Raw genomic sequence first — 60,948 nt, 5'->3', positions numbered from 1 at the left:
AGAGCGTCCAGTGTGGGCTCTGAACGCTCCAAGGGGGAAACGCTCTGAATTTATGAACGGACAATCTGACAACGCTGTGAATTTACGAACGCCCAGATCGCACTCTGGCACTCAAGATTGAATTTACAAACACATGTAAAATGTCTAGCTAGTAATTTCTTACGCTAACAAGCTAGCAAGAGGTTGCATGGCAACAGCATCAATTTCCGGTAGAAAGGCGTAGCGCTAGTATGCTCAACTGAAAGGATACTGTTATTTTACAGTATACTAAAATGAACTCATTAAGTATGTCGTATACAGTATGTTATTATGGGTATTCGAACACATCTTGTACTCTTTATTCGTCATTGAATACATACATCCGCCCATTTTCCACAATTTTAATTATAACCACGCCCCAAAAATCTCACAGTAACCAATGAAAAGTCTGAAACTGATGCACCAACGCGCCTGCTCTGTGGGCAATAAACACGTGGTTCTTGGCAACCCACGCAGACATTGGTTCAATAATGGCGGCTGATGGAGGTAGTTTTTCGTTGGGGCTACCCTGTGTTTTTTCTCCAAAATCACGTCAATACCTTGCTTTATGTGCTCAGGATGGCAGACTTCGTATTTGGAACACAGATATTAAAACACTTAATCAAGAATACGTGCCTTCAGCCCACTTGAGTGCCACTTGTACCTGCATATCTTGGGGACCATGCCGAAAGGCCAAGGTATGTGTCGGGGGAGGCATAGGCCCAGGCGGTCCTGCTAAAACAACTTTCTGATAACTTAATAAAATAAATGCTTTTATACTTACGTTATTATATCTACTTGTGATGGAATTAAACTAAGTCGTTTACAATTCTGCTGTGTGGTGTGCTGTATTTGCCACGTTTAGCTTGTTGAAACTAACGTTAGCTACCTCCTGTCCTGCAGGACGCACATGTTTGTTGCACATGGTGGTAGCCCCAAATTGCCACGAGTTCCTTGAATGTGTCTTGATTCAGACTAAGAACGACTAATAAATCAAACAAATGCATATAGTAAGAGCAGTTCATTTCAAATACTAACACAAATGTAATTAGCGAACCGTAAAGAGTTAGCTAGCTAGATTAGAACAGCTAGCTAACGTTAGCTACCTATTCACCATGTGACGCAGATTTTGATTTCTAAATCCAATTTTGTAATGTTATTTTCCGTACACCTCTAACGTATAACAACAATACGACTGCAGAGTTGTTTGCGTTGTCTAACTTTTTTTTTATATCACTGAATTTGATCACAGTAATGCGTTGTCTCGACCACGTTTTACCACCTTTAACTAGCTATCATTTCCTATACGTGTCAGATGGGAAACGCACTTCACGCCACTTCGATACCGAAGTGACTTTTTCGTAGTAGGTTAGGATAAGTAACGTAGCAGGTTGGGAAGCCGCTTTAAGTTAGGAAAGGGGGTAGGGTTATCGAAAACGCTCGCCTTACCTGCTACGAAGATCAATTTAAATCGAAGACTTCTGACAAGGGACACTTTTCACGACAATCTATGTACCTTACTCCCTTTAATATGAATCTAGATGACACCCTTTTTACTTTAAACGTGTAGCTAAGTAGGGGGATGTCTACTCGAGTGACATGGTTTGAAGTTTCACAATAAGAAACAGTTTTGACAATTTAGTGATTTTGCAGTTGCCTTTCTTGTGGTCTAGTTACTATGATTTCGGCTTCCTGTCAATGCAAGGGTTACCTGTAAGCGATGTCGACGACGATAACACCCATGAAGCTCCGACTCAAACTTCCATTTGACAGCTCTGCAAGCCTTCATTGTCAAAATAAGTTTGATACTAACCAAATATGGAATTTCCCCGAGCAACTATTATAATTTACTCCTGTTACAACTGACATGTACTTTAAAAAAAGTCTAGATACAAATTTACAAGCAACCGAAAAAGGACGTTTCGGCACATCCCAATGTAAATCACTCACCATGCACAGGTCCAATACAATTTTATTGGTCCTATGCACTTGGTAAGCAGGTGTTAATGCTAGTGTAGCGAAATGCTTGTGCTTCTAGTTCTGACATTGCAGTAATATCTAACAAGTAATCTAACAATTCCCTAACTATCTAATACAGACAAATATAAATGGGTGAATGAGAATATGTGAGTATATGGATGACCGAGTAGCATAGGCAAGGTGCAGTAGATGGTATAAAATACAGTATATACATCTAATGTAAGATATGTAAACATTATTGTGTCATTGTTTAAAGTGACTAGTGATCCATTTTATTAGTGTCCAGTGATTGTCTCAATGTAGGCAGCATCCTCTCTGAGTTAGTGATTGTTGTTTAGCAGTCTGATGGCCTTGCAATAGAAGCAGTTTTTCAGTCTCTCTGTCCCATCTGATGCACCTGTACTGACCTGGCCATTTGAATGGTAGCGGAGTGAACAGGCAGTGGCTCGGGTGGTTGATGTCCTTGATCTTTTTGGCCTTCCTGTGACACCGGGTGCTGCAGGTGTCATGGAGGGCAGGTAGTTTGCCCCCGGTGATGCGTTGTGCAGACCGCACCACCCGCTGGAGAGCTTTTTTGTCAGGGTTTTTAAATGTTACTTTTTTTTATTAAACCTTTTATTTAACTTGGCAAGTCAGTTAATATTAAATTCTTATTTACAGTGATGGCCTATGAACAGTGGGTTAACTGCCTTGTTCAGGGGCAGAACTAGAGGTTTTTACGTTGTCAGCTCGGGGATTCGATCTAGCTACCTTTCGGTTACTGGCCAACACTCTAACCATTAGGCTACCTGCTGCCCCATTTTGGGTGACAAGCCAAATTCCTTTAGCATCCCAAGTTTGAGGCGATGTTGCGCCTTCTTTACGATAACATCTGTGTGGGTGGACCATTTCAGTTTGTCCGTGATGTGTACGCTGAGGAACTTAAAATGTTCCACCTTTTCCACTGCTGTCTCTTTGATAGGGAGGTGCTCCCTCTGCTGTTTCCTGAATTCCACGATCATCTTTGTTTTGTTGACGTTGAGTGCGAGGTTGGTCAGAAGTCTACAATGGCTCAATACATTGGAAGCACCGAATGCTTTTTATTTTCTTAGTTGCATGTACATTTATATTTGGACTTTTTTTGGAAGTACACATGGGTAGTAACAGGAGTAAATTTAGGTAGTTGCTCAGTGAAATTCTATGTTCTGTGAGTAACTAATGTATTTTGTTTAATGGGAGTTAGAACCAGAGCTTCTCACATACTCATCAACATTTCTAATGCACAGATACTGGGGTAGCTTCTACCCAAAGTCACTCAACAATCTATACCCCTCTGGTTACATGACCAGCAAAACAGCTCAAGTGTTGCACCAAGGAAAATGGTGTCCTCCTTAGTTTTATCAAGTCAGTTAAAAATGTGAATTTAATAGTTAATATTGACTAATGAGTATTTGTACTACAGGAGGGACCTCAACGGAAGAAGAGGAAATCAGAGGCAGGACAGGTGGAGAATCAGGTGGACCTTTTGGCTCTGGGCACGGCTGCGGGCAGCGTTATCATCTACAGCACAGTGAAGGGAGCACTGCACTGTACACTGGTAAGGAGTGGGATGTAGCGCCTCTGTCTCTGACCATTTGGGCAGTACCAAAAATCATAAAATTGAAAACTTCTATTAGACCATATTGACTAGTAAAATAAAAAATGTTGCTTGCGTAATAGAACAAAATGGTTGCCTTATGGTTGGAAGTGTTACTTTTAGGTTTGGGCGGTGACCAGATTGTCGTAACTTCATACTGACCTTATCGACCTTGTTCCATACTGCGATATTTGGTAACACCGCCACTGAACACAAGGGGTGCTGTTTTCAACCCATACTTATACTCTGTAATCAGACATGTTAGCAATGCTAAAATCCCGTAGAGAATGTTAAATGAATGCCAATGAACGCATTGCTAACATTTTGTATGGTTTCTGACCTAAATTATAAAAGTAACAAAAATGCTTGTTTCCTGCATGCACAAAACAAATATTAGCCAGTATGGCTGTTAATCCAGCAAGGTATTCTCTGCTGTTACCTAGCGAATGCTTGATTTTGGAAGAAGCTAACCCCATAGCTTGGTAACTATCTACAAAATTGGCTAATCAAATGCACAACTGCAGAGCATTTAGCACATTTTAGACAATCAACTTAGTAGTTATAAGATATGTAGCTTGCAAACATTTAGTTGGGAATTCCATGCTGTAATTAGATCACCTGGTGCTGTACGACAGTGAGTGACTCACAAGTCACCCAACTCTCGTAGTTGTGTGATTGTAAACAAACACTACTTGACTGGATTACCTTAATCTTCATGTGACAGGTGAAATAAAGAAAATTATGTTATTGTCCTAACGTATTGCACTGCAGGTATTTACTTAAAAAGTAGCTACAAATATTCACATTTATTAAACTTAAACCATCCTGTGGCTTTTCCTAAATACCTGGATATATGGTATGCTACCCAAGCCTAGTACTTTACTCTATGTACTATAATATGCTGCAGTGACATGTCATTTCACAATAACGTTTTACCCTCAATCGTGCATATTGGATACCATGAAATTAGTGAAACATCTGGTACTGTTTTTATTCCAATTGTGAACCGGATGAATAATTTTTCTTAATGTTCAATCACAGTATCAAAGATCATAGTTGACCTCTGCTCTTTCCCAGGACGGAGGTCACAGTGGCGGGGTGAACTGTGTGCAGTGGCACCCTGAGGACTGCCTGCTATACAGTGGCTCAGACGACACACACATCGTAGAGTGGGACCTACAGACGGGCAAGGCGCGCTGGTGGGTACCGGTGGTGGGGAAATCGAATGTCCCTTTAAAACTGTGGTTTAAACCAAAAAGGGTTTACTCTGCGACAGTCCTCCATGGCTCAGCAGTAACACCTTTTCTGTTGATGAAAGGTCGGTTTTGCACCACGGATTTCTCTCGCTGTAGGAATGTTACATTCACAATCCAATGTGCATTTCAAGTCTGATGGCGCTTCAACCTGATTTACAGATAAGTAGGTAGCCAGACTTGCATGAGCCTTGGCATAACGGCTCATAGGTGCAGGATAATTTCGATAGAAAACGGTGGTCCTCCCACAGAAGCTTTTTGACCTGGTTAAAACTTAAATTCACTGGTTGTTGATTGAAGTCTAAGCTTACACGGTCTCAGCAGTATTGTCAGGAATAAGTATTGTTGACCAATTAGGCCACTCATTGCTATATAGTGGCTTTTGGCAGATGAGGTCCTACTCATGCTCACACACTTGTCAGATGGAATTTGGTGGAAAGTATAGAGGTCAGTGTATATCTGCAATACAAATCTCGGGGGGGGGGGGTGGAATTACATGCATCCTAAAACAGAAGCATGTCTGTTCTAATTATATTCCCAAATAAATGCTTTTTCTTTTTTTTTGTGTGTGTATTGTTGTGTGCACTGAACTGACATGCACAATTGCTGACACACCAATGTTCAGATGAAGGGAATTAACGTTTCTGGGAAGGGGGTTCCGCTAGCGGAACACCTGGCATACAGCCAGTGAAATTGCAGGGCGCCAAATTCAAACAACAAAAATCTCATAATTAAAATTCCTCAAACATATAAGTATTATACACCATCTTAAAGAAACTTCTTGTTAACTTCTCTAGGGTATGTGGGACAGTAGTGTCCCACCTCGCCAACAGCCAGTGACATAGCAGAGCGCCAAATTCAAAACAACAAATCTCATAACTCAAATTTTTCACATATACAAGTATTATACACCATTTTAAAGATAATGTTCTCGTTAATCCAACCACACTGTCCGATTTCAAAAAGGCTTTACGGCGAAAGCATAGCATTAGATTATGTTAGGACGGCACCTAGACAAGAAAAACCACACCGCCATTATCCAAGCAAGGAGAGGCGTCACAAAAACCAGAAATACAGCTTAAATGAATCACTAACCTTTGATCTTCAACAGATGGCACTCATAGGACTTCATGTTACACAATACATGTATGTTCGATAAAGTTCATATTTATATCCAAAAACCCCATTTTACATTGGCGTGTAATGTTCAGAAATGTTTTGCCTCCAAAACCTCTGAATGAGCACATCAATTTACAGAAATACTAATCATAAACGTTGATCAAATATTAAACTGTAATTCAAAGAATTATAGATACACTTCTCCTTAATGCAACCTCTGTGTCAGATTTCAAAAAAGCTTTTCGGCTAAAGCACACTTTGCAATAATCTGAGTACAGCGCTCAGTCACAAAACCAAACCCGCCATTTTGTGGAGTCAACAAAACTCAGAAATAGCATTATAAATATTCTCTAAACTTTGATCTTCATCGGAATGCACTCCCAGGAATCCCAGCTCCACAATAAATGTTTGTTTTGTTTCGATAAGTCCATATTTATGTCCAAATACCTCCTTTTTGTTTGCGTTTAGTCCAGTAATCCAAATGCACAAAGCGCGGGCACAAAGTCTAGACGAAAAGTCAAAGAAGTTCCATTTGAGTTCGTAGAAACATGTCAAACGATGTTTCTAATAAATCCTTAGGGTGTTTTTATCATAAATATTTAATAATGTTTCAACTGGACAATATTGTTTTCATTAGAAAGGAAAGGGAACGGCGCTCGCACTCATGGCCACGCACGTGACTAAACTAAAGGCTTTCAGCCAAGCCATCTGCTCTGAGTGCTCTTATTCGCTCCCCTTTCACAATAGAAGCCTAACACAACTTCTAAAGACTGACATCTAGTGGAAGCCTTAGGGAGTGCATTCTGACCCCACAGACACTGGATATTTGATAGGCATTCACTTAAACTACAAACCTCAGAATTCCCACTTCCTGGTTGGATTTTTCTCAGGTGTTCGCCTGCCATATCAATTCTGTTATACTTACAGACATTATTTTAACAGTTTTGGAAACTTTGGAGTGTTTTCTATCCAAATCTACTAATGAAATGCATATTCTAGCTTCTGGGCCTGAGTAACAGGCAGTTTACTCTGGGCATGCTTTTCATCCAAACTTCCCAATGCTGCCCTTATCCCTAAAAGGTTAAAATGCCCACCACCGTGTCGATCATCTCGGTGTGTAGCCTACTCTAGCAACTGGCAAAGTAATTCAAAGCCTATACTTAGATGCAACTTTCCAGTGTTGCCGTTTTTGCCATGTAATGTTAAAACAAAATCCGACAATCCCATAGTTTAACAGTTTACCTATTTAACTATTTGCCTTATTGTGTGTTCTGTGAGAAATATTCTTAAGGCGCATTCAAGTTTCAAGAGCTGTAGGGAGGGAAACATGTATTACATTTAAAAGTTTAATTATTCATGTATAGTAATAACAATCAGGATGTGTCAATGGGAAAATGCAGTAGATTTTATAGCCACTATGCTGCATCATTTGGGTTACAGCTGATGATTCTTATTGCTTATAGAACATTTATTAATATAGACCAGTGCTCTCCAACACTGTTCCTGGAGCACTACCATCCTGTAGGTTTTCATTCCAACCCTAATCTAGTGCACATGGTTTTAATTAATTAGCTATGGTTGGAGTGAACCTACAGGAGGGTAGCTCTCCAGTAACAGGGTTGGAGAGCCCTGCTGTAGACCCTCATATTCAACTCTGGACCCTGAAGCCAGTTCCACAGCTTTTTTTCATCCCAACTCTTTAATCAGGGACTGATTTTTAGACCTGGGATACCAGGTGGATGCAATTAATTCAGGTAGAACCGAAAACCAGAAGGTTCCGGGCCTCGTAGGGTAAGCGTTAAATACCCCTGATATAGACTTCATAGGCTATATGCATGGTCCAATATGTTAAAAGCCATTGTTATTGGTCTCATTTTTGGAGGTGGAAATTGTATTTTACATGGTTTCAGAAACTCTGTTAAATGTACATATGATCCTCTTCCCGAAAAGCAAAATGGTGATCTTGCATGAAAGGGGTGGTCAACTTGGCCCCAGACAATCAATATGAGATTGACCTAAGTTTCAGTCATCAGATATTTCCCCCCCCCCCCCGCACTGTAAATGTTTAGGATAATGTTTGGAGGTGAGTGAAAGTGTTGAAATTTTGGATTTCAACCTCTATTTTAAAGAAGGCCCATAATTTCTTCTTCTCCACAGTAAGTGGAAGGCTGATCGTGCCTCAGTGACCAGTCTGTGTGTGAGTCCGGATGGCAAGCTGCTGCTCTCAGCGGGACATGCCATCAAGATGTGGGACCTCGAGACCAAGGAGGTGTACCGGGTAAAAGGCACTGCTTGGTCAATCTGATGTCTGCATTGGCCGTGCATCATTTAAGGTCATACGGCCTCTGCAGAAGTCAGGGCGTTCATACTACTACTTCTTGTGAAGGAAGCGTGTTTGTACAGGACCTCTCGTCCACACCTGCCGTCAACGAATCATGTCAATATGGAGCCCTCTGCATTGTTACTAAATATGAGGCACTCAGCCATGGGGTATGGAGCTTGATTTGACCTCACACCCTCCATACAAAGCCTCAGACCACATTTTATGATCAAGCATCAATTTCGCTTTTAGTAAGTGGGTCCTTCCCAGACCACATATGCAGCAGTTACGTGGCTGACATTCACATGCATTTGTCTCGGTATTATGCAGGGTAGCTGACAGGCCTAAGGTCCTTACACTTATGTTTCCATGTAGCCGATGCATTTACACCCTCGTAACAGTCAAATTCAAACTGAGATCCATAAGCATGATTAATTGGGTCGTGTTCAGTTGTCACCAAATGGAAGAAAAAAGTAAGCAGCTCAGGTGTAGTACCTGGACATTGCCAATAAGAGGACCACCTCTTAGTCAGCCTTTTTCATTGTGTCCCCTAATGAACGTGAGCCAGTTCAGTGATAAACTCAGACTCCCCTGTCTTTGGATCAAGATGTTTTCTCCAAACTCACACCTGTTTTCTCCCTCCTCCATCAGAAGTTCACAGGTCACTCCACGGCTGTGACTACCCTGCGCTTCGCCACCACGCGCCCCCCGGATAGTAACGGCCTCTACTTCATCTCCGGCGCAGCCCACGACAGACTCCTCAGCGTGTGGTGAGTACGGAACGCCACAGCTCTTCTCTCAATAGACCCACAATACACAGGGGTTGTTTTATTGGGTGTCCTGACTCTCTGAGGTCATTAAAGATCCCATTGCACTTATCTTAAGAGTAGGGGTGTTAACCCCGGTGTCCTGGCTAAATTCCCAATCTGGCACTCATACCATCATGGCTGTCTAATCATCCCCAGCTTACAATTGGCTCATTCATCCCCCTCCTCTCCCCTGAAACTATTCCCCAGGTCGTTGCTGTAAATGAGAATGTGTTCTCAGTCAACTTACCTGGTTAAATAACGGTAAAATAAAATAAAAAATAAATTATTGTTGCATGTGATATGAAGTGTCATGTCTAAGTTTCTTACAAAATACTTCCTTACAAAAAATAAACACACCTGTCATTTGTCTTGACAGCCTGATTGAATAAAGAACACATGTTTTGATTTCTAGTGTTCACTTGCTATCTAGAACTCAGGGTTAAATGAACAAAGCAAAGCCAACTGGTTTGTCTTTGGGCTGACTCGTGTGCTGTGTATATGCTACATATGCATGTCGGTCTATCCACCCCTCAGGCAAGTCCGGGAAGACGGCAAGGACAAGAACTCGGTGGTGTCCTTCAACCTGACTGACGAGCCTCACCACATAGACCTCTTCACCTCCAACAGCAAGGAAGAGGTGAGACGACTGCTTCACTAAAGGTTATTTGGAGTAGGGTGCCAGTTTTGCCTAAACAAGTGCCAGCTGAAGTTAGCCAAACATTCCCCAGTGATAAACAGTATCGCGCTTAGGAGCACTGGCTGTGGAAGGCTCTCGTTTTATCTCGCTGTCTGAATCTCTCCACTCATCTTAATCCTCCCATCGTCAGCACGGTGTGACCTGGCCAAATGACTAAGATGAGACCTAAGGGGACCAATGACCCTATGAATTGTTAGAGGGGAGGTAGTGGTTTACCAAGCTTGGTCTCTTGTGCCTCCCTTGGTTCAAGACATTCCTTAATAACTGGGTGTGCAGGTTGTCTAAGACAATGGTGTGGGGGCTGATTTGGGACTGGACCTCTAAGAAACATGCCTAATCCAATTTCTCCTTCTCTTAGGCGGTGAGGCTAGCGGTGGTGTGTAGAGACGGCCAGCTTCATCTCTTTGAGCATTTTTTGAACGGGTGAGTCTAAAAACCATCATATCCTCGTGTTCAAAGATGATTTACTGGCACATAATATTACCCTGTCACTGGGCAAGGCGCTGTCTGTCTTATGGCACTGAGTCTTATATCTGGCAGGGGAAGAGTGAACAAGTCCATGTTCATCCCAGTCATCTATTCAGTGAGGATAAAGGCTGGTTCATGCTATGGGCACAGACTTATGACAATTGGCAACTTTAGTAGTGATGTAGGGTGAAGAGAACAATCTATCACTCTTGAATCCCATCAATTGGCGATCAAAACATTACTTAAATACACCTTATTTTTTTATTTAACCTGTTTGGGATAGGGGGCAGTATTGAGAATTTTGGAAAAAATATGTGCCCATTTTTAACTGCCTCCTACACCAACTCAGAAGCTAGAATATGCATATTATTGTTCAGGTTTGGATAGAAAACACCCTAAAGTTTCTAAAACTGTTTGAATGGTGTCTGTGAGTATAACAGAACTCCTATGGCAGGCAAAAACCTGACAAGGTTTCATGCAGGAAGTGGCCTGTCTGACAAGGAGTCGTGCGTCTTGCATCTGTTTATTGAAGAGTACGGATCTTAGCTGTAACGTGACAATTCCTAGGGCTCCAATAGGCTCTCAGAACCCGGGAAAAACCTGAACGATGACGAGGCGGCCTCTGGCTGAAACAGATTATCGCCTTTTCCAAGTGGCCGATCAGAGGACCATTGAATGAGGCGCGTGCACGATTCGCCCCCGTGGAGAAATTTCATTCGGCTGTTTAGGCTCATTGCAGATTCCCGGTCGGAATATTATCGCTTTTCTACGAGATAAATGGCATAAAAATTGGTTTTAAACAGCGGTTGACATGCTTCGAAGTACGGTAATGGAATATTTAGACATTTTTTGTCACGCCATGCGCCATGCTCGTGACCGTGATGTAGCATTCTGATAGTGTCTAGAACTCACGAACAAAACGTCGCTGTTTGGATATAACAATGGATTATTTGGGACCAAACCTACATTTGTTATTGAAGTAGAAGTCCTGGGAGTGCATTCTGACGAAGAACAGGAAAGGTAAGAACATTTTTCTTATAGGAAATGTGATTTTGGTGAAGGCTGAACTGGGTGGGTGTCTAAATAGCTAGCCCGTGATGGCTGGGCTATGTACTTAGCTTTTCGGATGAAGCACATTTTGCAATATTCTATTTTAAAATCGGACATATCGAGTGCATAGAGGAGTAATGTATCTATAATTCTTAAAATAATTGTTATGCTTTTTGTGAACGTTTATCATGAGTAATTTAGCAAACTGTTAGTAAATTCCCCGGAAGTTTGCGGGGGGTAGTCTTTTTCTGAACGTCACATGCTAATGTAAAAAGCTCTTTTTTGATATAAATATGAACTTGATTGAACAGACATGCATGTATTGTATAACATAATGTCCTAGGTGTGTCATCTGATGAAGATCATAAAAGGTTAGTGATGCATTTAGCTGTGGTTTGGGTTTTTGTGACATCATATGCTAGCTTGAAAAATGGGTGTCTGATTATTTCTGACTGGGCACTCTCCTGACATAATCTAATGTTTTGCGTTCGTTGTAAAGCCTTTTTGAAATCGGACAGTGTGGTTAGATTAAGGAGAGTCTTGTCTTTAAATAGCTGTAAAATAGTCATATGTTTGAGAAATTGAAGTAATAGTATTTCAAACGATTCAAAAATCGCGCCACTGAATTCAGGTGGCTGTTACGTAGGTGGGACGAATTCGTCCCACATGCGCCAGAGAGGTTAACCTTTATTTAACTTCTTGGGGCTATGTGGGACGTTAGTGTGCCCCCCGTGGCGCACCCTATCAACAGCAGGTGCATTTCAAGAGCGGCAAATTTGAAACCAAATAAATGTCAAAATTCAAATTTCTCAAACATACAACTAACTTACAGCCTTTGAAAGATAAACATCTCCTTAATCTAACCACGTTTTCCGATTTCAAAAAGGTTTTACGGGGAAAGCATAAAGTTAGGTTAGGAGAGTACATTGACAATAGCTGTGTGTAATGTATTGTCGATTCAAAGACAGGCGTCACCAAAACCATAAAATCAGCTAAAATTATGCACTAACCTTTTACAATCTCCATCAGATGACACTCCTAGGACATTATGTTAGACAATGCATGCATTTTTAGTTCTATCAAGTTCATATTTATATCTAAAAACAGCGTTTTACTATGGCGTTGATGTTCAGGAAATCGTTTCCCTCCAATACCGGCAGTCAAGTCATGACAACAAAATAATTAATTAATATTAGAAAACATTGGTAAAATATTATATTGTCATTCAAAGAATTATAGATTTACATCTCTTGAACGCAATGGACTTGCCAGATTTAAAATTAACCTTACTGGGAAATCACACTTTGCAATAATCTGAGCACTGCGCCAGAAAAATACGCATTGCGATACAGACTAACCGCCATGTTGGAGAGATCTAAAATCGAAAATACTATGTAAATAATCCATTACCTTTGATTCTCTTCATCAGATGTCACTTCCAAAGAATCCCAGGTCCATAACGAATGTAGTTTTGTTCAAAAAAGCTCATCATTTATGTCCAAAAACCTCCGTGTTGTAGCACATGATCTAAGCCAGCCGGACTTCACTTCACGAACGGAAAAAATATATTTACGTTCGTTCAAACATGTCAAACGTTGTATCGCATAAATCATTAGGGCCTTTTTTAACCAGAACATGAATAAAATTCAAGGCGGACCATTGGGTTCTCTTTTAAAACGTTTCGGAATGAGAGTACCCACCATCAACTCGCGCGCCAGGTGTCTAATGGGCCATCGCCGTTCCAAAGCTCTTCTTCAGTCAGATCTTACTGTAGAAGACTCAAAACACTTTGTAAAGGCTGGGGACATCTTGTGGAAGCAATAGGAAGTGCCAAAACATTCCTCACCCCCTTTGTTTTTCAATGGTATAGGCTTAAAGTCAATTCAACACATCAGGTATCCACTTCCTGTCAGAATCTGTCTCAGGGTTTTGCCTGCCAAATGAGTTCTGTTATACTCACAGACACCATTCAAACAGTTTTAGAAACTTTAGGGTGTTTTCTATCCAAACCTGAACAATAATATGCATATTCTAGCTTCTGAGTTGGTGTAATAGGCAGTTAAAAATGGGCACATATTTTTTCAAAAAATTCTCAATACTGCCCCCTATACCCTAACAGGTTAACCTCTCTGGGGTAGGTGGGGCGCAAGCGTCGCACTCGCCAACAGCCAGTGAAATAGCAGGGCGCCAAGTTCAAAACAACATCTCATAATTCAAATTTCTCAAACATACAACTATTATACACCGTTTTAAAGATATTCTTCTCGTTAATCCGACCACCGTGTCCGATTTCAAAAAGGCTTTACTGCGAAAGCATAGCATTAGATTATGTTAGGACAGCACCTAGACAAGAAAAACCACAGCCATTTTCCAAGCAAGGAGAGGCGTCACAAAAACCAGAAATAAAGCTAAAATGAATCACTAACCTTTGATCTTCATCAGATGGCGCTTATAGGACTTCATGTTACACAATACATATATGTTTTGTTCGTTAACCTCTCTAGTACATGTGGGACGAACTCGTCCCACCTACGTAACAGCCACTGAAATCCAGTGGCGCGATTTTTGAATCGTTAGAAATGCTATAACTTCAATTTCTCAAACATATGACTATTTCACAGCTATTTAAAGACAAGAATCTCGTTAATCTAACCCCACTGTCCGATTTCAAAAAGGCTTTACAACAAAAGCAAAACATTAGATTATGTTAGCAGAGTACCCAGCCAGAAAAAATCAGACATCCATTTTTCAAGCTAGCATATCATGTCACATAAACCCAAACCACAGCTAAATGCAGCACTAACCTTTTATAATCTTCATCAGATGACACACCTAGGACATTGTGTTATACAATACATGCATGTCTGTTCAATCAAGTTCATATTTATATCAAAAACCAGCTTTTTACATTAGCATGTGACGTTCAGAAAAAGCATAACCACCGCAAACTTCCGGTGAATTTACTAACAGTTTGCTAAATTACTCACGATAAACGTTCACAAAAAGCATAACAATTATTTTAAGAATTATAGATACATTACCCCTCTATGCACTCGATATGTCCGATTTTAAAATAGCTTTTCGGATGAAGCACATTTTGCAATAATCTAAGTACATAGCCCGGCATTACAGGGCTAGCTATTTAGATACCCACCCAGGTCAGCATCCACCAAAATCACATTTCCTATAAGAAAGATGTTCTTACCTTGCTTGTTCTTCATCAGAATACACTGCCAGGACTTCTACTTCAATAACAAATGTTGGTTTGGTCCCAAATAATCCATCGTTATATCCAAACAGCGACGTTTTGTTCGTGAGTTCTAGAATGCTTTTTCGCGGTGTCGCGCATGGCGCATTGGCGTGTCAAAAATGTCTAAATATTCCATTACCGTACTTCGAAGCATGTCAACCGCTGTTTAAAACCAATTTTTATGCCATTTATGTCGTAGAGAAGTGATAATATTCCGACCGGGAGTATGCATTGAGCCTAAACAGCCGAATAAAATTTCTCCTCAGAAGCGACTCATGCACGCGCATCATTGAAAGGTCCTCCGAGCATCCACTTACAAAAGGCGATAATATGTTTCAACCTGAGGTTCCCTCGTAAACCTTCAGTTATTTCGCGGGCTCTGAGAGCCTATTGGAGCCCTGGGAATTGTCACGTTACAGCTAAGATCCTTACTTTTCAATAAAAAGAGGTAAGACGCACGACTCCTTGTCAGACAGGGTACTTCCTGCTTGAAACCTTGTCAGGTTTTTGCCTGCCATAGGAGTTCTGTTATACTCACAGACACCATTCAAACAGTTTTAGAAAATTCAGTGTTTTCTATCCAAACCTGAACAATAATATGCATATTCTAGCTTCTGAGTTGGTGTAGGAGGCAGTTAAAAATGGGAACATATTTTTTCCAAAATTCTCAATACTGCCCCCTATACCAAACAGGTTAAAGTTCGTATTTATATCCGTAAACAGCATTTTACGTTGGCATTTAATGTTCAGAAATGTTTTGCCTCCAAAACTTCCGGTGAATGAGCGCATCAATTTACAGAAGTGCTCATCATAAACGTTGATAAAATATACAACTGTCATTCAAAGAATTATAGATACACTTCTCCTTAACCTCTCTCGGGCAGGTGGGACGCAATCGTCCCACCCACGGTTCACACTATTCAACAGCCAGTGAAAAATCTGAGCGCCAAATTCAAAACCACAAAATGTCATAATTCAAAGTTCTCAAACAGGACTATTTTACACCATTTTATAGATACACTTCTCCTGAATCAAACCACGTTGTCCGATTTCAAAAAGGCTTTTCAGCGAAAGCAAAACATTAGATTATGTTAGGAGAGTACATAGACACAAATAACCACACAGCCATTTTCCTAGCAACTGGATGCATCATAAATACCCAAAACACAGCTAAATGAAGCACTAACCTTTGACGATCTTCATCAGATGACACTCCTAGGACATCATGTTACACAATACATGCATTTTTTGTTCAATCAAGTTCGTATTTATATCTAAAAACAGCATTTTACATTGGCGCGTGATGTTCAGAAAATATTTTGCCTCCAATACTGCCGGTGAATCAGCACTACAATTTACAAAAATACTCTTCATAAATGTTGATAAAATATTAAATTAATTCAAAGAATTATAGATGAAGATCTCCTTTATGCTAACGCTGTGAAAGATTTCAAATTAACTTTACTGGGAAAGCACACTTTGCAATAATCTGAGTACTGCGCTCAGAAAAATACACTAGGCAATACATATACCCGCCATTTTGGAGTCATCTAAAATATTTAAAAGCATTATAAATATTCACTTACCTTTGATCTTCATCAGAAGGCACTTCCAGGAATCCCAGGTCCACAATAAATGTTGTTTTGTTCGATAAAGTTTAAAATTTGTCCAAATAGCTGCTTGTTTTTCGCACGTTCAGTTCAGCTACTCCAAATGTAGGAAGCGTGCCAAAAATGTCACGAAGAAAAGTACAAAAGAAAGTTACTATTTACGTTCATTCAAACATGTCAAACTTTGTAAAGCATCAATCTTTAGGGCCTTTAGAACGTGAAAATTCAGTAATATTCCAACCGGACGATGCCAGTGTCTTGAAAAACGTTTTGGAACAGAGCTACCTCGCGTGAACACGAGCCAATGAACTGATATCCTTCCATGGGTCACCAACTTCCCAGCCTTCTTGTTCGGTCTCTGTTCATCATAGACGCCTCAAACAACTTTCTAAAGACTGTTGACATCTAGTGGAAGCCTTAGGACGTGCAAAATGAACACTAACTCACTGTGTGATTGGCAATGACTTGAAAGGACTACAAGCACCAGAATTCTCACTTCCTGGTTAGATTTTTCTCAGGTTTTTGCCTGCCATATAAGTTCTGTTATACTCAGACATCATTCAAACAGTTTTAGAAACTTTAGTGTTTTCTATCCATATCTACTAATAATATGCATATTCTAGTTCCTGGGCCCGAGTAGTAGGCCGTTTTAATTTGGGTACGTTTTTCATCCGGCCGTGAAAATACTGCCCCCTACCCTAGAAGTTAATGCAACCATTGTCAGATTTCTAAAAAGCTTTACAGCGAAAGCACACTTTGCAATCTGAGTACAGCGCTCAGACAACAAGCCATACAGATACCCGCCATGTTGGGGTCAACAAAATTCAGAAATGGCATTATAAATATTCACTTAACTTTGATCTTCATCGGAATGCACTCCCAGAAATCCCAGTTCCACGATAAATGTTCGTTTTGTTTCGATAAAGTCCATATTTATGTCCAAATACCTCCTTTTTGTTTGTTTAGTCCAGCATTCCAAATTCACTAAGTGTGCAAGTTTAGTCCAGATGAGAAGTCAAAATAGTTACATTACAGTTAGTAGAAACATGTCAAACGATGTATAGAATCAATCTTTAGGATGTTTTTGTCATAAATATTCAATAATATTCGAACCGGACAATTCCATTGTCTTCATAAATGAAAAGGAACTCGGCTCGCTCTCTCGGCTGCGCACGTGACTGAGCTCATGCCTTATTTTGGGACACCTGATACAATCAGCTGTTATTCTCTCCCCATTCACAGTAGAAGCATGAAACAAGGTTCTAAAGACTTGACATCTGGTGGAAGCCTTAGGAAGTGCAATATGCCCCCATTTACACTGTTGGATAGGCAATCACTTGGAAAACTACAAACCTCAGGTTTCCACACTCCCTGGTTGGATTTTTCTCAGGTTTTAGCCTGCCATATGAGTTTTGTTACACTCACAGACATCATTCAAACAGGTTTAGAAACGTCAATGTTTTCTATCCAAATCAACTAATAACATGCATATCTTAGCTTCTGGGCCTGAGTAGCAGGCAGTTTACGGGCACGCTTTTCATCCAGATGTGAAAATACTGCCCCCTACCCCAAAGAAGTTAACTAGGCAAGTCAGTTAAGAACAAATTCTTATTTACGACAGCCAAACCGCGCCGACGCTGGGCCAATTGTGTGCCGCCCTATTCACAATCACGGCCGGTTGTGATACAGCCTGGATTCGAACCAGGGCGTCTCTATCACTGAGATGCAGTGCCTTACACCACTGCGCCACTCGGGAGCCCATATTATTCACACAGCGGGTGTTATTCATTGATCAAGCTTAATTTTTACATTTTCAGTGCAGTATTTATACATTATTATGTAGTACTGACAACTGATACATTGTTCTAGTTCTGTAACTATAGTATTGGTACACATTACATGGTACACTTCTTTGATACCTATCATGTTCATTAATGAACATAATTGTTTCCTCTGTAGGCCCTGTAAGAAGCCCCTGTCCCCGTTGTGTACAGTGCAGATAACTGGGGTGGAGGACAGCCCCGTTCCCGTTCCCCTGTTGGCTGCGGCCCTCACCACAGACACACACAGCCTGCTGCTGGCCTACGGCAACCACTTGCAGCCTGTCATGGAGAGAGTGGTGAGTGGTGCACAGTTCAATTCAATACATGTGTTGTATACTCCAGTGCGCAATTATTCTAACCTTTCAAAAATGACTTTCACAGTTGAACGTTCTAGCTAGTAAATGGTTCTAGGCTGATGACAAAACTCTAGCAATGTCCCTGACTTGCGCGTCATATTGGCTTTTCAATATACAGCGAACACTTTAGGAATGTTTTTGATTTGTACACTTCGCCACTAATTTTTAGGTTAGAGGCGAAGTGTGAGTAGGTAGACATGATGGAATATTCTGCAAAATGCTTCCTGTTCAGAGGGGTGGGGTTAAATGCAGAAGACACATTTCAGTTCAGTAGTTCAACTGACTAGGTATCCCCCTGTCTCTTTCTGCCATTACGCACAGACATTGTCTTACTCGGTCAGTAGTATGAAGAAGTATCGTTTCACTCCTTCCTTAGGGCAAGTGTTGTCCTGTGCCTCACCCAGTCAATGGAGGAGTGAAAATGTAACAGCAGATATAATTATAGAAATGTATAGTGCTTTATTTAAATTATTTTTACCGTAACTGACTGTCCCCTCCCTTCTCCCCTCCTTAAGGAGGTGAACACTGCAGAGAGACATGTTTGCCTGACCCGTGATGTCCACACCACCCTCTCCCTCACCATGGCAACCACAGTCTCCAAGGTAATTCCCAGCGGCTGCCATTTAGTTTTATTTACTGTTATGAGCAACTGAACCAGTGGTATGGCACATTACTGTTGTGTTGCTCAATTAACTTAGTGAAAATATCAGAGCATGAGTTTAAACACACCCCTGATCCCTGAAAGCTTGCTATTTTCCAAGAATTTACATATTGATTGGGGAATGGGTCATTGAAGTTGAGTGGGTTGTTACAGTGAGGGAAATAAGTATTTGATCCCCTGCTAATTTTGTATGTTTGCTCACTGACAAAGAAATGATCAGTCTATAATTTTAATGGTAGGTTTATTTGAACAGTGAGACAGAATACCAACAAAAAAATCCAGAAAAACGAATGTCAAAAATGTTAAATTGATGTGCGTTTTAATGAGGGAAATATGTATTTGACCCCCTCTCAATCAGAGAGATTTCTGGCTCCCAAGTGTCTTGTACAGGTAACAAGCTGGGATTAGGAGCACACTTAAAGGGAGTGCTCCTAATCTCAGTTTGTTACCTGTATAAAAGACGACTGTCCACAGAAGCAATCAATCAATCAGATTCCAAACTCTCCACCACAGCCAAGACCAAAGAGCTCTCCAAGGATGTCAGGGACAAGATTGTAGAGCTACACAAGGCTGGAATGGGCTACAAGACCATCAATAAGCAGCATGGTGAGAAGGTGACAACAGTTGGTGCAAATGGAAGAAAAACAAAATAACTGTCAATCTCCCTCAGCCTGGGGCTTCATGCAAGATCTCACCTCGTGGAGTTGCAATGATCTTGAGAACGGTGAGGAATCAGCCTAGAACTACACGGGAGGATCTTGTTGAATGATTTCAAGGCAGCTGGGACCATAGTCACCAAGAAAACAATTGATAACACACTACGCCGTGAAGGACTGAAATCCTGCAGCGCCCGCAAGGTCCCCCTGCTCAAGAAAGCACATATACATGCCCGTCTGAACATCTGAATGATTCAGAGGACAACTGGGTGAAAGTGTTGTGGTCAGATGAGACCAAAATGGAGCTTTTGGCATCAACTCAACTCGCCGTGTTTGGAGGAGGAATGCTGCCTATGACCCCAAGAACACCATCCCCACTGTCAAACATGGAGGTGGAAACATTATGCTTTGGGGGTGTTTTTCTGCTAAGGGGACAGGACAACTTCACCGCATCAAAGGGACGATGGACGGGGCCATGTACCGTCAAATCTTGGGTGAGAACCTCTTTCCCTCAGCCAGGGCATTGAAAATGGGTCGTGGATGGCTATTCCAGCATGACAATGACCCAAAACACACAGCCAAGTCAACAAAGGAGTGGCTCAAGAAGAAGCACATTAAGGTCCTGGAGTGGCCTAGCCAGTCTCCAGACCTTAATCCCATAGAAATTATGTGGAGGGAGCTGAAGGTTCGAGTTGCCAAACGTCAGCCTCGAAACCTTAATGACTTGGAGAAGATCTGCAAAGAGGAGTGGGACAAAATCCCTCCTGAGATGTGTGCAAACCTGGTGGCCAACTAGAAGAAGTGTCTGACCTCTGTGATTGCCAACAAGGGTTTTGCCACTAAGTAATGTTTTGCAGAGGGGTCAAATACTTATTTCCCTCATTAAAATGCAAATCAATTTCTAAAATTTTTACATGTGTTTTTCTGTATTTTTTTGGGGGGGGGTTCTCTTTCACTGTTCAAATAAACGTACCATTAAAATTAGACTGATCATTTCTTTGTCAGTTGGCAAACGTACAAAATCAGCAGGGGATCATACTTTATTCCCTCATTGTAGGTAAAAATGGAAAAACAGTCACATACTCTCTTGTTACAGGTGAAAACCCCAGTAGCTAACGCCAAGGGCAAAGTTCTAGTCCCTGGACTTCCCGGTCACCAAGCGCCGGTCAAAGGATCCCTGGGATCCGAGAAGAGAAAGGGCACAGATGCCAAAGAGGTATATTGTCTTGCATAAACCTCAACCAAGTCCAACTAGGCCTTTCAAGGTTGATCACTGAGTGTTTCTTGCTCACAAAAATACGTGGATCCAACTTGCCCCTCAACTCTATTGATAATAATAGCCATAAACTTTAACTTAAGATTAATATTTGAAGTCATCTCTAAAACCCAGAACTTAACCTCTCTGGCGCATGTGGGACGAACTCGTCCCACCTACGTAACAGCCACTGAAATCCAGTGGCGCGATTTTTGAATCGTTAGAAATACTATTACTTCAATTTCTCAAACATATGACTATTTTACAGCTATTTAAAGACAAGAATCTCGTTAATCTAACCCCGCTGTCCGATTTCAAAAAGGCTTTACAACGAAAGCAAAACATTAGATTATGTCAGCAGAGTGCCCAGCCAGAAATAATCAGACACCCATTTTTCAAGCTAGCATATCATGTCACATAAACCCAAACCACAGCTAAATGCAGCACTAACCTTTTATGATCTTCATCAGATGACACACCTAGGACATTGTGTTATACAATACATGCATGTCTGTTCAATCAAGTTCATATTTATATCAAAAAACAGCTTTTTACATTAGCATGTGACGTTCAGAAAAAGCATAACCCCCGCAAACTTCCGGGGAATTTACTAACAGTTTGCTAAATTACTCACGATAAACGTTCACAAAAAGCATAACAATTATTTTAAGAATTATAGATACATTACTCCTCTATGCACTCGATATGTCCGATTTTAAAATAGCTTTTCGGATGAAGCACATTTTGCAATAATCTAAGTACATAGCCCGGCATCACAGGGCTAGTTATTTAGACACCCACCCAGGTCAGCCTCCACCAAAATCACATTTCCGATAAGAAAAATGTTCTTACCTTGCTTGTTCTTCGTCAGAATACACTGCCAGGACTTCTACTTCAATAACAAATGTTGGTTTGGTCCCAAATAATCCATCGTTATATCCAAACAGCGACGTTTTGTTCGTGAGTTCTAGACACTATCAGAATGCTACATCACGGTCTCGCGCATGGCGCATTGGCGTGTCAAAAATGTCTAAATATTCCATTACCGTACTTCGAAGCATGTCAACCGCTGTTTAAAACCAATTTTTATGCCATTTATGTCGTAGAGAAGTGATAATATTCCGACCGGGAGTATGCATTGAGCCTAAACAGCCGAATAAAATTTCTCCTCAGAAGCGACTCATGCACGCGCATCATTCAAAGGTCCTCGGAGCATCCACTTACAAAAGGCGATAATATGTTTCAACCTGAGGCTCCCTCGTAAACCTTCAGTTATTTCGCGGGCTCTGAGAGCCTATTGGAGCCCTGGGAATTGTCACGTTACAGCTAAGATCCTTACTTTTCAATAAAAAGATGCAAGACGCACGACTCCTTGTCAGACAGGGTACTTCCTGCTTGAAACCTTGTCAGGTTTTTGCCTGCCATAGGAGTTCTGTTATACTCACAGACACCATTCAAACAGTTTTAGAAAATTCAGAGTGTTTTCTATCCAAACCTGAACAATAATATGCATATTCTAGCTTCTGAGTTGGTGTAGGAGGCAGTTAAAAATGGGAACATATTTTTCCAAAATTCTCAATACTGCCCCCTAGCCCAGACAGGTTAACTGACTTGCCTAGTTAAAAAATATTATCTAAAAAATATATATTTTTAAATCGGCGATTTGGTGGCCAAAAATACCGATAATAGGTCCGTGCTTTACAGTGCTTTCGAGTGCTTTCGAAAAGTATTCAGACGCCGTGACTTAATGCTTTCCACTATACAGTGCATTAGGAAAGTATTCATACGCCGTGACTTAATCCACCTTTTGTTACGTTGCAATCTTATTCTAAAATATATTAAGTACATTGAGGAAGAAATGTACACACAATACCCAATAATGACGCAGTACAGGTTTAGATCTTTTTGCAAATTGATTGAAAATAAACATACCTTAAGTATTCAGACCCTCAGCAATGAGACTTGAAATTGAGCTCAGGTCCATCCTGTTTCCATTGATCATCCTTGAGCTGTTTCTACAACATGATTGGAGTCCACGTGTGGTACATTCAATTGATTGGACATGATTTGGGAAAGGCACAAACCTGTCTGTATAAGGTCCCACAGTTGACAGTGCATGTCAGCATAAACCAAGCCATGAGGTCGACGGATTTTGTCCATAGAGCTCCGAGACAGGAGTGTGTCGAAGCACAGATCTGGGGAAGGCTACCAAAAAATTTATGCAGCATTCAAAGTCCCCAAGAACACAGTGGTCTCATCATTTTTAAATGTAAGTTTGAAGCTAAGACTTCCTAGAACTGAGCAATCAGGAGAACGGACAAGGTCAGGGAGGTGACCAAGAACCTGATGGTCATTCTGACTAAGCTCCTCTGTGGAGATGGGAGAATGTTCCAGAAGGACGACCATCTCTGCAGCACTCAGTCCTTTATGGTAGTGGCCAGACTGAAGCCACTCCTCAGTAAAAAGCACATGACAGCCTGCTTGGAGTTTGCCAGAAGGCACCTAAAGGACTCTGACCATGAGAAACAAGATTTTCTCGTCTGATGACACCAAGATTGAACTCTTTGGCCTGAATGCCAAGCGTCAAGTCTGAAGGAAACCTGGCACCATCCCTACGGTGAAACATGGTGGTTCATCTTCCAACAGGACAACCCTTAGCGCACACTTTGGGGGAAGTCTCAATGTCCTTGAGTGTCCTGGACATGAACTCGATCGAACATCTGGAGAGACCTGCAAATAGCTGTGCAGCAATGCTCCCCATCCAACCTGACAGCTTGAGAGGATCTGCAGAGAACAATGGGAGAAGCTCCCCAAATACAGTTGTGCCGAGTTTGTAGCGTCATACCCAAGAAGACGCAAGGCTGTAATCGCTGCCAATAGTGCTTCAATAAATTACTGAGTAAAGGGTCTGAATACTTTCTGAATGCACTGTATGTATGGTAGGATCAAGTCCATGTAATGGTTAGTAGTAAAACCTTAATCAGCCCTATCCTGAACAGGAAGCTATCCCCGATCTCTTTCCAGGTGTTCTAACACATTTTTCTGTCTTTGAATCCCTACACGAAGTGATGTTTTTTTTATTTGATAACCTTTAATCAAAGTTCTTCATGTTGTCAGTGAGTTTTGTGTTAAGGCAGGATGAACCGCCCCACCTACCGTCAACCAATCATGTCAATACGGACCTATGCGGAGCCCTCCGCATGTGTACCCCCCCTGCCTGCGCCACTTCTATTTCTATTGACCCCTTGTGCCCCCACCTCGCTGCCCTAGCGTATAGCCAGATGAGTTGTCTTCGGTAGCTTCTGGTAAAATACCATTTTCAACAGCGCATAGACAACAATAACCTAGTAAACAACTTAACCTCTCTGGGGTATGTGGGACGATTTCGTCCCACCTACGTAACAGCTACTGAAATTCCAGTGGCGCGATTTTTGAATCGTTAGAAATACTATTACTTCAATTTCTCAAACATATGACTATTTTACAGCTATTTAAAGACAAGAATCTCGTTAATCTAACCCCGCTGTCCGATTTCAAAAAGGCTTTACACCGAAAGCAAAACATTAGATTATGTCAGAAGAGTGCCCAGCCAGAAAAAATCAGACATCCATTTTTCAAGCTAGCATATCATGTCACATAAACCCAAACCACAGCTAAATGCAGCACTAACCTTTTATGATCTTCATCAGATGACACACCTAGGACATTGTGTTATACAATACATGCATGTCTGTTCAATCAAGTTCATATTTATATCAAAAAACAGCTTTTTGCATTAGCATGTGACGTTCAGAAAAAGCATAACCCCCGCAAACTTCCGGGGAATTTACTAACAGTTTGCTAAATTACTCACGATAAACGTTCACAAAAAGCATAACAATTATTTTAAGAATTATAGATACATTACTCCTCTATGCACTCGATATGTCCGATTTTAAAATAGCTTTTCGGATGAAGCACATTTTGCGATAATCTAAGTACATAGCCCGGCATCACAGGGCTAGCTATTTAGACACCCACCCAGGTCAGCCTCCACCAAAATCACATTTCCGATAAGAAAAATGTTCTTACCTTGCTTGTTCTTCGTCAGAATACACTGCCAGGACTTCTACTTCAATAACAAATGTTGGTTTGGTCCCAAATAATCCATCGTTATATCCAAACAGCGACGTTTTGTTCGTGAGTTCTAGACACTATCAGAATGCTTCTTCACGGTCCTGCGCATGGCGCATTGGCGTGTCAAAAATGTCTAAATATTCCATTACCGTACTTCGAAGCATGTCAACCGCTGTTTAAAACCAATTTTTATGCCAGTTATCTCGTAGATAAGTGATAATATTCCGACCGGGAGTATGCATTGAGCCTAAACAGCAGAATAAAATTTCTCCTCAGAAGCGACTCGTGCACGCGCCTCATTCAAAGGTCCTCGGAGCAGCCACTTACAAAAGGTGATGATGTGTTTCAGCCTGAGGCTCCCTCGTAAACCTTCAGTTATTTCCCGGGCTCTGAGAGCCTATCGGAGCCCTGGGAATTGTCACGTTACAGCTAAGATCCTTACTTTTCAATAAAAAGATGTAAGACGCACAACTCCTTGTCAGACAGGGTACTTCCTGCTTGAAACCTTGTCAGGTTTTTGCCTGCCATAGGAGTTCTGTTATACTCACAGACACCATTCAAACAGTTTTAGATAATTCAGAGTGTTTTCTATCCAAACCTGAACAATAATATGCATATTCTAGCTTCTGAGTTGGTGTAGGAGGCAGTTAAAAATGGGAACATATTTTTTCCAAAATTCTCAATACTGCCCCCTAGCCCAGACAGGTTAAACTGTCACTCGCCAAATAAAGCGTAATGTCACGCAAGCGATTTTAGCATTCGAATGCGGAATGTGCCCCGCAGATGTGTAAGCGCAGGAACAGGCATCCTACGTTAGGCAGTGTGCGAAGCTGGGCTACTGATATTCCATAAGGTTGTTTGGCAGGCAAAATGTACTTGTAGAGCAATTGCTGTCAACAGATGCATTCTTATTTCGACAGTGAAGAAGATATTGCACAAGGTATTTTCAGAAGGTAGAAATGAAATAATATGAGCAAAAAATTGTGAATCAGTGATTTGTAATGTTTGAATCTATTTTTCTGACCACCGCATTCTACATTTCGATCGGTTTGAGTATCTTAATGATTTGAATCGGAGACCGATGAGTATCGGTGAAGAGTTGCATCCCTAATATATGCCTTTACAGACTTTTTTGTTTTTAACATTTATTTATTTATCCAAAGGGACTTAGTAATGCGTGCATACATTTTACGCACGGGTGATCCTGTCAGTTTCACCAACTATACTGGCGTTGCAAGCACCATGCTCTACCAACTGCACTACTGAGAACCTGTTTCTTTCATCAGGCATGGTAGAATTGTGTTACTCTGTCAGTAGTAATTGCAATCAGACACCATGCAGAAGTGTCTGTTCACTCGCTTAAGGGTGAGCGCTGTCCTGTGCCTTACCCAGTCAATGGAGGAGTGAATACATTGTAGCACAGCAAAAACAATACTTACTATATTGCTCTTCCCTCATATATGTTAGCTGTAGACTGCTGCTGAGTTGCCACCCTCATTTAACTAAGTTTACTCTATCACTGCTACTCATCCTTTCCTTCTTCAGATGTCAATAGAGGAGCGACTGGGCAAGATTCAGATGTCACCTGAGAAGGGTGTCAAGGGGGCCCCTTCTCTGCAGACGGACAACTTTTCGGTGCTGCTGGTGCAGGGTCTGGAGAGCAAGGACGCCAACATCCTCAATGTGAGTGTACCCTTTTTTGTGTATACAGTTGAAGTCGGAAGTTTACATACACCGTAGCCAAATACATTTAAACTCAGTTTTTCACAGTTCCTGACATTTAATCTTAGTCTTAGGTCAGTTAGGATCACTACTTTATTTCTATGATGTGACATGTCAATAGTAGAGAATCTATTATTTCAGCTTTTATTTATTTCATCACATTCCCAGTGGGTCAGTTTACATACTCAATTAGTATTTGGTAGCATTGCCCTAAAATTGTTTAAATTGGGTCATACATTTTGGGTGGCCTTCCACAAGCTTCCCACAATAAGTTGGGGGAATTTTGGCCCATTCCTCCTGACAGAGCTGGTGTAACTGAGTCAGGTTTGTAGGCCTCCTTGCTCGCACACACTTTTTCAGTTCTGCCCACAAATTTTCTGTAGGATTGAGGTCAGGACTTTGTAATGGCCACTCCAATACCTTGATTTTGTTGTCCTTAACCTCTCTGGGCTAGCGTCCCACCCTAGTCAACAGCCAGTGGAATCCCGTGGCGCGATATTCAAATACCTTAGAAATGCTATTACTTCAATTTCTCAAACATATGACTATTTTACACCATTTTAAAGAAAAGACTCTCGTTAATCTAACCACATTGTCCGATTTCAAAAAGGCTTTACAACGAAAGCAAAACATTAGATTATGTCAGCAGAGTACCCAGCCAGAAATAATCAGACACCCATTTTTCAAGCTAGCATACAATGTCACATAAACCAAAACCACAGCTAAATGCAGCACTAACCTTTGATGATCTTCATCAGATGACTCCTAGGACATTATGTTATACAATACATGCATGTTTTGTTCAATCAAGTTCATATATCAAAAACCAGCTTTTTGCATTAGCATGTGACGTTCAGAACTAGCATACCCCCGCAAACTTCCGGTGAATTTACTAAATTACTCGCGATAAACGTTCACAAAAAACATAACAATTATTTAAAGAATTATAGTTACAGAACTCCTCTATGCACTCGCCATGTCCGATTTTAAAATAGCTTTTCGGTGAAAGCACATTTTGCAATATTCTAAGTAGATAGCCCGGCATCACAGGGCTAGCTATTTAGACACCCACCAAGTTTAGCCCTCACCAAAGTCAGATTTACTATAAGAAAAATGTTATTACCTTTGCTGTTCTTCGTCAGAATGCACTCCCAGGACTTCTACTTCAATAACAAATGTTGGTTTGGTTCAAAATAATCCATAGTTATGTTCAAATATCCTCTGTTTTGTTCGTGCGTTCAAGACACTATCCGAAGGGTAAATAAGGGTGACGCGCCCGACGTGTTTCGTGACAATAAATTTCGAAATATTCCATTACCGTACTTCGAAGCATGTCAACCGCTGTTTAAAATCAATTTTTATGCCATTTTTCTCGTAAACATGGGGTCGCCTCGTGCACGCGCCTCAGTCTGATTGTCCTCTGATAGACCACTTACCAAAGGCGCTAATTGTTTTCAGCCAGAGGCTGGAATGACATCATTCAGCTTTTTCGGGATTCAGCACGGGATTCCACGATTTCGTCCCACCTACCCTAGAGGTTAACAAGGCGCACCTGTTTATTGAAATGCATTCCAGGTGACTCCCTCATGAAGCTGGTTGAGAGAATGCCAAGTGTGCAATGCTGTCATCAAGGCAAAGGGTGTCTACTTTGAAGAATCTCAAATATAAAATGTGTTTTTATCTAACAATCTATTTTTTGGTTACTACATTATTCCGTATGTATTTTTTTCCTAGTTTTGGTGTCTTAACGATTATTCTACAATGTAGAAAATAGTGAAATGTAAGAACCCTTGAATGAGTGTTTTGAACTTTTGGCCTTTACTCTACATGTTGGTGATTTTGCTCAATCAATCAAATTTATAAAGGCATTCTTATATCATCTTAGATCTCAAAGTGCTGTACAGAAACTCAGCCTAAAACTTCAAACAGCAAGCAATGCAGGTGTAGAAGCACAGTGGCTAGGACAAACTCCCTAGAAAGGCCAGAACCTAGGAAGAAACCTAGAGGAACCAGGCTATGAAGGGTGGCCAGTCCTCTTCTGGTTGTGCCAGGTGGAGATTATAACAGAACATGGCCAAGATGTTCAAATGTTCATAGATGACCAGCAGGGTCAAATAATAATAATCACAGTGGTTGTAGAGGGTGCAACAGGTCAGCACCTCAAGAGTAAATGTCAGTTAGCTTTTCATAGCAGATCATTGAGAGTATCTCTACCGCTCCTTCTGTCTCTAGAGAGTTGAAAACAGCAGGTCTGGGACAGGTAGCATGTCCGGTGAACAGGTCAGGGTTCAATAGCCGCAGGCAGAACAGTTGAAACTGGAGAAGCAGCACGGCCAGGTGGACTGGGGACAGCAAGGAGTCATCAGGCCAGGTTGTCCTGAGGCATGGTCCTAGGGCTCAGGTCCTCAGAAAAAGATTTAGAGAGCATACTTAAATTCACACCGGATAAGACAGGAGAAATACTCCAGATATAACAGACTGACCCTAGCTCCCCGACACAAACTACTGAAAGCTGAGACAGGAGGGGTTGGGTATTAGACACCCTCTAGGACTCCCACAAGGCTGTTATGAAGGTCCCCCGGTACCAGTCAAATGTTAATGGGAGTACACAGTATATGGAGACCGATTTAGGGACCAAAATAAGTGGTTAAATACATGTCAAACTCCAATGTGTCCTGATCTTATCTCTCAGATATTGGCTAGACTTATTGGGGGGTGTAAGGTGCTATCTGTCCCATGTAGTGAATCTGTTATTCAATGCTTTTGGCAGTAAGGCCAAATATTTATTTACATCAAATGTGTATTTGTTTTAAAATTCATTATCAAGTAACATGATCCTTTGTTTGACCTTAAAACAATTCATTAAATCTTAGTTTATTGGACTCTACGATCCAAGACAGCTCTGCCTCCTTATTGTAATTGACATCCATTTAGAATTGACATTCTTAATAGCACTTCTAACTATTGGTCTCTGTCCCTTCTGACATTGGTCTCTCCTCTGCCCCACAGAAAGTGTTTCAGAACCGGAAGGACTTCTTCATAAAGACAACGATTGCACGGTTACCCCTACCTGCCGTCTTGCCATTGGTGGAGGAGATCACCAAGAGAATGCAAGGGCATCCATACACGTAAGTGACCACCTTCGAATCTCTTATCAGATATGGTCAGATCTCAATATCAGCATTCACATGATGAATTTTAATATTTCTCTACATTGATGCTAAAAGTAAGAGTATCAATTTTGTGCTGCAAAATGTATATTTTGAGTCAGTAATTCATCTGTAATTCCCATTTTGTTCAATATCTTTAACCTTACGTCAATATTACCTTTTGGGCCATTTTAGTCAAATCAATTGGACGTCATTTCTATATCCCCTGATCGTGTTGCCTAAAGTGTACCTAACTGCACCCTTAAATCCTCTCCTCTTCCCTTTTGTATGACAGGGCAGTGCTGATGGTGCGATGGCTCAAGGCTGTTCTCATGCAGCACACCTCCTACTTAGCCTCTGTGAGTTTACCTATGGGTGTCTTTGTGTAGCGCCTTCAAGCTTCGGGTCTAAAGCATGGCTTGACCAGCAGAATGAATAGCAGCAATACTGTTACACTCTGCAGGTAGAAAATAAGGGAAAGCCGCACACTCTAAGAGCTCAGATGCAAAAATGTAATAACCAACGTTTCGACAGCAAAGCTGTCTTCATCAGTGTATCATCACAAACACTGCGAGATGAGTCATTTATATTAGTGTCAAGAGACACACAGGTGTTTGTAATCATGGCCAAGTGTGGCCTAATATCATTGGTTAACTCAAATATATATTTAAAAAAAAGGCATACAAAGAACATACAAAAAGAAAAACAAATGGATAGCATACGATCGTAGTCTAAAATGTATCTAACAAACAATTACAATGGCAAAATCACAATAATCACAAGAATGGCTTCAGATCAAAGTCTGTTGAGACCGAAGAGAGCAAGGGTCTTTAAATTAAAGATCCAGGCAGCCTCTCGTTTTAACAATAAATTATCAAGGTCACCCCCTCTCCTCGGGAGGGTGACATGTTCGATGCCAATATAACGCAGAGACGAAATCGAATGGTTTGCTTCCAAAAAGTGGGCCGCAACTGGGTAAGTCAAGTTTTACCACCTAATGGTGCTACGATGCTCTGAGATACGTACTTTTAATTCACGCTTTGTTTTACCCACATCATTTTTACCACAAGGACAAGTTATAAGATAAATAACTGCCTTAGTGGAACACGTAATAACACCTTTAATTGGGATAGATTTCCCTGTTTGGGGGTGTTTGAAGGATCTACATTTATAAGTGCCATTACATTGAGCACAGCCGTTACACTTGTAATTTCCATCCAGTATGGGCGCAACTAGACGTTGTTCAGGAATATCTTGGGGTGGTAAATCAGTGTACCAATTGGTCTGAGATTTCTGCCCGCGAGAATACGACCAGGGGAAGGTCAGAAAACACATTACCGAGACGATCATCATATTTTAGAATGTGCCAATGTTTGTGAACGATTCCTTTAATTTGTTCAGAGCACTTTGAATAGCAGGTAGTGAGAACGCAAGAATGCGTCTTTTTGCGAGACTGACCTTGAAAAAGGTCATGTTTTGTTTTGAATTTTCTCAATGGCAATATTAATCTGATCATTGTTGTACCCCCTCTCCTTGAACTGATCCTGCGTCTCAGCCATATTTCTTTCGAAATCTGATTGTTTTATACAAATTCTTTTGATTCGACAGAATTGGCTGTAGGGCAAACTATTTTTCAAGGGAAGTGGGTGACAACTATCAGCCCTCAACAAACTGTTACGATCAGTAGGTTTCCTGTAAAGATCAGTGTATAGAACATTATCTTCACACAAGATCAGAAGATCAAGAAAACTGATTTGACGTGTATCAGATTGCATAGTAAATCTCAAATGTTCAGAACAGGAGTTAAGAAAAGCATGGAATGCCTGGAGCTGTTCTGCATCACCCCTCCATAGAACAAAAATATCGTCAATATACTGTTTCCAAATAATGTTAGGCAAGAAAACATTTGAGAGGGTTGAAAATGGATTGTTTCTCCATGTAACCCACATACAAATTAGCATAGTTAGGAGCCATGGGGGATCCCATAGCAGTACCCTTCGTCTGAATAAAGAAATCATTTAGAAACATGAAATAGTTGTGTGAGTACTATTTCAGCCAATGTTATAATGCAGGCACTGGAATGTAGTTCATTAGGGTCACGTTGCAGAAGAAAATGTTCCATGGCTTCAATACCGCCCTCGTGTGGAATATTTGTGTGTAACCACTCAACATCAAAAGTAACTAACAAGGTGTTCTCAGGGAGAGGTTCAAGAGATTCAATGATAGAGATCATACTGCTGGTGTCCTTTACAAAGGAGGGGAGCTGTTCTGCGAGTGGTCTAATAAAAAAGTCAACAAAAGTAGATAGAGGGGCCGTTACTGCATCAATGCCCGCTACAATAGGGCGCCCTGGAGGGTTTGTAACATTCTTGTGTAATTTCGGCAAAGTATAGAAAGTGGCAATTTTAGGGTGTTGAATGGCCAGAAAGTCATATTCTTTTTTGGTTATCTGACCAGAATTTAAATAACCATCTAGGACAGTAAAGATAGTATTCTGAAATTGGGAAGTACGGTCACTTCTGAGTGTCTTGTAAAAGGTGTTGCCAAGCAGTTGTCTATGACACTCATTTACATAAGCTGTCCTATCCATGAGAACAACCAACACACCCTTATCAGCAGGACGAATAAGGACTGACGTATCGGATTGTAAATCAAGCAAAGCTTGTTTTTCATCCTTAGATAAATTATGGAAAGATTTGAACTCCTGTTTATTCTGAAGGAGATGAGCAACATCTTTTTCAACAAGTCTGCAATATGTCTCGATAGAGTGATTGCGATTGGCTGGAGGTACAAAATAACTCTTGCTTCTAAAAGGAGTCGGAGTATTTACAGGTGAGTAACCTACTGGTTCAATAGAAATGTCAGGATAGGGGAGCTAAAGTATTCCCTTAAACGGATGTTTCTTAAAAAAAAAACTTGATTCGCGTGCCTGCGGCCAACTGCGCCCTTCCGTTGGCCCAGTCTCTCGTTGGCCGCAGGCACGCGCATCGACGAGATGCCGCACCCGACGGGGTAAGAAGAAACGACTATCAGAGGAGACCGTTCACATGGTCCCAGAACCCACGGGACTGAGTGTCTTTAATTTATCAAGCAAGATATTGAGCCCTGCCCATGTCTCTGCTTAATAAAGGGTTATCTTTTGTGCCTAAAACAGTATAACGATTTTGACGTTAAGGTAGACATGTTCAAGTTTTTTAGAAACCTCCGTTTAAGGGAATACTTTAGCTCCCCTATCCTGACATTTCTGAGACGCAGGATCAGTTCAAGGAGAGGGGGTACAACAATGATCAGATTAATATTGCCATTGAGAAAATTCAAAACATAACATGACCTTTTTCAAGGTCAGTCTCGCAAAAAGACGCATTCTTGCGTTCTCACTACCTGCTATTCAAAGTGCTCTGAACAAATTAAAGGAATCGTTCACAAACATTGGCACATTCTAAAATATGATGATCGTCTCGGTAATGTGTTTTCTGACCTTCCCCTGGTCGTATTCTCGCAGGCAGAAATCTCAGACCAATTGGTACACTGATTTACCACCCCAAGATATTCCTGAACAACGTCTAGTTGCGCCCATACTGGATGGAAATTACAAGTGTAATGGCTGTGCTCAATGCAATGGCACTTATAAATGTAGATCCTTCAAACACCCCCAAACAGGGAAATCTATCCCAATTAAAGGTGTTATTACGTGTTCCCCTAAGGCAGTTATTTATCTTATAACTTGTCCTTGTGGTAAAAATGATGTGGGTAAAACAAAGCGTGAATTAAAAGTACGTATCTCAGAGCATCGTAGCACCATTAGGTGGTAAAACTTAACTTACCCAGTTGCGGCCCACTTTTTGGAAGCAAACCATTCGATTTCGTCTCTGCGTTATATTGGCATCGAACATGTCACCCTCCCGAGGAGAGGGGGTGACCTTGATAATTTATTGTTAAAACGAGCGGCTGCCTGGATCTTTAATTTAAAGACCCTTGCTCTCTTCGGTCTCAACAGACTTTGATCTGAAGCCATTCTTGTGATTATTGTGATTTTGCCATTGTAATTGTTTGTTAGATACATTTTAGACTACGATCGTATGCTATCCATTTGTTTTTCTTTTTGTATGTTCTTTGAATGCCTTTTTTTTATATATATTTGAGTTAACCAATGATATTAGGCCACACTTGGCCATGATTACAAACACCTGTGTGTCTCTTGACACTAATATAAATGACTCATCTCGCAGTGTTTGTGATGATACACTGATGAAGACAGCTTTGCTGTCGAAACGTTGGTTATTACATTTTTTGCATCTGAGCTCTTAGAGTGTGCGGCTTTCCCTTATTTTCTAGTTTTCTACTCCGCTAGCCAGCACCTCGCCTTTATAGGTGTGCGTTTCTTTTTTCTAGAACACTCTGCAGGTAGCCTAGTGGCTAGAGCATTGGGCCAGTAACAAAGGTTGCTGGATCGAATACCTGTGCTGACATGGTACAAATCTGTCTTTCTGCCCTTGAACAAGGCAGTTAACCCACTGTTCCCCGGTAGGCCGTCAATGTAAATAAGTATTTGTACATAACTGACTTGCCTAGTTAAAGGTTACATTTTAAAAATAACCAGTAGCCCTCAAATCATAGGGGATTTGAGTTTTGAATTCCTTGCTCTTGAGAAATTAGTTATACTCAGATTGTTATTGACAGAATGACAGGCCAACATTTAATCTTCATTTAAACAAATCCAAGGAATAATGCTTTCATAAATGCTGATTTGTGTGTTCAATCCTCTGTACCAGTTGCCAGACCTGGTGTTTAAGCTGGGAGTGCTGTACCACATGATTGAGAGTAGAGTCAAGATGTTCCACAAGCTGACCAAGCTGCACGGCAAGCTCTATCTGCTCATGACACAGGTACGTCTCAGCAGTTGTAGCAAAATAGTTCATCTTTCACAAATGTATTATTTGATTGCCAGTGCCATTCCCATTACTCTACACACAGATGGGTCCCGAAACTTGGCCCACTTATTCTAGGGCTGTGATTCGTTGACCAGTTCATTCAGGCGTGTTAATGCTGGAATAACTCATAAGTGGAACTGGTTGGGGGCACTCGAGTAGAGGTTTGGTGAAACTGTTTGAGATGGATGAGACACTGAAGCCACTACTACCCTGTATCAAAAGTGACTGACCCTTTGATGGCCGGGTCATTGATAGTACAGGAACAGTGAAGAGAGCCTTTCCCTGTGTTTGATGTGCCCTTTGTCCCTACCAAACCCGGGTTCTCAGAATAAAAAAAAAATGTTTTAAAGTTTATTGGACAGATCTGGTGTGCCAGTAGGATTGGGCAATGTCAACATTTGTCCTATTGTGATTATGTACCCATAAAACATTTGATATATGATGCGATCACCCCTATTGGGTAGGGGGAGATGTATCAAACAATAAAACAACTCCCCAAAAGTGTCAAATTGAAGGCAATGGGTGGCTCATGATAGATGACAATGTTGAAAGCCTGGGCAGAGACTAAATGCAAGCAATGTAAAATATTTTCTAATATTCCTTTCTAGTGGAGGATAAGAAGTTTGTGCCTGTCTGTGGTGCGCACATGATGGAGCAGTTACTGAGGAATGGGCTTACAGTCGTTATCTAGTTTATAGGCCTTCATCATGGGTTGGATAGAAGCAGTCTAGTCTTAAGAACTGGGTAATAATTGCTACATGACAAAGTATGTGGACACGTGGTCGTTGAACTTCTCATTCTAAAATCATGGCTATTAGTATGAAGCGCCCCCCCCCCCCCTTGCTGCTATAGCATCCTCCACTCTTCTGGTAAGGCTTTCCACTATACAGTGCATTCGGAAAGTATTGAGACCCTGTGACTTAATCCACATTTTGTTACATTGCAACCTTAATCTAAAATGTATGAAATACATTTTTTTTCCTCAATCTACACACACTACCCCATAATGACAGTGGGAAAAGGTAAATTTTTTTTGTGTGTTTGAAAATGTATACAAAAAATAAACAACTTACAAGTATTCAGACGCTGACAGATGGTCGCCTTGCTTCAGGTCCTTAAGAAATAATACAAAGTACATAAAAAAACGGTATAGTTTCCTATGCTAGCCCAGGAAATCTCAAGTGTCATTACATACAGCCGGGAAGAGTGATTGGACATGAAAGCGATGACAACTTACCAACATTACGACCAGGAATATGTCTTTCCCAAAGCAAATCCTTTGTTCGGACCTCCACCCTGGACATGGGATCTTATCCCAGCGGCCTACTGCAGGAGAGGCAGACTTGGCGGCCTACTGGTCAGACTCAGAATTAGGGCAAGAGTTGCCTTCTAGAGAGACATCAGGTTGTAACATTCTGTTTCACGGAAACATGGCTCACTCGGGATATGTTGTTGGAGTAGGTACAGCCACCGGGTTTCTAAATGCATCGCACGACAAACAAACATCTCTCTGGTAAGAAGGGCGAGGGTGTATGCCTTATGATTACCGACGCATGGTGTATCCACAACATACAGGAACTCAAGTCCTTTTGTTTACCTGACATAGAATTCCTTACAATCAAATGCCGACCGCATTATCTACCAAGAGAATTCTCTTCAATTATAGTCACAGCTGTGTATACCCCCCCCCCCCCCCCCCCCCAAAGCAGATACCTCTTTGGCCCTGAAAGAACTTCACTGGACTGTATGTAAACTGTATCCTGAGGCATTTATTGTAGCCGGGGATTTTAACAAAGCTAACCGGAGAACGAGACTTCCTAAATTCTATCAGCATATCGAATGCGCGACATGGGCTGCTAGCATTCTGGATCATTGCTACTTGAACTTCAGCGACGCATACAAAGCCCTCCCCCGCCCTAGGGCAAATCTGACCATGACTCCATTTTGTTTTTCACAGTCAAAAGACTAAAACCCGGAAACACCTGTGCTCAGGTCTGTCCAACGCTGGTCTGACCAATTGTATTCCACGCTTCAGAATTGCTTTGATCACGTGGACTGGAATGTGTTCTGGATAGCCTGAGACAACATTGACGCATACGCTGACTCGGTGAGCGGGTTTATTCGCAAGTTCATCGGCGACGTCGTACTCACTGTGACCATTAACCTTCTCTAACCAGAAACCGTGGATTGATGGCAGCATTCGCACAAAACTGAAAGCGTGAACCACCGCTTTTAATCATGGCAAGGTGACTGGAAACATAACCGAATACAAACAGTGTAGCTATTCCATCCAAGGTAATCAAACAAGCAAAGCGTCAGTGTAGAGAAAGTGGAGCCGCAATTCTGCTCAAACACGAGACGTATGTGGCAGGGTCTACAGTCAACCACAGATTACAAAAAGAAAACCAGTCCCGTCGCGGACATCATCTTGCTCCCAGACATATGAAACAATTTCTTTGCACACTTTGAGGACAATACAGTGCCACTGACACGGCCCGCTACCAAAGCCTGTGGGCTTTCATCCGTGGCCAACGTGAGAAACATTTAAACGCATTAACCCTCGCAAGGCTGCTGGCCCAGACGGCATCCCTAGCTGCATCCTCAGGGCATGCACAGACTGGCTGGTGTGTTTACGGACATATTCAACCAATCCCTATCCCAGTCTGTTGTCCCCACATGCTTCAAGATGGCCACCTTTGTCCCTGTTCCCAAGAAAGCTAAGGTAACTGAACTAAATGACTATCACCCCATTGCACTCGCTTCTGTCATCATGAAGTGCTTTGAGAGGCTAGTCAAGGATCATATTATCTCCAACCCTACCTGATACCCTAGACCCACTCCAATTTGCTTATCGCCCCAATAAGTCAACAGATGCAATCGCCATCACACTGCACACTGCCCTATCCCATCTGGACAAAGTGTGGTGTCAGGAAAATAACCTCACTCAACGTCAACAAAACAAAGGATCGTGGACTTCAGGAAACAGCAGAGGGAGCACATCCACATTGATGGGACAGTAGTGAAGTGGAATAAGTTAAGTTCCTCGGCGTATACATCACAGACAAACTGAAATGGTCCACCCACACAGACAGCGTAGTGAAGGCGCAGCAGCGCCTCTTCAACCTCAGGAGGCTGAAGAAACTTGGCTTGTCACCAAAAACACTCACAAACTTTTACAGATGCACAATTGATAGCATCCTGTCGGGCTGTATCACCGCTTGGTACGGCAACTGCACCGCCCTCAACCGCTAGGCTCTCCAGACGGTGGTGTGGTCTGCACAATGCATCACCGGGGGCAAACTACCTGCCCTCCAGGACACCTACACCACCCGATGTCACAGGAAGGCCAAAAAAAGTCAAGGACAACAACCACCTGAGCCACTGCCTGTTCACCCCACTATCATCCAGAAGGCGAGGTCAGTACAGGTGCATCAAAGCTGGGACTGAGACTGAAAAACAGCTTCTTTCTCAAAGCCATCACTAACATTGAGGCTGCTGCCAACATAGACTCAAATCTCTGGCCACTTAAATAAACGGACTTAAAGGTATCACTAGTCATTATAAATAATGCCACTTTAATGTTTACATATGTTTCCCCACTTGTGGCAACCCCTGCCTTTAAAATCATTTCTTCCCTCCACCAGGTGGCGACAAGCGACAGCGGCAACGAAGTCAAAGACGTGGACCACACGGCTAAGCTTGTCTATGAAGAGGGTAATGGCCACACTGCCCACTTTCTGTTTCTTTTTTTCCATTTTCTCTTCATACATTCACTATCACTCTGTGCATTTCAGTTCCTTTTATATCCTTCACTTCATTGACACTGATTTGAAAGCGCAGGAGAGCAATTTAATGTTAGTGCAAATTAAGACATTTTAATGCACCATTTGTCCCTTTTTTTATATATATATATATAGCTGGGCAACGGCACACATTTCAACAAATAAACTCCCGGTCTAAATGTGTTTGCATGGTTACTATTAATTACCATGACTTGTTTACCAGGTTTGTCTGATTTGTTACATTAAATAGTTTAGTAATGACTAAAACAATTTATGGCAATCATCCGTTTTTATCGCTAATAAAACTGCTAGCCATTGGCTGCGAGAAGCTGAGAACTGCTAGCTAACTGGCAAACAGTAAACTTCTGGACAAAAGACTCCAAGAAATTGGCAGATGGCCTTCTTGTGGCGAAAGTAAGAACTAGAAAATTCAGGATTTTTTTTATAGATGATTACTAAGAGGAAAGAAAAGGTAAGAATTTGTAAATAATAACAGTTTATTGTATTGAAATGCTAAAATTCTGCAAACACCATATGCATTAAGGGAAAAGATGCTGGCTCAAATAGAAGCCTGTCTTTAACCACCTGTTTCCAGTGATTTTAAGCAAATAAACGCTGGGGCTATTAAAGGAAGATTTACGGTAATGGATTGACACCAATGGTAGAGACATTGTATTTGATATACGCAAAGGATCTCCTCTGACTAAGCTGTCTCTTTTACTGTACCATGTTGCATTGTTATTCCTAGCTCTTTCTCTTCTCTAATTGCTGGCATTCCAGGACATTTGCATATCCTTAGTCAGACTTGCTAATACACAGCAGGGCACGCCAAACTATGATTACTCCTGATACCGGGTGACCGACGCCAGTGGTGGCGTTCAATTCAAAGCCCCCCACAAGTCTTTTCAGTGAACAACACTCGACGCTGTCTCTAATTATAGCGCTGTATACAATGGTTTATTGAACCGCATGGAATGTATTTTCATGACCTAATTAGACGCGTTGCGTTCCATTACTCCTGCCGACGGTATGGTTTGGCTTCATAAGTTCATAAGTATTGTTGATAAGGTGGCTGTGGCGCTTGTTGAAAAGTGAGGTTTTGCTCTGAAGCCTGTTGCTGCGGGTTGGGGATGGAGTGTGTGGAGCCAGTGAGGAAAGCCCTGGATGGGCTGGGTAAGGCTGCAACAGGTTGCCGTTTTGTAGATTATCAGGGCAATCAGTTGTAAGGGATGTTCATATTTGCATTTCTGGTTTGGAAAGCAGGCTTCATTTCTTTTTTATATATATTTTTTTTACTACTGAGTGGCTGCAGATGCTATTCAGATTTTTCTGGTCCCTTCTGCCCGACAGCTGAAGGTCCCTAAGCTTCTCCACGGTAGTGGTTTCTCTTCTTTACGCTCACTCTGCTCTACTCATAGAGAACAGGCTACTTGGGTGACGGGTGCTTGTTGTATCAAAGCTGAATTAATGTTGGCAAGATTCCATATTGATGGTGTTCTACGTAACAAAGTGAATATAATAGCGTATAGGGATTTAGCGATTAACTTAAGGTATAGGGGGCAGTATTTTCGATTTCGGATGAAGAGCGTGCCCAGAGTAGACTGCCTAATAATCAGGCCCATAGTCAAATATTTGCATATTAGTAGATTTGGATAGAAAACACTAAAGTTTCTAAAACTTTGAATGATGTCTGTGTATAACAGAACTCATATGGCAGGCAAAAACCTGAGAAAAATCCGACCAGGAAGTGGGAAATCTGATGCTTGTAGTCTTTTAAAGTCATTGCCTATCTAACACACGGTGACTTAGGGTTCATTTTGCACTTCCTAAGGCTTCCACTAGATGTCAACCGTCTTTAGAACCTTGTTTCAGGCTTTTGCAGTGAACAGAGAGCGAACAAGAAGGCCGGGAAGTTGGTGACTCAGAAAATGACGAGTTCATTGGCACGTGTTCACGTGATGAGGTAGCTATGTTCCATAGCGTTTTTCAAGACATTGGAATCGTCCGGTTGGAATATTATTGAAGTTATGTTAAAAGGGCCCTAAAGATTGATGCTATACAACATTTGACATGTTTCTACGAACGTAAATATAACTTCTTTTTTTTTACTTTTTGTCGTGAAATATTCGGCGCGCTTCCTACATTTGGAGAAGCTTACTGAACGCGCAAACAATGAGGTATTTGGACATAAATGGACTTTATCGAACAAAACAACATTTATTGTGGACCTGGGATTCCTGGAAGTGCCTTCTGATGATCATCAAAGGTAAGTGAATATTTCTAATGCTATTTATGATTTTAGGTGACTCAAATGGCGGGTATCTGTATTGCCTGATGTATTTTTCTGAGCGCAGTACTCAGATTATTGCAAAGTGTGTGCTTTCCCCGTGAAGCTTTTTTGAAATCTGTCACAGCGTTAGCATAAAGATGTTCATCTATAATTCTTTGAATGACAGTTTAATATTTTATCAACGTTTATGAAGAGTATTTTTGTAAATTGTAGTGCTGTTTTGGAGGCAAAATATTTTCTGAACATCACGCGCCAATGTAAAATGCTGTTTTTAGATATAAATATGAACTTGATCGAACAAAAAATGAATGATTGAAAACTTGTATCCACTCTGGTAGGCTACACAACTGTTAAAACCACAATTTTCCACACTAACAATGACCCATCATTTAACATTGGTTGTCACTCAACTAATTAAGCTTATTCGACATTGCAAAAGCCTTTTTACAAACGTGCGAATGCCGACTGTGCCATGTGGAAGTATGACTAGCCTATTAGAGCAGGACATGCCTACCCCTGAGCAGCTGTCTCCCGCACTGGGCACACAGTTATCCGACAGTAATACGAGGTTACATGCATAACAGTTTGTTAGGCTACTGAACTGAAGGAGAGGGCTCATCAATTGTCACAACAGGTAAGGGTTGTTTTTTTTAAATTAAAATTTCAGTAAATAAACAATCGTATACTTTTTGTTTAGGTTCTCTGACTGATGCGTGCTTAATTTGGATCTGTTTTTGCTCCCGCGGACCGGTGCACTCATCTTTAACATTTGAACCGGGGCCAAATGCTTATCGGCGAATTGTTACAACCCTAATAGTATAACGTTACTGTAAGACAAACGGCACCTAATTTCTTAGGAGATTTTAGGATTGTGTGACTGGTTACATTTGTCTCGTGGCAAACTCAACAGCACGCACCACTAAGCAAAATATGCATTAGTTGAAACTAAGCACTGGGAGGCTATATGCTACAGTTAACACAATCTGCTCACGGTACAAAATTCAAAACACAAACGCTAGATCTAAATGCATATCCCCATGGAACTGACAGATCCAATGGGTATGCAGATTAGGGCTCACCCCAAATTGTCTTTCTTTGGTTGTTAGGCAGTTGCTCGATCGAGATTGTTTTAGGTGAGTTTATATATGTACAGTGCCTTCGGAAAGTATTCGGATCCCTTGACTTTTTCCGCGTTTTGTTACGTTACAGCCTTATTCTAAAATAGATTTTTTTTTTTTTTACTCCATCAATCTACAGAAAATACCCCATAATGACAGTGTAAACGGGTTTAGAGTTTTTTGCGTCCTGTTTCCATTGATCATCCTTGACGTTTCTACAACTTGATTGGAGTACACGTGGTAAATGCAATTGATTGGACATGATTTTGGAAAGGCGCACACCTGTCTATATAAGGTCCCACAGTTGACAGTGCATGTCAAAAGAAAAAAACAAGCCGTGGGGTCAAAGGAATTGACCGTAACGCTCAGACATGATTCTCAGCACAGATTTGAAGGGTACCAACATTTCTTTTTGCAGTATTTGTATCTATTATCATACAGTTGAAGTTGGCAGTTTACGTACACTTGTGTTGGAGTCTAACTCTTTTCAACCACTCCAAGTTTCTTGTTAACCTCTCTTGGGCAGGTGGGCCACCCACGGTTCACACTATTCAACAGCCAGTGAAAAATCAGAGCGCCAAATTCAAAATGTCATAATTCAAAGTTCTCAAACAGGACTCTTTTACACCATTTTAAAGATACGTCTCCTTAATGTAACCTTGTTGTCCGATTTCAAAGGCTTTACGGGGAAAGCATGTTAGGACATTTCCAACACAAGAAAAACCACACAGCCATTTTCCTAGCAAGGACAGTTGTCACATACCAGAAATTCAGCTAAAATTTAGAAAAATACTCATCCTAAAAGTTGATAAAATATTAAACTGTTATTCAAAGAATTATAGATGAACATCTCCTTTATGCAAACGCTGTGACAGATTTCAAAAAAGCTTCACGAGGAAAGCACACTTTGCAATAATCTGAGTACTGCGCTCAGAAAAATACACTAGGCAATACAGATACCCGCCATCTTGGAGTCATCTAAAATCATAAATAGCATTAGAAATATTCACTTACCTTTGATCTTCATCAGAAGGCACTTCCAGAAATCCCAGGTCCACAATAAATGTTATTTTGTTCGATAAACTTTATAATCTGTCAATTTCACATTAAAATAAAATGATCCTAACTGAACTAAAATGGGATTTTTACTAGGATTACATGTCAGGAATTGTGAAAAACTGAGTTTTAAATGTATTTGGCTAAGGTGTATGTAAACTTCCGAATTCAACTATGTTAATCAGGGGTCTGAAACTGGTGGCCCCCTTTTTGAAGGCGCTCGAATCAATTTTCCAGAAACAAAAACACACACAATGCCCTCCACTAATATTGGCACCCTTGGTAAAGATGAGTACAACCGGCTGTACTCGGTCTTGCATTGAAATTTTCCCAAACTAACTTTTAAAGTAAAATAATTAAATGAAAAAAGATCATAACGTGTGCCACAATTATTGGCACCCCTTCATTTAATACTGTGTGCAACCTTCCTTTGCCAAGATAACAGCTGAGTCATCTCCTATAATGTGTAATGAGGTTGGAAAACACATGGCAGGGGATCTGAGACCATTCCGCCATACAGAATCTCTCCAGATCCTTTAGTTCGGAGGTCCATGCTTGTGGACACTCTTCAGCTCATCCCACAGGTTTTCTATGGGGTTTAGGCCAGTGGACTGGGAAGGGCATGGCAACCTTGATTCTGTGGTCAGGGAACCATTTTTGTGTTAATTTTGAGGTGTGCTTTGGTTCATTTTCCTGCTGGAAGATCCAACCAAGGCCCAGTTTAAGCTTCCTAGAAGAGGGAGTCAGGTTTTGATTTAAAATCTACTGGTTCTTGGAGTCCATGATACTATGTATCCTAATAAGTTGTCCAGGGCCTTTGGAAGACAAACAGTCCCAAAACATCAAAGATACACCACCATACTTCACGGTGGGGATGAGGTACTTTTCTGCATGATTATTTTTCTGTCTACCCCAAACCCACCTCTGGTGTTTGTTTCCAAAAAGCTCTTATTTTGGTCTCATCTGACCGTAAAACCCGGTCCCATTGAAAGTTCCAGTAACGTTTGGCCAACTATAGGCTCTTGAGTTTGACAGCACAGGCAATTTTATGGCAACCCTCCCAAACATCTTGTGGTTACATAGGTGGTGTCTGATGGAAGTTTTGGAGACTTTCTGACCCAACTAACATCTACAATTCTCCAGCTGTGATCCTTGGAGATTATTTTTGCCACTCTAACCGCCCTCCTCACTGTGCGTGGGGTTAAGAGACACGTGTCCTCTTCCAGGCCGATTGTTAACCTTTCCAGTTGCTTTAAACTTCTTAATTATTGCCTTGATAGTGGAAATGGGCATTTTCAATCGTTGAGCTATATTCTCATAGCCATTTCCTGATTTGTGCAGGTCAACAACAATTGTCGCACAGCATTACTGTATTCTCGTGTGTTTCCCATAGTGATGGTTGAGTATGGGAACTTGGCCTGTATGTCGCCTCATATTTATATCCCAGTGAAACAGGAAGTCATGGCTTACCACTTCAATCACTCAGGTGAACTTAAACATGTAAAATATGCATGGGAATATACTTACATTTTACTCAAGAATTTCTAGGGGTGCCAATTGTGGCACATGTTTCGGAGAATAATATTTATTTCATTTAATTAAAGGTTAGGTATTTTGTGAATATTTTGAAAGACCAAGAGGATAAAAAGCAGACATTTTTTACAGCAAGTTTTGCTCATATTTACCAAGGGTGCCAATATAAGTGGAGGGCACTGTGTGTGCGCGCCTACATGCATACAGTACCAGTCAAAAGTTTGGACACCTACACATTCCAGGGTTTTTCTTAATTTGTATTTTCTACTTTGTAGATAAATGGTGAAGACAAACTATAAAATAGCATGGGAATTATGTAGTAACCCAAGAAGTTTTAAACAAATCAAAATATATTTGTTTCTTTAAAGTAGCCATACATTGCTTTGACAGCTTTGCACACTCTGGGAATTCTCTCAACCATCGTCATGAGGTAGTCACCTGGAATGCATTTTAATTAACAGGTGTGCTTTAAGGTCTATCAATCTGTAAAATGTCACTGATATCACAAAGTGCTGTACAGAAACCCAGCCTAAAACCCCAAACAGCAAGCAATGCAGGTGTAGAAGCACGGTGGCTAGGAAAAACTCCCTAGAAAGGCAAAAACCTAGGAAGAAACCTAGAGGAACCAGGCAATGAGGGGTGTCAAGCATTGCTGCTTATCCCTAAGCAAATCTCCTACAGCTGTGTGTCCCAAGCTCACTGGCTCGGAAAACTCCTGAGGTCCCCAAAATATTTTATACAATGTTGCAAGTTCATTGGCTAAACATGACATGTCTGCAGTGTGATTTATAGCAAATGTTTGTATCGGGATATTTTCTACCTGCCGGCTAATGTTTTTATTTGTTGGCTTTATGTAGGCTATTTTTACATGGTTGTCAATGGAAGTTACTTTGTATTTTCTTTTGGATAGAGTTGTGATGTAACTGCATGACAATGATTTTGAGATGAGGTTACTATAAATGAACCATAACTGCAATCCAGACTGGTAAAAATTGTAAGGTAAATTGACATTCCACATGAATGGTAGCAGCCTCCTCATGAAGCCTATTACCGGCATCTTCAGGAGAATGACAGAATCTGCTAAAACCAGGAGGAGAATAGTCAGGTCAAGTTTATATTTTCTGTTTTATCTAGATCTCTGGTGCCCTCTTGAGGCATTAATCTTTTTTCATCAAACCGTAAGCTTAAAGCATCAGACAAGCTCGACGTATGTAGTTGATTTTTATTAAAACATAGGTGTCTACGGTATGTATGTAAATTTCAAACATGTATTGGTCAAAAGAACAGACCGAGACTGTCGGGACAGCCCTAATGCAGATGCTGTATGGACTTTCCTGTCCTTTTTAACTTGCCACTATATTTCTTTGAGGTCACATGTACCCCAGACATAAAACAAGGTCCTTATGTACCTCAGATTATCAAAATCGTATCAAATTCTAAATCTGATCATGCAGAATTACTTTGAAGACTCGCTAAAGGATTACACCCTCACGGTGGCCATTCTGTTGAAGTGTATTCTCCAGAGGGTTCAGTGTTTGCAGCTGCACCTCTCCATTTGTGGTTATGTAGAAGTGAAAATAATAAATCCGTTCTGTATTCAAACACAATTCTCTGCTTAGCTGCCAAACAAACCCTGAACTTCGCCGCCACACACACCATCCTCCCTCTGTATTTCTCTTTACTATGAGTAGTGATAACTGTAAATAAATACTGCTACTCTACACAATATAGCTGACTTCCTGTTTGCATTTGCTTTCGCTAGGAATTACATTAAGCAATCAGTCAAGACCCCAGTGTCACAGCACAGCCGCAGTTTTATTTGGGGGGAAAAAATTCAAATGCAAATAAGGATGTTTCCCCAACAGCATTCGAGAGGGGATGTGTGCACTTCAACACAGGGCTTTGTTGAACAGTTTATTCTCCTCACGTAACTCTTATTTACCCTCTTTCAGTGTGTTCTGTCTTTCTCTTCCTCTCTTTCTCTGGTGGTCTCCTCTTTCTCTGTTCTGACTAATCAATATACACTGACAAATTGAAATGCACCATGTAAAGTGTTGGTCCCATGTTTTATGAGCAGCAGTGTTCCATACGCACAGTTTATTTCTCTCAAATTTTGTACACATTTGTTTACATCTTGTTAGTGAGCATTTCTCCTTTGCCAAGATAATCGTTCCACCTGACAGGTGTGACAAATCAAGAAGCTGATTAAACAGCATGAATATTACACAGGTGCACCTTGTGCTGTGCACAATAAAAGGCCACTTTTAAAATGTGTGGTTTTTTTCACTACACATACCACAGATGTCTAAAGTTGAGGGCATGTGCAATTGTCATGCTGACTGCAAGAATGTCCAAAAGAGCTATTGCCAGAGAATTGAGTGTTCATTTCTCTACCAACATCATTTCAGATTTGTCAGTACGTCCAACTGGACTCACCACAGCTTCTTTACCTGCATGATCATCTGAGGTGGGGGTGGGGGTATTTCTGTCTAATAAAGCCGTTTTTGTTGGAAAAACTCATTCTGCACCCCTGCCCAGTCATGATCCATAGATTAGGGCCTAATATGTTTTTTAAATTGACTGCTTTTCCTTTGAGTTTTAACTCAGTAATTTCTTTTGAAATTGTTTATTTTTGTTCAATATAATAAAGCTGTAAAGTGTCTGGACTTTGGCTTTATGACTGACAGCTTTGTTTTGTCTTCACTTTAGAGTCCTCTGACGAAGACGATGCTTCAGGTGACGAAGGTCTTCCAGATGAGGATTCTGATGTAGGTGGTTCTGATGACCCAAAGGGGCTGTGGGTGGGATGGAATACAGATGGATTGTTAAACGCTTTATCAAGTAAATATGAAGGTTTCCCAATCCTTGTTCTGTGGACCCAAATGGGTGTGTGCATCTTTTTTACCCTAGCACTAACACACTCGATTCAACTCTTCACCAAGCCTTTGCTTAAGTTGGAAACAGTTGGTAAAAAACAATATATAATGTGCACCCCTATGGGTCCATAGGACTAGTGATGTGTTTGGGTGGAAAGGAATATTATACAGTGACGTGTTGTAAAGTACTTTTGCTCTTGAACCAACACATTCTCACTGACATTGCGTTTATTGGAAGGTTGACGTATGATGAGTGAAGTGTCTCACTGTGTTGTGCGTTTCTGGTCTGTGCAGAACTGGGAGGAGGATGAGACTATGGATGATGAGGCGGAAGGCATGAGGATGGAATCAAAAGTGAATGGCGATTCCGACATAGAACCGGGGAACGAGAGTGAGGAGGAGTGACAAGCGAAGGAAACCAATTTAACAAAATAAACTACAAATGGACCTGAGATTTATATGTACTTTCATTTATTTTTATGCTTTGATTTTATTATCAGAACAATGGTTTTACAAAAAAAATGGGCAGGCAGTGGTTGGTGTATGGCGGTGAGGCCACAACCAGGGACCTCCACTATGGAGGCTGTGTTAAATACCCACCCCCCCACCAACCTGAAAGCCCCGTATTTTGAAGCTGTACGAGGGTCAAGTGCCATGCTTCTCCCCCAAACGCCGCCTTTCTCTACTTGATCTGTGGTTCTGGGTGTAAACCATGTGTATGTGACCATCGTCCGCACTGCTTGTTCCAGAGAAAAGGTGTACTTGTTGCCAGACACGGGCTGCATATTTCCTGCATAGGACTCTGGTCAAAAGTAGCTCGCTATGCGCCCTTGTTCTAAGTATTTAACTATACAGGGTTCCATTTGGGATGTAACCATGACTAACTAATAGGTCATATCCCCTGTTAATGTAAATCAGTATGAACAGTAGTGTTTTGAGTCCACCTCTTTCCTGAGCTACCCACCCCTCCCCCAGGTTTCTTGGTATTAAATAAAATTCTTCTATAAAGTCTCCAACTGAAAAATTGTATTTTCTGAATGTGTTTTTGGGTTCCTTAACTCCTTTTGTCCAATTTTTTTTTTGGGGGGGGGGGGGGGGGGGCTTGGCAGTCAGTGTCCACTGTCTTTTAATCATAGCTGGAGGGGAGACTGAAGAAAATAGATGTGAACTCTGCTCGATTTAGATGAATAAATAGTGGTTAAATGGCGGCTGTCTAAATGCAGGGAAGGTGGTCAAAGGGTACTTTTTTTGGGGGGGGGGGGCAAATGTGTAGAATGCTGTTTTGGATGCTAGTTTACTTCTTGAGTAAACTGACACTGACTGTTCCTTGATTTAGTTTAACATTCACACTGTCTGATTTTCTTCAAGTAAACTAGTATCCAAATCAAGAGCAGGTCGAAAAACGGGGGATGGGTACACTGGCCCCGTTCGACAATACCCTTGAACAGAGCCAACCAGGCAGGATATTACCCCACCCACTTTGCCAAAGCACAGCCCTCACTCCACTAGTGATAGCAACAGACCAACCTACAACCCTGACACAAGTCGGCGTGTAGCCCACGAAGATCTCCACTGCACGAGCTTGAAGGGGTGCAAAACTGGACAGGAAGATCACGTACAGCACTTAAATGATGCGTTCCTAGGTTCGTCATGGAAGAGTACTAGTAAGCCAGTGACTCAGCCCCCATAATACGGTTAGAGGCAGAGAATCCCAGTGGAGAGAGGGGAGCTGGCCAGTCAGACAGCAAGGGTGGTTCATCACTCTGGTCCCTTGCTGTTCGCCTTCGCACCCCTGGGCCAGACTGCGCTCTATCATAGGACCGACCGACTGAAGAGATGAGTCTTCAGTAAAGACTTAATGGTCGAGATCGAGTCTGCGTCTCACGTGGATAGGCAGACCATTCCATAAAAATTGAGCTCTATAGGAGAAAGCTGTATCTGGGTGTTTACTTAGAAATTCTAGGGAAAATAAGGAGGCCTGCGTCTTGTGACCTGTCGTGGCAATTCACAACTAAGGACTCAAGGTAAATGAAGCAGTCTTTATTAAGTTGTGGAGATTTTCACAAATTAAATACAAGCCAGATGAAACTCCGAAGGGGAGGTTCCCTTTCAGTCCTTTTGTACTGCTACACAAGTCATATAAGCATGGTTGGTTCCTGTATTTGACTGACTGATACAACACCAGGCTTCTTACCTTAAAACTGAGATACTTGTTCCCAGGGCAATGTTCTGGGCGTACTTACAAATTGCTTATGATAGTGTGGTTTACTCCTTTGTGCAGACAACCCACAAGAACATTTCCATCACTGACGTAGCGTACATGTAGGTACAGTGCATTGAAAGTATTCTGACCCCTTCCCTTTTTCCACATTTTGTTACGATACAGCCTTATTCTAAAATTGATTAAATTGTTTTCCTCATCAATCTGCACACCCCATAATGACAAAGCAAAAACAGGTTTTATACATTTTAAGCAAATGTATTAAAAAAAAATAACTTTCCTTAATGCGTTTGAGCGAATCAGTTGCGACAAGGTAGGGGTGGTATACAGAAGATGGCCCTATTTGGTAAAATACCAAGTCCATATTATGGCAACAACAGCTCAAATAAGCAGAGAGAAACTACAGTCCTTCATTACTTTAATGAAGTCAATCCAGAAAATGTCAAGAACTTTGAAAGTCTGGAAACAGGATGCACCTGAGCTCAATTTCGAGTCTCATAGGAAAGGGTCTGAATAATTAAGTAAATAAGGTAAGAAATTCCACAAATTAACTTTTAACAAGGCGCACCTGTTAAAATGCATTCTAGGTGACCACCTCATGAAGCTGGTTGAGAGAATGCCAAGATTGTGCAAAGCTGTCATCAAGGAAAAGGGTGCCAATTTCAATCTCAAATTATAAAATATATTTTGAGTAGTTTGAAAAAATGTAGTTTACTACATGATTCCATATGTGCTATTTCATAGTTTTGATGTCTTCACTATTATAATTCAATGTAGAAAATAGCTCAAATAAAGAAAAACCCTTGAATGAATAGGTCCAAACTTTTGACTGGTTGTGTGTGTGTATGTATGTGTGTGTGTGTGTGTATGTATGTATATATATATATATATATATATATATATATACTGCTCAAAAAAATAAAGGGAACACTAAAATAACACATCCTAGATCTGAATGAATGAAATAATCTTATTAAATACTTTTTTCTTTACATAGTTGAATGTGCTGACAACAAAATCACACAAAAATAATCAATGGAAATCCAATTTATCAACCCATGGAGGTCTGGATTTGGAGTCACACTCAAAATTACAGTGGAAAACCACACTACAGGCTGATCCAACTTTGAAGTAATGTCCTTAAAACAAGTCAAAATGAGGCTCAGTAGTGTGTGTGGCCTCCACGTGCCTGTATGACCTCCCTACAACGCCTGGGCATGCTCCTGATGAGGTGGCGGATGGTCTCCTGAGGGATCTCCTCCCAGACCTGGACTAAAGCATCCGCCAACTCCTGGACAGTCTGTGGTGCAACGTGGCGTTGGTGGATGGAGCGAGACATGATGTCCCAGATGTGCTCAATTGGATTCAGGTCTGGAAAACGGGCGGGCCAGTCCATAGCATCAATGCCTTCCTCTTGCAGGAACTGCTGACACACTCCAGCCACATGAGGTCTAGCATTGTCTTGCATTAGGAGGAACCCAGGGCCAACCGCACCAGCATATGGTCTCACAAGGGGTCTGAGGATCTCATCTCGGTACCTAATGGCAGTCAGGCTACCTCTGGCGAGCACATGGAGGGCTGTGCGGCCCCCCAAAGAAATGCCACCCCACACCATGACTGACCCACTGCCAAACCGGTCATGCTGGAGGATGTTGCAGGCAGCAGAACATTCTCCACAGCGTCTCCAGACTCTGTTCTCTGGCAAATGCCAAACGTCCTGCACGGTGTTGGGCTGTAAGCACAACCCCCACCTGTGGACGTCGGGCCCTCATACCACCCTCATGGAGTCTGTTTCTGACCGTTTGAGCAGACACATGCACATTTGTGGCCTGCTGGAGGTCATTTTGCAGGGCTGTGGCAGTGCTCCTCCTGCTCCTCCTTGCACAAAGGCGGAGGTAGCGGTCCTGCTGCTGGGTTGTTGCCCTCCTACGGCCTCCTCCACGTCTCCTGATGTACTGGCCTGTCTCCTGGTAGCGCCTCCATGCTCTGGACACTACGCTGACAGACACAGCAAACCTTCTTGCCACAGCTCGCATTGATGTGCCATCCTGGATGAGCTGCACTACCTAAGCCACTTGTGTGGGTTGTAGACTCGTCTCATGCTACCACTAGAGTGAAAGCACCGCCAGCATTCAAAAGTGACCAAAACATCAGCCAGGAAGCTTAGGAACTGAGAAGTGGTCTGTGGTCACCACCTGCAGAAACAATCCTTTATTGGGGGTGTCTTGCTAATTGCCTATAATTTCCACCTGTTGTCTATTCCATTTGCACAACAGCATGTGAAATTTATTGTCAATCAGTGTTGCTTCCTAAGTGGACAGTTTGATTTCACAGAAGTGTGATTGACTTGGAGTTACATTGTGTTGTTTAAGTGTTCCCTTTATTTTTTTGAGCAGTGTATATATATACAGTTGAAGTCAGAAGTTTACATACACTTAGGTTGGAGTCATTAAAACTATTTTTTTCAACCACTCTACAAATTTCTTGTCAACAAACTATAGTTTTGGCAAGTCGGTTAGGACATCTACTTTGTGCATGACACAAGTAATTTTTCCAACAATTGTTTACAGACAGATTATTTAACTTATTCACTGTATCACAATTCCAGTGGGTCAGAAGTTTGCATACACGAAGTTGACTGTGCCTTTAAACTGCTTGGAAAATTCCAGAAAATTATGTCATGGCTTTAGAAGCTTCTGATAGGCTAATTGACATAATTTGAGTCAATTGGAGGTGTACCTGTGGATGTATTTCAAGATCTACCTTCAAACTCAGTGCCTCTTTGCTTGACATCACTGGAAAATCAAAATAAATCAGCCAAGACCTCAGAAAAAAAATGTAGACCTCCACAAGTCTGGTTCTTATAACCCCTCCCCTTCTATTAATACAACATAAGCATAATCAATTATTATAATACATCAAACATTTGGTACAGCCCCTATCATCACCCCAAGGTGAACCCGACAATCCCTAATTAAGAAAAAAGTGAACTAGGCCTATGGGGGCTGTGTTTACACAGGCAGCCCAATTCAGATTTTTTTTTTTTCACTAATTTGTCTTTTGACCAACCAAATCCAGATATTTTTCAGAGCTGATCTGAAAAAAGATCAGAATTGGGCTGTCTGTATAAACAGCCTATGTAAGATATAAAAAAGAGTTAGTGGCCTAGGATACTTTTAAAAAGTAATCAAAATCAATGCCTCTTGTGATTAACTTTAAGTAATTTATTTTATTGGCAAATTAATACAATGAATAGTTTTAATTTACCCACTAAAGAAAGGCTTTCTCCTTATTCCGACATGAGTGTCTTGGACAGGGGCTCTTTCTCATTTCTGAAGAGGATTTCAGTTCCTCGTTCAACAGATCAGACTTTGTAGACACAGCTCTGCGCGGGCCATTCCCACACTTTAGATCAACTAGGGTCCTAGTGCAATCAACGGCAAATAAAGGAAACCCCACTGTGGATTCACTCTGAAGTATTTGGCTATATGGCCACACAGAGATGCATGAACACAGATGAAATCGTATATGTATAGCGGATGGAGATGTGTGAAACTTAATCCACATTTGAGCCGCTCAATAGCTAGCTTTTGAGTGGCGCGTCTTTTAGATGCTTGAGGGAGGATGGTCATGTGTGTTTGTGAAGCAGATGTCCCAGGTTCGAGCCAAGTATGTGCCGAATCGGGAGGAAGTGGTACTATAAGCAATGTCCTTTAGGGGAGAGTAGGGTAAGTTGAGACATTTTTTACATTCAGCATCACTTTGTCAAGGGAAATATATTATTATTTCTAACAAAGATATCTACATATATTTCAGGATGTGTTTCCCTAGAAATAATAAGAATTGAATGTAAACATTAAAGTTTTGAAAACAGCTTGTCCAAAAACAGTGTTCTCTTGGCACAACTTACCCCATGTATTACCACTGCCTATTTACAACCATGTCTATCTTTATTTCCCAAACACAATTCAACACAATCACAATTGCTTCATTTTTTAAATTTTTTATTAAGCATCTTTTAACACCGGCTTAACACCTAACAAGCACTTTGTACTTTTTTAAACACTTTTAACATAGGCCAGGCCCTGTTGTTACCTCATACCTCAGCGATAATGCCTTGCATTACTCCTGGGAAGAAAACACTTCAATTTGCTCAATTTGCCATTGGCTCAACTTACCCCAAGGCAAACATTTTGACCATATTAACCCACACAGCTACAACAATGCACTTTCATGCTAGGTTTAGGACCTCATATTAAAGCTATAGAGAACCCCAACTAGTGTATAGAACAATCTTAAAATGATCTACTTTGGTTTAGATACAAGCTTAACACAAAATAAAATTGGACCTAACTTGCTTACTACTTTTTACATGTGATTTCTTAATTCATAGAATCCATGAAATGATCACCTCTTCCTAAATATTTGGGAAAATTATTAATTTTGTGTATGGTTTCCGAGAAACAAGGGTGGTTTAACTTACCCTTTTGGCTCAACTTACCCCAGTCTCCATATCCTACTAGATTTGCATATCCTACTAGATTTGAAAAACCAATGGCTAGGCATAGACAATAGTGTAAAAAGCAAATTCTAAGTTCTAAATCATCTTTAACCGAATGAGTTAACGCTTACCTTTGCAACATTTTAAAGCTGTAATATATTTATATAAATGGTTGTAGATGGTGAATATAGCAAAATAACTCTAAACATGTTTGAAACGCTAACTCATGGTTGTAGGTTTACAGTGATGCAATATCATGAATCATTTCTTTTTAAAAACATAGTGGAAGCAATTCCCTTTGACCCTGACATAACAGCACTTTTCCAAAAAGTTTGACATCTTTTTCCCAACAAGAAATAAAATAGAACCTGTGCCTCTTTGAAAGTACACTCCACTAGGCACACACTGGTTGAATCAACGTTGTTTCCATGTAATTTCAATGAAATAACGTTGAACCAACGTGGAAAAGATGTTGAATTGACATCTTTGCCCAGTGGGATGTGCCGTAGAAATTGGCCTGTATAAGTGACATTTTGAAATGGACCATCTGGCGTTCTGACACTAAAATTATATAATTTCACTGTTATTGCACACTCACCACCCTCCCTATCTTTCACCTTGAGGCACAGAGAGGAATGACATTACTCTGAGAATGGCGGCAGTGTGACACGCAAAATGAGAGCTTCTGAGGTCTCTATTTAATGATGTATTCAATATGGACAAGAAAAATTAAATTTGCGTTATTAGTTTAAGCGCACTGTGTTTTCCTATTGTTGTGACTTAAATGAAGATAACATTTTATGACCAATTTATGCAGAAATCCAGGTAATTCCAAAGCGTTCACATACTTTTTCTTGCCACTGTAAGTAGCCTAATGCAGGCGCTCCACTTAGATGCTAAAGGTGGTACTATGCATATTAGCCAACCTGGGAGTTTGAGTCATCAGCCTTCTAGAGAAATCACTTGGGCACAGATGTAGTGAATCCAGATTGTATTTCCTTTATTCCACAATTCCCCTCTCCTCGGCTCCTAATCAAAACACATTGGAGGAGACGTGATCGACCAAAGTCCAACCGCTAACTGGAGCTACCAAAGAGGTTACAGCACTTGCGCTCAACTTGTATCTCATACCTCTTCCCCCAGTGAGATTTTCGGTTCTGGGTCGCCAAGATTATAGGCACCTATACTGGAGGCTGTTCAAAAGGGTGCAACGTTACAGAATGTTCAGAGAGAAAGGTGTTGCATAGATTAGGTATGTGTTTGTCATGTAGAACTGTGAGGGTCATTTGAGCTCTACATACTACACTTCTACCTGCGACATTGGGAACGTTACACTGCACTGAATACACCCTTGTTGGGGCTGGGGGTGGGGTTCCCTCACCCCCCACCCAACAAAGTCAGCTGAATACTAATTTATTCCTACAATTTTGTCCAATAGATGTCAAGAGGAATCTGACAATCAAGACAAGCAGCCTATAAAGACACCTAAAAAGTGTTGTGCTTGATTTTTATTTGGTTCATTTAGTATGTTGTGCCTAGAATCAGTGTATGTTGTTGCATGTTCGATCAATTATTGGATCATGTTGGAACTTTGGAAACTGAGTGTATGTCACAGTCTGATTATGTGCGAAGTTCAATACACCCATGTGTTGGGGGTTTTGACCATTGATATAGGCCTGCTATCTTAATATCTTGGGGTGTTGACCATTGATATAGGCCTACTGTCTTAATATGCTTGGGATATTGACCATTGGTATAGTCCTGCTATCTTAATATGTTGGGGGTGTTGACCATTGATATAGGCCTACTGTCTTAATATGTTGGGATATTGACCATTGACATAGACCAACTGTGTTAATATCTTGGGGGTGTTGACCATTGATATAGGCCTACTGTCTTAATATGTTTGGTGTATTGACCATTGGTATAGGCCTACTGTCTTAATATCTTGGGGGTGTTGACCATTGATATAGACCTACTGTCTTAATATGTTTGGTGTATTGACCAGTAGTATAGGCCTACTGTCTTAATATCTTGGGGGTGTTGACCATTGGTATAGGCCTACTGTCTTAATATGTTGGTATAGGCCTACTGTCTTAAAATATTGGGGGTGTTGACCATTGATATAATCCTACTGTGTTAATATCCTGTGGGTGCTGTTTGCCATTGATATTTCTACTGTATGGACTGAGTGTGCTAAATGTAATCTTTGTACAGTGTCTTGACTTTGGATAAACAGAACACAATTAGCATTCTACCTACACCCCATTCCATGCTCAGATTACTGTGAAACTGCTTTCCAGGTAAAGTTATTAGTGTAACAGAGGTTGGTCACATTGGTGCCTTGACCTTAATGGGTTTCTGCAAGGAGGAGTGTGAAGAGGTCAAAGAGGAATGAAGTGTAACAAGGTGGTAATCGGTTACCATGCTTGTGTGATGAGTAACTTTGCATGCCTAAGAGCTGAACAATTACATTGAATCCGAAAGGTAATGCTTAGTTTGGCATAGCGGGCTATCGCACGCATTAGCAAACTTCCACAAAAAATTCTCCATATGCGGTGGTGGGACTTTTTAAAATATGTTTAAAAAAATAAATAAACACAAAATGTCCATGTAGTTCTTGTTTTCCACTAATACCTGGATGTTGTTGTTTGGATGTACAGTGCAGTCTTTCCCAGCATGGGTGTGTTGCCCATGATGTTGCATTGCTCAGGGATTAAATTCCCCACTCGCTCAGCTGGTGGACTTGCTTTTTATGATGTGTACTTACTTTGTATATTTGTTGAGGGTGGCGACCTTAAACGCAAGGCAACCCTCAGGCCCATATAGCAATATATTTAATAATTGTGTGTTTTCACTTTATTCACTTACAGTGCCTTCAAAAAGCATTCACACACTTTGACTTCTGGCGCAGCACGGCCCGCTGGAGGTGAACATGGGAGGCGTCCCAGGTCTCCTCCGTGCACCTGAACCAGTCGTCCACCGCAGGAGCCTCGGTCTGACTCTGATGCCAAGGCACCAGAACCGGCTGGTACCCCAGTACGCACTGGAAGGTCGAGAGGTTAGTGGAGGAGTGGCGGTGCGAGTTCTGAGCCATCTCGGCCCAGGGCACGAACGCCGCCCACTCCCCCGGCCGGTCCTGACAATAAGACCGCAGAAACCTACCCACATCCTGGTTCACTCTCTCCACCTGCCCAATACTCTCAGGGTGAAAACCCGAGGTAAGGCTGATCGAGACCCCCAGACGTTCCAGGAACGCCCTCCAGACCCTCGAAGTGAACTGGGGACCCCGATCAGACACTATACCCTCACCCACCCCGTAGTGCCGGAAGACGTGTGTAAACAAGGCCTCCGCAGTCTGTAGGGCCGTAGGGAGACTGGGCAGAGGGAGGAGACGGCAGGACTTGGAAAAACGGTCCACAACGACCAGGATCGTGGTGTTACCCTGTGAGGGAGGAAGATCGGTGAGGAAATCGACTGACAGATGCGACCAAGGCCGTTGTGGAATGGGTAAGGGGTGTAGCTTACCTCTGGGCAGGTGGCTAGGAGCCTTACACTGGGCGCATACCGAGCAGGAGGAAACATAAACTGTCACGTCCTTTGCCAAGGTGGGCCACCAGTACTTCCCACTCAGACAGCACACCGTCCGACCGATGCCTGGATGACCAGAGGAGGGTGATGTGTGGGCCCAATAGATCAACCGGTCACGGACAGCAGACGGAACGTACAGACGCCCAGAGGGACACTGGAGGGGTGCGGGCTCTGCATGTAACGCCCGCTCAATGTCCGCGTCCAGCTCCCATACTACCGGCGCCACCAGGCAGGAGGCCGGGAGTATGGGGGTAGGATCCATGGGCCGCTCCTCTGTGTCATACAGCCGGGACAGTGCGTCTGCCTTAACATTCTGGGAACCTGGTCTGAAAGAAAGGGTGAAAACAAAACGGGTAAAAAACATGGCCCACCTTGCCTGACGAGGATTCAGTCTCCTCGCTGCCCGGATATACTCCAGGTTGTGGTGGTCAGTCCAGATGAGAAAATGGTGTTTAGCCCCCTCAAGCCAATGTCTCCACGCCTTCAATGCCTTGACCACAGCCAACAGCTCCCGGTCCCCCACATCATAGTTCCACTCCACCGGGCTGAGCTTCTTTGAGAAGAATGCACAGGGGCGGAGCTTCGGTGGCGTACCCGAGTGCTGAGAGAGCATGGCTCCTATCCCAGCCTCGGACGCGTCCACCTCCACCGTGAACGCCAGAGGGATCCGGATGCGCCAGCACGGGAGCCGAGGTAAACAGAGCCCTTAGGTGACCAAAAGCCCTGTCCGCCTCAGCTGACCACTGTAAATGCACCGGGCCCCCCTTCAGCAGTGAGGTAATGGGAGCCGCTACCTGACCAAAACCCCGGATAAACCTCCGGTAGTAATTGGCAAACCCTAGGAACCACTGCACTTCCTTTACCGTGGTGGGAGTCGGCCAATTACGCACGGCTGAAATGCGGTCACTCTCCATCTCCACCCCTGAGGTGGAAATGCGGTATCCTAGGAAGGAGACGGACTGCTGGAAGAACAGGCATTTCTCAGCCTTGACATACAGGTCATGCTCCAACAGTCGACCAAGCACCTTGCGCACCAAGGACAAATGCTCGGCGCGTGCAGCGGAGTATATCAGAATGTCATATATACACCACTACACACCACCTGCCCGTGCAGGTCTCTGAAAATCTCGTCCACAAAGGCTTGGAAGACTGACGGAGCATTCATCAACCTGTACGGCATGACGAGGTACTCATAATGCCCTGAGGTGATACTGAACACTGTCTTCCACTCGTCTCCCTCCCGGATACGCACCAGGTTGTAAGCGCTCCTGAGATCTAGTTTAGTGAAGAAGCGCGCCCCGTGCATTGACTCAATCGCTGTGGCTATGAGAGGTAGCGGGTAACTGTACTTCACAGTGATCTGGTTAAGGGCTCGATAGTTAATACACGGGCGCAGACCTCCCTCCTTCTTCACAAAAAAGAAACTTGAGGAGGCGGGTGAAGTGGAGGACCGAATGTACCCCTGACGCAGAGATTCAGAGACATATGTCTCCATAGCCGCCGTCTCCTCCTGTGACAGGGGATACACGTGATACCCATCCACTGAAACACAGACAGATCCAAGTCGCTCTCCTCGAAGTTGTCTGGCTTGGTCTTGGAACATAGATTCTCTTGGCAAATGATAGTGACATTTAACCATGGGGTGGCCAATCTTATCTTCAATCAGCTTTGCGAAACCTTTATGTTTCCCCACCATATCGGGAGCACCGTCAGTTCAAATCAAATGAAAGTTTTTGTCACTTCGCTGAATACAACAGGTGTAGTAGAACTTACAGTGAAATGCTTACTTACAGGACCTAACCAATAGTGCAAAAAAAGGTGTTAGGTGAACAATAGGTAGGTAAAGAAATAAAACACGAGTAAAAAGACAGGCTATATACAGTAGCGAGGCTATAAAAGTAGCGAGGCTACATACAGACACCGGTTAGTCAGGCTGATTGAGGTAATATATACATGTAGATATGGTTAAAGTGACTATGCATATATGTTGAACAGAGAGTAGCAGTAATGTAAAAGAGGGGTTGGCGGGTGGTGGGTGGCGGGACACAATGCAGATAGCCCGGTTAGCCAATGTGCGGGAGCACTGGTTGGTCGGCCCAATTGAGGTAGTATGTACATGAATGTATAGTTAAAGTGACTATGCATATATGATAAACAGAGAGTAGCAGCAGCGTAAAAAGAAGGGTTGGGGGGGGCACACAATGCAAATAGTCCGGGTAGCCATTTGATTACCTGTTCAGGAGTCTTATGGCTTGGGGGTAAAAACTGTTGAGAAGCCTTTTTGTTCTAGACTTGGCCCTCCGGTACCGCTTGCCATGCGGTAGTAGAGAGAACGGTCTATGACTGGGGTGGCTGGGGTCTTTGACAGTTTTTAGGGCCTTCCTCTGACACCGCTTGGTGTAGAGGTCCTGGATGGCAGGTAGCTTAGCCCCAGTGATGTACTCGGCCGCACACACTACCCTCTGTAGTGCCTTGCGGTCAGAGGCCGAGCAATTGCCGTACCAGGCAGTGATGCAACCAGTCAGGATGCTCTCGATGTTGCAGCTGTAGAACCTTTTGAGGATCTCAGGACCCATGCCAAATCTTTTTAGTTTCCTGAGGGGGAATAGGCTTTGTCGTGCCCTCTTCACGACTGTCTTGGTGTGTTTGGACCATTCTAGTTTGTTGTTGATGTGGACACAGAGGAACTTGAAGCTCTCAACCTGCTCCACTACAGCCCCGTCGATGAGAATGGGGGCGTGCTCGGTCCTCCTTTTCCTGTAGTCCACAATCATCTCCTTAGTCTTGGTTACGTTGAAGGATAGGTTGTTATTCAGGCACCATCCGGCCAGGTCTCTGACCTCCACTCTATAGGCTGTCTCGTTGTTGTCGGTGATCGGTGATCACTGCTGTGTTATCTGCAAACTTAATGATGGTGTTGGAGTCGTGCCTGGCCATGCAGTCGTGGGTGAACAGGAGGGGACTGAGCACGCAGGAGGGGACTGAGCACAGGAGGGGACTGAGCATGCACCCCTGTGGAGCTCCAGTGTTGAGGATCAGCGTGGCAGATGTGTTGCTACCTACCCTCACCACCTGGGGGCGGCCCGTCAGGAAGTCCAGGATCCAGTTGCAGAGGTATGTGT

The 60,948-nt window shown here is 41.9% G+C and overlaps 1 protein-coding gene across 1 annotated transcript; it reads left to right on the top strand.

Moving 5' to 3' along the window:
- The first annotated feature begins 474 nt into the window (after positions 1 to 474).
- Positions 475 to 48,531, top strand: wdr43 (WD repeat domain 43). Its single transcript, XM_029766824.1, has 17 exons — positions 475 to 716; positions 3,440 to 3,574; positions 4,691 to 4,812; positions 8,143 to 8,263; positions 8,957 to 9,075; positions 9,649 to 9,751; positions 10,170 to 10,234; positions 18,149 to 18,308; positions 18,884 to 18,970; positions 20,782 to 20,901; positions 26,602 to 26,739; positions 29,788 to 29,906; positions 30,223 to 30,286; positions 34,700 to 34,813; positions 38,503 to 38,572; positions 47,347 to 47,405; positions 47,808 to 48,531. The coding sequence occupies exons 1-17, from the start codon at positions 510 to 512 to the stop codon at positions 47,916 to 47,918; spliced, it is 1,914 nt and encodes a 637-aa protein (XP_029622684.1). The 5' UTR covers positions 475 to 509; the 3' UTR covers positions 47,919 to 48,531.
- Positions 48,532 to 60,948: the final 12,417 nt, after the last annotated feature.

This window comes from Salmo trutta, chromosome 12, assembly GCF_901001165.1.
Source record: "Salmo trutta chromosome 12, fSalTru1.1, whole genome shotgun sequence".
Taxonomy (NCBI): Eukaryota; Metazoa; Chordata; class Actinopteri; order Salmoniformes; family Salmonidae; genus Salmo; species Salmo trutta.
The sequence above is the reverse complement of the archived record's forward strand: the minus strand, read 5'-3'. Positions and strand labels throughout refer to the sequence as shown.

What these genes read in the sequence shown, in the direction of transcription:
- wdr43 (XM_029766824.1), top strand. Translation starts at nt 510, where the DNA reads ATGGCGGCTGATGGAGGTAGTTTTTCGTTGGGGCTACCCTGTGTTTTT. An exon ending in GACAGACTCCTCAGCGTGTG is followed by an intron (nt 9,076 to 9,648) that starts GTGAGTACGGAA and finishes TCCACCCCTCAG; the next exon opens with GCAAGTCCGGGAAGACGGCA. An exon ending in CCTCCAACAGCAAGGAAGAG is followed by an intron (nt 9,752 to 10,169) that starts GTGAGACGACTG and finishes TCCTTCTCTTAG; the next exon opens with GCGGTGAGGCTAGCGGTGGT.